The sequence below is a fragment of the Lissotriton vulgaris genome, chromosome 6, assembly GCF_964263255.1.
Source record: "Lissotriton vulgaris chromosome 6, aLisVul1.2, whole genome shotgun sequence".
In the NCBI taxonomy this organism is placed as follows: Eukaryota; Metazoa; Chordata; class Amphibia; order Caudata; family Salamandridae; genus Lissotriton; species Lissotriton vulgaris.
The window spans coordinates 781,387,818-781,459,906 of record NC_141694.1 but is presented as its reverse complement, the minus strand read 5'-3'; the positions used below and the strand labels follow the sequence as shown (position 1 = coordinate 781,459,906).

At 44.8% G+C, this 72,089-nt stretch overlaps 1 protein-coding gene across 1 annotated transcript; it reads right to left on the bottom strand.

Annotated features, from left to right (window-relative positions):
• Positions 1-29,735: 29,735 nt before the first annotated feature.
• Positions 29,736-32,032, bottom strand: GPR6 (G protein-coupled receptor 6). Its single transcript, XM_086925270.1, has 2 exons — positions 31,879-32,032; positions 29,736-31,140 (listed from the first exon to the last, which is right to left on the bottom strand). Exon 2 carries the CDS (start codon positions 31,125-31,127, stop codon positions 30,144-30,146), a length of 984 nt encoding a protein of 327 aa, XP_086781396.1. The 5' UTR covers positions 31,128-31,140; positions 31,879-32,032; the 3' UTR covers positions 29,736-30,143.
• Positions 32,033-72,089: the final 40,057 nt, after the last annotated feature.

Below are 72,089 nucleotides of genomic sequence, written 5' to 3'. Positions count from 1 at the left end.
GCAGATGAGGCAGGTAACGAACCTGGCATTAACTTTCTTTTCATGAGAAGGAAAAGAAAAAAATTGCCAGATAAAATTCACTTTCACATGGGACGTTCTTGGCATTTCTTTCAGAAACTTTTACATCACTGTGTCATTTCTTTGTCTATCCTGGTTAAGGCAATGTCATATAAATAGTTGTTTAAAAAGTTTTTTTTTAACGTGTTTACTTTGTTGGAGCGTTGTATATATTTATAAGTTATTAAAGTGTTATAATCCTACTACTTTGTTGGAGTGCTATATATTTTTAATGTGACACATAATTGTGAAGACTTTGATGTACAAAAAGGCATCCCTGGAATCTTCCGCTTCAGGCTCGGTCCAACACACCCTTAGAGTGAGAATCCCCTCCCCAATCACAATACAGGATCGTTATCAGATAGTAGGAACGCGTGTGGTGTGACGGATCTCATGAGGTGGCGACCTTGATCTACTGCAACTCTTTTGAACAGGGGTGATTCTTTACAGTTGGGGCCATAAACTACATCCGCAGGGCTAGGTGATAGCCTGGGACCGGCCTGGACAATCAGACACAGAGGAAGAGGAGTGTCAGAGGGTGCGGTAGTGAATAGGGTGAAAGGGAGGTGTCAGGCGGGCACAGGGTGTGATACTCAGGGAAGAGCAGCGCAGATAGGGGGAAGTTTATGGCCCATGCATGAGAGAGAGAGCAGGGGTGACCAGTGCTTGGGGGAGATGCTTGGGAGGGTGGGGAGCCATGCTGAGGATCGGCAGCGTGCAGAGAGTGGGTCTGGTCAAGGCATCTAAAATGGTTGCCGTGCACGACAAAAGTGTGGCATTGGAAAAAAGCAAGATGGCGCAGGCAATGTTTATCAATACGGATTAATTTATAACAATTATTTTTAACAATGTATTTACTCGCAGTGTCAAAATGGCGATCAACACTTCCTAATTTCCTTCGAATCGAACGTTAACAGAAATCAAGCGGCAAAAAAAAAAAAAAAACGCTCACGCGCAACCGCTGGAAGACAAGTATCAACATATATGAGCCTCCTCAACCACCCTCAGAAAACATAGGGGGTCAGGATACGTTTCCCATACCCCTTTATACCCAATACTCACATTGCTTTTCCTCCATCTAGTAATTTAATTAAATCGAAACACAAAATGGCGAATTCACGTTTCGCTACCAGTTTGCGACCCGGTTCGCGAACCGAGAAGCGCTTCTACCGCGAAAAATCAATTTTTTTTTATTTGCCCCACGGGACCCTTTAATAACCCCAACATCATTCCTAGGGGGTCAAGAGGGGTCTACCTTGCCCCCTTTCATTACATTCCCCCTTCGTTTTTCTCCTCCTCTTGTCACTCGATCCTACCGAGAGACAAGATGGCGGCCGCACCGGACTGTTTAGAATGTTGACAGACACCGGAGAGCCAATCAGCTTCGCTTTGCAAAGCTCCGTTACGCGAAAAGTACGCGATCTGGAGCGCTACCCGGGACGCTGTCACAGATATATCTGTTTTTTTAAACGTTAATTTCTCGAAATCCACTGGAGCACATATATTGAGACCCAGCAAAAGCACATCGGGCTAACAGTCCCTACAATTTTGCCAAGTTTCATGTAAATCCATTCAGCCGTTCGAGCTAAAAGTGAGGCCAAACGCCCTATGGAAAAATGAATGGGAAAAACGTGTTTTGGTTTCCCCCTTTTTTTTCCGGCCCCCCTTGACGAAACACCCCCAAATTTTCAGGGGCTGCTCAGAAACAAAATGTGCCATTTTCCTGAAAATTTCAGCCGATTCCGTCCACAAACGCCAAAGTTATTAGACATAGAATTTTCAAAAGTTCCATAGAGAAAAAATCCTAACTATATATACCTACTGGCGACCGCCAGTAGGTAATATATTAGTACATTCAGTGAATATATATATATATATATATATATATATATATTCACTGAAATAACCATAGGTGGCCGAGGAGGCTCATATATGTTGATACTTGTCTTCCAGCGGCTGCGCGTGAGCGTTTTTTTTTTTTTTTTTTGCTACGTGACGTCTGTTAACGTTCGATTCCAAGGAAATCAGGAAGTGTTGACCGCCATTTTGACACTGCGAGTAAATATATTGTTAAAAATAATTGTTATATATTAATTTGTATTGATAAACATTGTCTGCGCCATCTTGCTTTTTTTCCAATGCCACACTTTTGTCGTGCACGGCAGCCATTTTAGATGTCTTGACCAGACCCACTCTCTGCACGCCGCCGATCGTGACGTCTGTTAACGTTCGATTAGAAGGAAATCAGGAAGTGTTGACCGCCATTTTGTCACTGCGAGTAAATATATTGTTAAAAATAATTGTTATAAATTAATTTGTATTGATAAACATTGTCTGCGCCATCTTGCTTTTTTTCCAATGCCACACTTTTGTCGTGCACGGCAGCCATTTTAGATGCCTTGACCAGACCCACTCTCTGCACGCCGCCGATCCTCAGCATGGCTCCCCACCCTCGCAAGCATCTCCCCCACGCACTGGTCACCCCCGCTCTCTGTCTTATGCATGGGCCATAAACCTCCCCCCATCTGCGCTGTTCTTCCCTGAGAATCACACCCTGTGCCCGCCCGACACCACCCTTTCACCCTATTCACTACCGCACCCTCTGACATTCCTCTTCCTTTGTGTCTGATTCTCCAGGCCGGTCCCAGGCTATCACGTAGCCCGGCGGATGTAGTTTATGGCCTCAACTGTAAAGAATCACCCCTCTTCAAAGGAGTTACAGTAGATCAAGGCCCCCACCCGATGAGATCCGTCACACCACACGCTTTCCTACTATCTCATAACCATCCTGTATTGTGATTGGGGAGGGGATTCTCACTGTGAGGGTGTGTGGGACGTGGGACCGAGCCTGAAGCGGAAGATTCCAGGGATGCCTTTTTGTACATCAAAGTCTTCACAATTATGTGTTACATTAAAAATATATAGCACTCCAACAAAGTAGTAGGATTATAACACTTTAATAACTTATAAATATATACATCGCAACAAAAACAGTAAACACCTTAAATTCTTTTTTTATTAAAACAGAAGCAACAATGGTCAGTAGCGGTCTGTTGTGCGAATAGTTCCAAGGCAGCACAACGTGCTGAGTTCTGGACGGCACCCAGGTGATGTCACCTGGGTGCCGCACTGGTTTTGGTATCCTACAATGCTGCTCCGAAAAACGGCATGGGACGCCCCGGGGGGGGGGTGGGGGGGAGGCGGCGTGAACGGGCCTACCCAGGTGGAGGCTCGTCTGCTGTAGTGGGGTGCCCCTTTACCGTTTCAGTTGCCATTCCGCCCGCTTTTGCTACACTGTGCCTCTTCCACCATTCAGCTGTTTACCGCCCGCTCTTGCGGCTACAGCATCTCGCTCACCATGTATTTGAGTTGCTCCCACTCTTGCGGTGCAGCGATAGGCGGCTGCCACAGGACTCTTAAAATGGCGGCCGGCTCTTCGGATTTGGGCCTCGTCTGTTGTAGTGGGGCGCCCCTTTAGCGTTTCACTTGCCATTCAGCGGTTTTCCGCCCGCTTTTGCTGCACTGTGCCTCGTCAGTAGCGGTCTGTTGTGCGAATAGTCCCAAGGCAGCAGAACGCGCTGAGATCTGGACGGCACCCAGGTGATGTCCAGTAAGTTGCCGCACTGGTTTTAGTATCCTACAATGCTGCTCCGAAAAACGGCGTGGGGTGCCCCGGGGGGGGGGGGGGGGTGAGGCGGCGTGAATGGGCCTACCCAGGTGGAGGCTCGTCTGCTGTAGTGGGGCGCCCCTTTACCGTTTCAGTTGCCATTCCGCCCGCTTTTGCTACACTGTGCCTCTTCCGCCATTCAGCTGTTTACCGCCCGCTCTTGCGGCTACAGCATCTCGCTCACCATGTATTTGAGTTGCTCCCACTCTTGCGGTGCAGCGATAGGCGGCTGCCACAGGACTCTTAAAATGGCGGCCGGCTCTTCGGATTTGGGCCTGGTCCACTAAAATGGCCCTGGGACACCTTGGAACTCGGACGCTTGTCTGCTAGGGCTTGGGCTCCATTCTCGAAAGCGTCCCCTCAGCCTTGAAGATTCTACAAAAGTCTTTGGGGCCCCCGACTCCCGCAGGCTTCCGGTGGGGAGCGGCTGCCATGATTGCTTGCGGAATGGCCACGACGGAGCTACGAGATGGTGGTGCTCTCATGCTGATGCCAGCTTTAGTCTGAAACATCCAGAAACACTGTAGACTATCAATTCGATGAGTTCCGGTGGAGCCCCAACGTGACCCGGTAGGGAAGAACTTGCCCTCCCCTTTTTTGAGTGATGGTTCTTGTTGCCTCTCCCCTCTGTTGTCATCTAACGGAACCTTTTGTGATTGCCAAGTGAGAAAAAAAAAGGTGGGTCTTTCATCGTTTGGGGAAAAAAAAATGTTTTAATCCAATGAAAAGTGTTATTTTTAAGTCATATGATCAAGCCTTCCATCATTAGGAAACCAAAAGTAAAATGAACCAATGAAAAGTTTTATAAACAAGTCACATGACCTGTTATGCGGCTTTGGGTTATAAAAAGCATACAAAACCTGTTGGCCCATGAGGCGGCGTCAGTAGCGGACCGATGTGCGAATAGGCCGAAGGCAGCACAACGCGCCGAGATCCGGATGGCACCAAGGTGGTGTCCAGCAAGTTGCACTGGTGTGGCCATCCTACAATGCTGCGCCGAAAGACGGCGTGGGGTGCCCGGGGGGTGGCGGCGCAAAGGGCCTTCTTCCGCCTCCCCAGGTGGAGGCACCTCATGTGCAGTGCGGCGCCCCTTAGCGTTTCACTCGCCTTCCAGCCGAGTTGCGCCCGCACTTGCTGCTACAGTAGGCCGAAGGCAGCACAACGCGCCGAGATCCGGATGGCACCGAGGTGGTGTCCAGCAAGTTGCCGCACTGGTGTGGCCATCCTACAAAGCTGCCCGAAAGACGGCGTGTCCAGCTGAGTTGCGGTCACTCTTGCTGCTACAGTACGCCGAAGGCAGCACAACGCGACGAGATCCGGATGGCACCGAGGTGGTGTCCAGCAAGTTGCCGCACTGGTGTGGCCATCCTGCAATGCTGCACCGATAGACGGCATGTCCAGCTGAGTTGCGGTCACTCTTGCTGCTACAGTACGCCGAAGGCAGCACAACGCGACGAGATCCGGATGGCACCGAGGTGGTGTCCAGCAAGTTGCCACACTGGTGTGGCCATCCTACAATGCTGCGCCGAAAGACGGCGTGTCCAGCTGAGTTTCTCCCACTCTTGCGGTACAGTGACTCGAACGCGCTGAGATCCGGATGGCACCGAGGTGGTGTGCAGCAAGTTTCACTGGTGTGGCCATCCTACAATGCTGCGCCGAAAGACTGCGTGGGGTGCCCGGGGGGGGGGAGGCAGCGCAAACGGGCCTCTCCCTCTTCCCCAGGTGGAGGCACCTCATCTGCAGTGGGGTGCCTCTTAGCGTTTGACTCGCCTTCCAGCTGAGTTCCGCCCGCTCTTGGGGTACAGTGACTCACCCGCCATCTAGCTGAATTGCGGTTACTCTTGTGGTGCAGCGATAGCCAGCTGCAACAGGACTCTCAAAATGGTGGCCAGCTCTTTGGATTTGGGCCTGGTCCACTAAAATGGCCCTGGGACACCTTGGAACTCGAACGCTTGCCTGCTAGGGCATGGGCCCCATTCACAAAAGCGTCCCCTCTTTTGACTGATTGTTCTTGTTGCCTATTTCTTCTGTTGTCATTTAACGGAACATTTTTGGACTGCCGAAAATGGTTCTGGTCCGATCGCTGGTTGGTGCAGACCCTTTTTTTTTTTCTTAGCAAAAAAACTTTAATAAAAAAGTAGAACATTGGTGCCAAAGCATATCAATGCAAACTGTCTCCAATTTGCAATCAAAACACATAAAATGAAGTCTAGACTAAAAGGCAATGATCATATTTTCTACTCTTGCTATAGTTGTTCATGCACTGAGGGTGCTGTAGAAAAAAATAGAACAATGTACCCGATGCAGCACTATAGTGCAACATACACAGCACCTGGGGTGTCAAGAGTGAACAGGTCCTAGCTGCTTAACCAATGACTGACAAATGCTATATTAAACACTTACTGTGTATAATACTTGCGTTCACAATAGTTTTACTTTACAAAACAGAACAAAAGATGTCCCCTGTAAGTAAACCCATATTAGCTGTTTCAGTTATTGAACATCCTAAGGTTTTATGACATGGGGAACAGTAGTGATATCCTGGGCGGGTGATGGAACTGGGATTGTTAATGGAAAAACATCTAAGAGAAAACTATTGGTGAATTATACTTCTCCGGAAATTTAAAACTCACAAATGTTTCATTTGTGTAATCGTTTCATAAACATGTACATTAAAAAACTAAATACGCTCCACTGTTTTAGAAAATCTTTACAGCTTGCTAGATCACCCTTTAAAGTTACAACTACGAAAACCTACTTACTTAAGCTGTTGAATTCGGCTTCGAAATGTAAAGCATAAGTTCAAGCTAGCATATCATATGTCTAAAAGGTTAAACATAATTGATATGCAAATTTAAATACTACCCTTTCTTAATGGTGACACCTTATCTCTCCTATATCCCACAATTTCCATGAGCAAAGCAAAAGAAATTCTGAGGCCCTGAAGAAATAAGACTTACTGTGGGGTTCAACTCAATCTGGTGTTTGGGCGCTTCCATGTTTTGGGGTGATATTCTGTGACAGGGTGCAGGCACCAGAAGAATTTTAGCCTAGTTCATCACATTGGAGAGTGAGGGTCTGGGTAAATATCTAATCTGGTGAAGAACCATCCCTTCTTTAAACCCCATGGTGACCAACTATAGTTTATTCTCTATTTCGTTCCCTTGCCATAACAAAATAAAAGTCTTGGGTTATTTATGGAAGGGAAGACTTTCTGTTTCTTCCAATTTTTTTTTAAAAACAAAGGTTTAAGGAAAGGCAACCCTTAATGTGCATGTTTTCCACAGAAATTTGCCTTTGAAAACTAGAGGCAATAAATAAGGCCGAAATCTGTATTTTGTTTTTGGATACACATGTTATTTGTGTCTGTGTATTCATTTTTATGCATGACTTTATATGGAATGGTTAAAATAACTTATGATGCAACTTAAAAGGAAAGATCACAAACATTCCAATGAGTGCTATGTCCCAGGTTTTACATAAAGTAGTGTTTACCTAGAGTGGTGCTGTGTAGGACACTCTGAATGGAAATTAACCAGAACTATAACCATCTACTTCCAATAATATAACTTTTATGCCCAAATTACGCAAAGATTTAGCTATTCTGCTAAAGGGGGGAGTCGCCATTTCTTTTGATAATTTATTCACCCATCCGTAGCCTCTCTAATCTCCATTACAATGTGTTTGTTGCTGTCGCTAGCTGATGAAAAAACTAAAGTGACAACTTCCTCATCCTTAATTTGTCTTTCTTTGTTCCTTAAGATGTCATCTGTGTCAACCTCTTCCGAGAATGCTGATGCGTTAGGGATTTCCTTGTGTTTCTTAATAGCATTGGTGTCTGCACACTTCTTTGTCAATTCTGTGAACATGACAGCTGCTTCATAGACAGACGATATCTTTGGTAAGTCATTAGTGTTAAGTGTGTCTGAAACTACAGTGCCCTTCTCTGTTTTACTTTCCTCAGACACTACAGAGTTTTGTGTGTTGTTCTTCTGAGCGACAATTATTCCAGAGGTTTCAGGTTCACTTGTTTTGTCCTGCAGTGAGTTAACAGCTTCAGAGACTTCATGTTTATTAGCTATGTCCTGCTGTGCGTCAACTGCTTCAGAGACGTCAGCCTCATTTGTTATGTTTGACTATATCCTGGACCTGCCCGGCCGCGCCCAAAATGGCGCCGGTATAAATGGGACTCGTAACTCCTTGTTGTGTACTGGTTGCCCAACCTTGATATCACGAGATACGTATGCAGTTTTGAAGCACATGGCGAGCAGGGACGAGAATTGATTGAACATTTTGACATCCCTATTGATATTAAGTTCTGATGTGTTATTGATTACTGTACTATTGAAAGTTCGAATTAACGTCACCCATGGTACTTGCCCGCAAATGTATATCTAGATAATTTTATTGTAACTGGCCCTGTCGTACTTTAATTATAAAATGTACGTCCACCGATTCCGTAAATGGTAGACACCTTAGTTCTTGCAATCTAATGGGTCGCCCGTTACGTTCTTCTACAGTGTAAATGTGCCCTCATCATATACGATTCCAGTTTGCTCCGTGGCCGGGCCACGTGGTTATAGGCCCGTATTTGTATACTGACATTTTCACAATAAAGGTTTTTTTAAAAAAACATGGTAGTAGTACCTACATTGGTAAAGTTTTGAATAATAGCCACTGTTTTCGAATCAGTAAAAGGCAAGTGAAATAAAGCAGTCCAATTACATGACTGTTACAAGGTATAATACGCAGGAACGCAGTAAAGAAAAATGGTCAAGGGCTGTTGTGTTTTCTACTCCTGCAACATAAAGTGATCGATAAGAATCTGATATTCATGCCTATCAGCGACTAAGACAGCAGGCCGAGCCTCTTTTGCTTAACGGCTCCCTCATGGGACGAAGAAACGCCCTTTTTCTCGAAAAAGGAATATTTTACTTGCAGGACAGTTGTAAATTTCCCGGGAAAATACATTAGCCTGGAACATTGTTAGTGATAAACTGTAAATGCATATGGGTCCTTTGCTTTACAAGTCAGAGTGAGAAAAAAAAGGTGGGGCTTTCATCATTTGGGAAAAAAAAAATGTTCGAAAGCAATGAAAAGTGTTATTTTTAGGTCATATAACCAAGCCTTTCATCATTAGAATAACAAAAGTAAAATGAACCAATGAAAAGTTTTATTAACAAGTCACATGACTTGTTATGCTTACGTTACGCGCTGCGCGCCGCGCTCTGGATCGTTTCCGGGAAGCTGCGCCTCGCGCACCGGAGCACTTCCGGGTGCGCTAACGCTGCGCGTCATATGACGCATTACGTGACAACGCAGGTCCAGAATATAGTCAAAATGTCTCCACCAACCAGCGGTCGGAATACAACCCCTTTCAGCAGTTCAAAAAGTTCTGTTAAATGAAAAGAGAAGGGACAGGCAACAAGAACAATCAGTCAAAGAGGGGAGGGCAAGTTCTTCTCTACCGGGTCACGTTGGGGCTCCACCGGAACTGATTGAATTGGTAGTCTACAGTGTTTCTGGATGTTTCAGATTGAAGCTGGCGTCAGCATGAGAGCACCCCGTGGCTACGTTGTGGCCATTCCGCAAGCAATCATGGCAGCCGCTCCCCACCGGAAGTCTGCGGGAGTCGGGGTAAAATCTTCAAGGCTGAGGGGACGCTTTTGGGAATGGGGTCCATGCCCTAGCAGTCAAGCGTCCGAGTTCCAAGGTGTCCCAGGGCTATTTTAGTGGACTAGGCCTAAATCCGAAGAGCCGGCCGCCATTTTGAGAGTCCTGTTGCAGCCGCCTATCACTGCACCGCAAGAGTGGGCGCAATTCAAGTGGATGGTGGGCGAGACGCTGTAGCCGCAAGAGCGGGCGCAACTCAGCTGGTTGGATGAAGCGCTGGGGTGTACCTGAGAAACCTCCACCTGGGGAGGTGGGGGAGGCTCGTTCGCGCCGCCTCTCCCTTCTAGTGCATCCCACGCCGTCTCCTGGCGCAGGAATATGTGATGGTCGGACTAGGACACCGCAGGACGTGTCTTCAGGTCAAACGGATTGTGGGACAATGTTCATAATGGAAGAGTCACCAAAAGGCAAAAAGTTCCGCTTGACCCCGGGAGCCGGCCGCCTATGTCGGGGGTGATCTCAGGCCACACCAGGGCAACAAGACTTGGGGAGGGGGTCGGCGCCATCACACCGCCCCTCGGGGGCCTCCGTCAAGCGGTTCAGGGAGGCACCGCATCACATTGATTTCCAATGCAGTCAGGTCCACAAACAGCCCCCACTTACTTTGAGAATAGTGAAGCTGCAGCAGGTGCAAAAAAACTTCATTCTCTATTGTATTCCGACCGCTGGTTGGTGGAGACATTTTGACTATATTCTGGACCTGCGTTGTCGCGTAATGCGTCATATGACGCGCCGCGTTAGCGCACCCGGAAGTGCTCCGGTGGGCAAGGCGCAGCTTCCCGGAAACGATCCAGAGCGCGGCGCGCAGCGCGTAACGTAAGCATAACAGGTCATGTGACTTGTTAATAAAACTTTTCATTGGTTCATTTTACTTTTGTTATTCTAATGATGAAAGGCTTGGTCATATGACCTAAAAATAACACTTTTCATTGGATTGAAACATTTTTTTTTCCCAAACGATGAAAGCCCCACCTTTTTTTTTCTCACTCGGCAATCCAAAAAGGTTCCGTTAGATGACAACAGAAGGGACAGGCAACAAGAACCATCACTCAAAAAAGGGGAGGGCAATATATTCCCTACCGGGTCACGTTGAGGCTCCACCGGAAGTCATCGAATTGATAGTCTACAGTGTTTCTGGATGTTTCAGACTGAAGCTGGCGTCAGCATGAGAGCACCACCATCCCGTAGCTTTGTCGTGGCCATTCCGCAGGCAATCATGGCAGCCGCTCCCCACCGGAAGCCTGCGGGAGTCGGGCCCCCAAGACTTTTGTAGAATCTTCAAGGCTGAGGGGACGCTTTCGAGAATAGGGCCCAAGCCCTAGCAGACAAGCGTCCGAGTTCCAAGGTGTCCCAGGGCCATTTTAGTGGACCAGGCCCAAATCCGAAGAGCCGGCCGCCATTTTAAGAGTCCTGTGGCAGCCGCTTATCACTGCACCGCAAGAGTGGACGCAATCCAAGTACATGGTGAGCGAGACGCTGTAGCCGCAAGAGCGGGCGGTAAACAGCTAAATGGCGGATGAGGCACAGTGCAGCAAAAGCGGGCGGAAAACTGCTGATTGGTGACTGAAACGGTAAAAGGGCGCCCCACTACAGCAGACGAGCCTCCACCTGGGGAGGCCCGTTCACGAAGCCTCCCCCCCCCCCCCCCCCCCAGGGGCGCCCCACGCCGTTTTTCGGTGCAGCATTGTAGGATGCCAAAACCAGTGCGGCAAGTAAAGGACATCACCTGGGTGCCGTCCAGATCTCGGCGCGTTGTGCTGCCTTCGGACTATTCGCACAACAGACCGCTACTGACAAGCCACAGTGCAGGAAAAGCGGGCGGAAAACCGCTGAATGTCAAGGGGGTGCTGTCCAGATCTCGGCGCGTTGTGCTGCCTTCGGACTATTCGCACAACAGACCGCTACTGACCATTGTTGCTGTGTTTAATTTTTTTTTTTATAACGTGTTTACTGTTTTTGGTGCTTTGTATATATTTAGAAGTTATTAAAGTGTTATAATCCTACTACTTTGTTGCAGTGCTATATATTTTTAATGTGACACATAATTGTGAAGACTTTGATGTACAAAAAGGCATCCCTGGAATCTTCCTTTTCAGGCTCGGTCCCACACACCCTCACAGTGAGAATCCCCTCCCCAATCACAATACAGGATCGTTATCAGATAGTAGGAACGCGTGTGGTGTGACGGATCTCATGGGGTGGGGGCCTTGATCTACTGTAACTCCTTTGAAGAGGGGTGATTCTTTACAGTTGAGGCCATAAACTACATCCGCAGGGCTAGGTGATAGCCTGAGACCGGCCTGGACAATCAGACACAAAGGAAGAGGAGTGTCAGAGGGTGCGGTAGTGAATAGGGTGAAAGGGAGGTGTCGGGCGGACACAGGGTGTGATTCTCAGGGAAGAGCAGCGCAGATGGGGGGAGGTTTATGGCCCATGCATAAGAGAGAGAGCGGGGGTGACCAATGCGTGGGGGAGATGCTTGCGAGAGTGGGGAGCCATGCTGAGGATCGGCGGCGTGCAGAGAGTGGGTCTGGTCAAGGCATCTAAAATGGCTGCCGTGCACGACAAAAGTGTGGCATTGGAAAAAAAGCAAGAGGGCGCAGACAATGTTTATCAATACGGATTAATTTATAACAATTATTTTTAACAATATATTTACTCGCAGTGTCAAAATGGCGGTCAACACTTCCTGATTTCCTTCGAATCGAACGTTAACAGACGTCACGATCGGCGTCGTGCAGACAGTGGGTCTGGTCAAGGCATCTAAAATGGCTGCCGTGTACGACAAAAGTGTGGCATTGGAAAAAAAGCAAGATGGCGCAGACAATGTTTATCAATACGGATTAATTTATAACAATTATTTTTAACAATATATTTACTCGCAGTGTCAAAATGGCGGTCAACACTTCCTGATTTCCTTCGAATCGAACGTTAACAGACGTCACGCAGCAAAAAAAAAAAAAAAAACGCTAACGTGCAGCCGCTGGAAGACAAGTATCAACATATCTGAGCATCCTCAGCCACCCTCAGAAAACATAGGGGGTCAGGATACGTCTCCCGTACCCCCTTATACCCATTTCTCACATTGTTTTTCCTCCATCTTGTAATTTAATTAAAACGAAACACAAAATGGCGAATTCCCGTTTCGCGTCCCGATTCGCTACCCGGTTCGCGAACCGGAAAGCGCTTCTTCCGCAAAAAATCAAATTTTTTTTATTTGCCCCACGGGACCCTTTAATAACCCCAACATCATTCCTAGGGGGTCAAGAAGGGTCTACCTTGCCCCCTTTCATTAAATTCTCCCTTCGTTTTTCTCCTCTTCTTGTCTCTCGATCCTACCGAGAGACAAGATGGCGGCCGCACCGGACTGTTTAGAATGTTTACAGACACCGGAGAGCCAATCAGCTTCGCTTCGCAAAGCTCCGTTACGCGAAAAGTTCGCGAACCGGAGCGCTACCCGGGACGCTGTCACAGATATATCTGTTTTTTAAAATGTTAATTTCTCAAAATCCACTGGAGCACATATATTGAGACCCAGCAAAGGCACATCGGGCTAACAGTCCCTATAATTTTGCCAAGTTTCGTGCAAATCCATTCAGCTGTTCGAGCTAAAAGTGAGGCCAAACGCCCTATTGAAAACTCAATGTTAAAAACGCGTTTTGGGACCCCCCTTTTTTTCTCGGCCCCCCCTTGACAAAACCCCCCCAAATTTTTAGGGGCTGCTCAGAAACAAAATGTGCCATTTTCCTGAAACTTTCAGCAGATTCCGTCCACAAACGCCAAAGTTATTAGACATAGAATTTTCAAAAGTCCCATAGAGAAAAAAATCATACACCAACTTAGGAAAATGGAGAAAACATTCTTTAGAAAAAAGTACACCAAAACAAATTAAATCCATTTAGTACAACCACTGTTATGCAATTTTAAAGTTTTAGGAAAGTATAAAGCCTAAAAACACAAAGCGCCACTTCAGTCATATAATCATACAATACCGGGGGACATTCACAAGTTCAGGCTGACCGAGATGGAGCATGTTCTGGATACAGGGACCTGGTTAGTCCTGCTGAAAAAGTTCCCTTTCCAAAGTCCATTGTGAAGATTTTTCTTCTGGGGGGAGGAGCCTGCGAAGAGAAGGGGTAGCATTATGGATAGTCATCGTTGGGCAGCATGGGCTGTCATCGCTGTAGTGTGAAAAGCTGGTTGAGCATTGCTTATGTTTGTTGCTGGAGTTTCTCATTGACGTTCACTGTGGGCAGTCGCTGTAGCATAAAAAGTCAGATTCACTGGACCTTCATGTTAGTGATCTTGGTGGGCGGCACAGTCTCAGAGAGAACTGGCATGTTCGTAGTACTGAGGAGCCCAAAACATCAGGATTTCACTTTTGTTTGTAGAGGAGTGCAGTCTGATAACAGCCAAGAGTCCAGGACCTAGGGCAGCACATCTTGGAGCTCAGGGACTCATTCTAGTAAAGGCCAGCTGGGCTGAGGCAGGTCCAGTTACAGGTCCAGGCAGGTCCATTTGCAGCAGGTCAGCTGGACAGTTGAAGGGAGGCCACTGGCGCTTGTTGTGTCCTCGTAGCTCAGAACAGGATGTCAGCCAACTAACCTTTGGAGTCACTCAGGTTAGTTTGTGATGAAGAGACCAGGTCTAGCCTAGCTTCTCTGAGAGCAGGGCAGGCCTCTAGGAGCAGGTCAGTCATTTGGGGAACAAGGCAGGTCTAAAGCAGAAGGGCAGTCCTCTGGGGAACAAAGCAGTTCTTCTTCTGGAGTGTTCACTGATCCAGGAGTGTACAGAGAAGTGACCCAGGAGGTCCAATATTTGCACCTGATGCCATGTGAGTGGGGGGGACACTGTCCTTCCCGTTCATCCGGTTCTGGAAACCTTTTCCTTTCTCCATCAAGGCTGAAAGAAGTCTGGGGTGTCAAAAGACAGGTGTCAACTTCCTTTGTGTGTTCTGGAGGCAGGCCCTTTGAACCTTAATTGGTGCAGGGCCCTGCCTGCCCCTGGCCCTCCTAGCAGGATGGCCCTCTCCCAGCTACAACCAAGTTCTATTGTTCACTGTCTAGGTTCAATATGCATTCCTGATGGGGGAGCAATTAACCGACCCAGTCAGCTGTTAACTCCTAGTCGGCCTCAGAAAGTTTAAGGCAGGAAAATGACAACTTTCTATAAGTAAACAGAATCTGCCCGGATGGATGTCAAGGAGATCAAGATGCACTACTGTAGTGTCACTTGAATTCCAAGTGTACAATAAAGTAATCAAAATGCTTTTTTTTAACTATCCAGTTTTTAATGAGTGATCAGTGAATCATTAAATTTCAACTTGAGTTCTCAATCATGTTCATAATAGTTTACAACCAAAGCGAATATTCAAACTCTGCTTTATTCTGTCGATAGCAAAGTTTCCAAAAGAAACGAGGAAATGCTTGACACAGCATGGCGAATCTGGTAACAATAATCATATCCTTTCCCAATGCATTTGGGAAGGTTCTTGCCCTTCATCAGGGATTCTACAATAGCAATAGCGATAATAACTATAAGTGTAACAAATGAGTAGTTCATAAACATTCATCATTTTGTAACAATGCTCATACAGAAGAACAGACAAGGCTCTGAAAATGACGTGTTAGATTCAAACCTAAGCAAAAAGTGATAAAGGACTGATGAGAAAAGAAATCAAGACCAAAGTGATTATATGTGCTCGAGTGACCAACCATCAAACACTAGTAGTGTAGGAAAGGAATACCAGATAGACCACTAATGCCACATAGCCCACGTAGGTGATATTAAGATAAAAGTGAAATTGGACGACTGGAATGGTGTGTACATTAGTGAAGAGTACATGAATAGTATGACTAACAGACCGTTACCTCAATGGGTTACCAAGTCATACAGAGTGCGGATAAATTTTGATTAGGAGCCGGAAGTGGCTGTAAAATTAAATCAGTGCCGATATGGTCAAATATTGACATGTGTGTCCAGTGTATAACTCAAGAAAAACGGGCGAAAAGAATTACCTTGATCTGGTAGGATAACGGAGTCAGTGAACTGTCAACAGAAGGGAAAACTAAAGTGAGTACGACTCTGTGCTGGTGTTTAAATCGGGTCAAACGTACTCATTAAAAATTATGCCATAAAACATCTGTCAAGAACTTACCTAATGAGACTTGTGTAAACTACCTATCCGAAAACGTCACCAGCAGGAGTGAAGTGCGCGGGTCCCGGCAATCAAGGTAAACCTTTGCCGTACGCGTGGTACATCTATATACGTAAAAGTGCATGGTCATAGAGATAGGACTTAACGCCTTCACTGCGGGGCAGATTCCCCTGCTGTGCTGGGGGTCTGGGGCGCGCACAGTGCCCCGGTGCTCATGACGAGCTCAGCTCGTCATGAGCCACGGTTCTCGTGTGCTCATGATGAGCTCAGCTCGTCATGACCACGCCTGTTCCTTAGAACGCCCAGCACAGCAGGGGAATTAGACCCGCGTGTGAGCGTTCTAACGGTCATGACGAGCTGAGCTCATCATGAGCACACGGGAACCGTGACTCATGACGAGCTCAGCTCAGCTCCTCATGAGCATGGGAGGGGTTAAACTCAGGTAGTCAGTCTCTAAGGGTAATGAACAGAAGAAATCTAGAGCAAGCAGGAAACCATAATGTGCTATACAAGAAAAGGACGTGTAAACACAAGAACAAAACAATATAAATCAAGTGCTGTGAAACTAAAAAAAAAAACTTTCTATAAGTGACATTTTCAAAATTGTAAAATAAAATCCAACGTTACCATTAAAGAGGCTTATAAATTACAACTCATTTGAAACCAAACAGTGTACGTCTACATGCTCTCAATCCAAAGTTAGCACTTTGAATTAGAATAAGGCACCTAGTGTTAGTCAATGAAAGAGATAAGCTTTACAGTAGTGAAGAAGGACTTTGGGAATTTTCACTACCAGGGCATGTAAAATGAAAGCACACCTGTGCTACTTTTTTAAGTACAATGTGCCCTACCCTTTGAGCCTTTAGGACCTACATCTGGGGTGACTTATATGCAATAAAAAGGAAGATGTAGGCCTGGCTAGAGGTTTATTTTGACAGGTCGAAATGGAAGTTTAAAACTGCACTAAAGGCTCAAGTGGCAGGCCTGAGACATGTTTCAAAAGACTACTTTAGTGGGTGGCACAATGAGTGCTGGTCCTCATTAGAAGCATTTAATTTACAGGCCTTGAGTATCATATCATACTTAGGTCAATTTTGCAATTTTTTAGGACAAGAGCACTGTAACACTGGTTAACAGAGGTAAAGTGCACAAAGTCCTAAAAGCCAACAAATATGGGGCCAGCAAAGGTAGGGAGTAAAGGCAAAACATTTAGGGTGAACCTGCAGAGAGGGCCAGGTCCAATATTAACTAATTCTGCAGACTCTGTAATCTTGTTTCCAACAGAAATACCTTCCCCAGTTTCGTATCCAGGTCCGCCAATATGAAGTTCTTCTTCATCATGGGCTATAAACTGGACTTTTGATGGTTGATGATCAGACTCAGTTATTGAAGTGTTGCACACACCTGCTCCACACCAGATTGCACCTTTAAAAGAAAACAACCAGAAATAAGCCAATCTTCTTCTGAACATGGACAAATGTTAATACCTTGTAGTTGAAGGCATCCTTTGACTGGGGCAGTTAGCTTTGTAAACATCCTTGGTGAGGAAGGTATGCCAAATGATAGGGATTTGCAGAGGAAGTGACCTTCTCCTACTGCAAACTGGTACGTCTGGTGGGATGGATACACCAGTCTATGAAAGTAAGTGTCCTACAACTCTAGAGTAGCCACAAAACCTCCTTTCGACAACAAAGCTATAACAGACTGCAAAGTTGTTGTTTTGATTTGAGTTTGAGAACTGGACCCTTGATGACGTTGTCCAGTGGGTAAACAGTGAATTCTAAAAAATATCCCTTGCTCTCAATTTTCAATACTTACTCGTCTTGAAATATCTTTTTCCACTTTGTATAAATACTCAAAATTCTGCCTCCACCCTCTTCCACCATATAGTCAGGATTTAGGATGTGGTAGGATTTAGTAATGCAATGCAGTAATTTGCACTGCATTGCATTACTCAAGATTTATGGAGCCACCCAGGCCACGCGAGGTGGTCTTATGTGGCTTCATAATTCTAATTTTTCATTTGCATTGCTCCTGCGCCACATTTCGTGATGCAAAAGTGACACAAAGGGGCTCATAAATATGCCCCACAATCTATCAAACATTAGTGTCTTTACCTGAAGTGCACTTGACTCGTTTTCAAGAGTTGGGGACATTCGGGAAACACGCAGACTACAAAATTAATTGGGGGAAATCAATCCTATACCCAGTGGGAGGGACCCTTGAAGCACAGGATCACCCCATGGAATTACAAGTAACCACAGAGGGTTTCAAATTCCTGGGAATATACATATCTACAGACACCTCACGCAGCCACACATGTAACATCCGTAGGGTGGTGACAGAATTCCACGTTGATGTGGAGAGATGGAGAAGGTTGCCCCTCACACTATTGGGTAGAGCGGTAATGTACAAGATGATTACGCTTCCCAAGCTTCTGTATAGCATGCACAACACTAACGACAAGATCCCGGAAGATACTTTCAGGGCGATAGATAGTGAGGTGCACACGCTCCTGTGGGATGAGGTGCAACCAAGGATTGCACTCAACACGCTGCAACGCAATCAGTACAATGGTGAGGTAGCCCTCCCGGACATCAGATCCTACTACAGGGCAGCACATTTGATAGCCGTAAATGAGTGGGGGCACTTGCCGTGATCACACCTGACTTATGCACTGGCACACGACCAATTTAAAGTGTGCTCCCACCTGCACTATATATATGGAGGACAGGAGTCAGACTTTGGCTGCCAGCGACTCAGAGGGCCCTGGAGGCTTGGAGGGGAGCTGAGAAGCAAATGGGCTGGCATAAGAAAGTGACAAGGCAAACCCCACTATGGGAAGGCAGGCGTCTATCGGAGTTAGGGAAACTGAAGGGATTCAAGGACTGGGATCTGATAGGAATCTCTACGATCGGGGATCTAATAAAGGATGGGTCTTTGATCTCGTTTTCAGCCTTGCAGCACAAATATCAGATGGGGGATAGACAAAGGTTCAAATGTACACAAATGAAACACACATGGGAGGCTGAGGAATTAAATGTTGCAGGAATCCTCTAATTCTCGCCGCTAAACTGCAGACTCCTGCAAGGCAAGATTCCAGAGAAGGCCATATCCTGGACCTATAAGACCCTCATTAATATGTTCCGGATAACCTAGTGGTCCTGAGGGGGAAATGGGAGGATACCCTGGGAGATCTGGAGGACAGAGATCGGGAGGCGGCCCTGATGTACCCAAGAGAGGTGGCAATCAAACTGAGGCTGCTTTTAATTTTACTCAAAATACTATATAGAACATATGTAACCTGGTCCCGTCTTCACAAAATGGGACGGGCAGAGTCCCCTGGGTGCCTCCGCTGTAGACAGAAATAGGCACGTTCATTCACACCTTATGGGAGTGCACGGGTATGCAAAGATATTGGGCCAGAGTAGTGAGGGAACTAAGTGAAAATTTAGGGGCTCAGCTACCAATGGATGCTAAATATGCATTGCTAGGTATACCTTCCAACATTGACTTACCCAGACGTAGTCTTAGCCTGTGTAATCTTGGGATGCTTGTGGCAAAAAGATATATAGACAAAAAATGGGGAGGGCCAGAGATTTCGACCTTAAGAGATTGGAAAATGGGATAGACATGTACATAGGGGTGGAGTAAGGGACATATAGAATGAGACGCTGTCAGCGGAAATTCTTTAAGATCTGGTGCCCCTGGGTTAAATATTATGGACTAAAGTTTCAGGGAATGGGGGGGTACAAAACGTTTCAATGCCTTAGGAGAAGAGAGGCCCTACCACAGTCGCTCTGGGGGGGGGGGGGGGGGGGGGGGAGAAGATCCCATTGGAAATCAAATGCCATATCCATAAGCAGTAATATTTCAAGGCGACAGGAAAGGAGTATTTTCTGTAACCAAATGAGAAATGTGGATTGCCGGTTGATCAAATCTGTACCTAATGTGAAATTGATGTGTCTTGCTAATTACGGAAAAGTTTCAATAAAAATATTCAACAAAACAATTCACCTATATGAGACTAAATTACAGGGTGAAGAGTTTACAACAAAACTTGGAATTCAGACCCAGCACAAACCTATTTGCGCAGGGGTCATACATTACTCGTGATCGAGGTATTAGAAAACAAGGTGCAAATCGGCCTTCTGAAGAGGATCTTAACACATGGGGTGCCCCAATCTGTGACTGTGAGTCCACCCTCCATAACACACGAGTTTTTAATCCAGACCGTAAATTGGGAAAGCTGTCACATTAAGTGTTGGTGCCCATGCACTGTTGCTGGGTCATCCTAAAAAAGTAAAATCAGAGTGGAAGAGGTTAAATCCATGATATAAGATCAAGGATCAATAAGCACGTCTGTAGGCAAGTTAAAAAGGGCATTGACTCCTGTTCCCAAGCTGCTAAACTGGCACCAAACTTCTTGGAAGAACTAAACATTGATCCATCTCTGTGTAATGGGAACCAAGGCATAGTGATTCCTTTGTTTGGGTGGGGACACCAGAACTCATTTTCTGGGACCGGACTTATTTTTCATCATCAGACTCTGATCCAGAGCAAAAGACAGACAGGTGGAAAAGGACGGAAGACGTGAAATATATGTAGACAGCACAAAGGGAAATAGCATGGGTGAAATAGAGCCCAAAGAGCTGAGATGAAGAGACAAGTGCAGGGTGGTTTAAGAACGGGACATGGGAGGAACCAAAATCAGGCTGCTTTTGAATTCAGCAACCCTGGCATTTGGCAGTGCCTCTGCAGGGCTTAATTTGAGACGTAGCTGCAGGTGGGGCCAATCAGCACTCTTTTTTGTCCAGTGGAACTCATTTGTAATCATTTGACTTTGACTCAGAGTAAGTGAAAGAAAGGCAGGAAAGGGAGAAAGAAGGTGGAAGAGAAAGAGGGAAATCAGTAAAAAAGTGAGAAAGCAGAGACGAAAAGGAACCTTCCAAGAGTGAGCTAAAGGAGCAGGAAGAATATGTTAGTAGAAGAAAGAGGCATGAGGTAAAATCAAGATTACACAGCCTTGGTATTCAGCAACCGCGAGAGTCAGCAGAAAAGCAGCAGGCTCCTACCAATAAATGCCCCCACCGCATTTACAGCCAGATTCATGAAGCCGGAATGCCGGAATCGGCTCGCAAAAGGCCAGATTCTGAGAATCTGGGGGCAGATGTATCAAGATACCATTTTGCACTTCTCAAATAGCGATTGTTAAGGAATCGCTATTTGAGAAGTGCAAAATGGTATGTATGTAGAATTTCGCTATTTATTAGCGATTCCTTAAAATTCCTTAATTGTGATTAGCAAATTGCTAATCGCAATTAAGGAATAATTTCCCATTCATTTCTATGGGCCAGGAGCCCCATAGGAATGAATGTAAAATTATACTCAATTTGCGATTAGCAATTAGCTAATCGCAAATTGAGAATAATTTCAAGGGTGCAAGGGTGTCTTAAGGACACCCTGCTGCACCCCTGAATTTGATATGTGTACGCATATGGCGCACATACATGCCCTAAGGGCATGTATGAGCGTCATATGGCACCTTTAGAATTTTAAAAAAGTGCTTTTTGAAAAGAATTCGCCAATTACCACCAACTACAAGTTGATGGTAATTTGCGAATTCTTAGTCAAAAATCGCAACACTAAAGGGCTTAATACATTTCAAATAATAAATTGCATTTTGCCATTTCTTAAAAGCCTCGCAATATTAAGGAATCGCTAAATTTGCGATTCCTTGATATTGCGAGGCTTTTTGCATGATACATTCCAAATCCCGTTTTATTTGTCGCAAACGCTGCTATATTCCGAATCACAGCGTTTGTGACAAAAAAAACAGATGATACATCTGCCCCCTGGCCCTTTGCGAGCGCTATTTTTGCATTTGGGATTCATCATCCCAAATGCAAAAATCGCAATTCTAAAAATCGCTAAATTGGGAATAATTGCATTTAAGGATTCTCAATTTGAGATTCCTTAAATGAATTCATGAACCATTTTAAAATTGCGAATTTGCAATCTGGGGCCGCTATTTACCATGAAGTGTAAATACGTGGTAAATAGCGAAAACTTAGAAAAATGCACTTTAGTGCATTTTTCTAAGTTGTATGTTACACACACACACATGTCCTTTTGACATGTGTGTGCGCAACACCTGTGTACATTACCATTTCAGGGGTGCTACAGGGTGTCCTTTGGACACCCTGGCACCCTTGAAATCGCATCCTTATTTGCGAATCGCTATTTGCTAATCGCCTTTAGGCCCATAGGAATGAATGGGGAGTCATTCCTTATTTGCGATCAGCAATTAGCAAATTGCAAATAAGGAAGCTGTAGAAATTGCAATAAATATTGCGATTTCTACATGAATCCCGTTTTGCGAGTCTTTAATAGCGATTCCTTAATAATCGCTATTAAGGACTCGCAAAACATGACAATGATGAATCTGGGGGTTATTGTTTTACATACCAAGCACTGGCCGTAGGTGGACCTCTAGGGAAAACTTTGCACTTAAAAAAAAAAAGAAGCTTAATGTAAGTTCACTCTCCTAAATATAAATAGAGCGCGATCGCTGTGCCTGCAATCGTAGAACGCCCTCAATGAATCGTTGGCCCAATCCTAGCTTTCTCTTTTAAATGTGTTCAGGAATTTGAGCACTAATAAATCACAGCACTTCATGGTGAAGTAGGTATGCAAGCAAGCGTGGTCTCCGGCTGCAAGCTGCACACTACAGTCAGATTTCAAGTAGCTGAAGGCACACGACAAGCACAGTGTGCTGTATCAGGGATTAGGAGCCCGGTATAGAAAAAAACACAATCTGAAAGTCCTGATCACCCTTAGTTACTACTAGGGGATTTCTAATCACAATTGGTGATTGTCCTGTAGGAACAGATGCCCTAACTGGTAGAGGGCATGTAAAAAACAGTTTGTACCAGTGTGTGCTCTCGCTCGAGTTAATAGCTAATGTAGCCGAGATCAGAGCTAATGGAAATATGATCGATTTTGGTGGGGTGACCACATTCTTCTTTCACACGCCTGGAAAGATGAAACAGTTCTTCAAGGTCCTTTCAGGTGACTAACTCGTCTGCTCTAGGATAGGGATGGTCGCCACAGCTGTGCCTGCCAGATTTTGCGCCTCACAACATACGTTTTTAGTAGGGTGGAACTCGATTTCATGGACTAATGCAGAATGTGGCGAAGGGTGCCTGAGACTCCCACATCTCAATGATAGTCATAGGCCTTTTAGGCTAAATGGGGGTGCCCTGTTTGGTAGGGGCAGCCCTGCACATCAGATGCAGCAGGGGCAGTGCTTAATTTGTGAAACAATACGTGCCAGGGCTCTTGTCAGGAGGCCACTGCAGCTTGCACCACACACTGCCACTGCCATGCTGCCAACGATAGTAACAACACAACTACTAACATCACACTCCTACATGTGTGACAAATCAGACTATTCCAGGCCCCAAAGCTATGACAATGGATTGGACAGCAGGTAATAGTGACTTTAATGTATATTGAATTAATGATTAACTGTTGTTGTGGTCATCTCTAAACTAGCCAGACAGTGCCACCTTGTGGCAGACTGTCACAAGCACCAGTGTTGACAATTAAGTGCTGGGCCCAGCACTGGAAACCACTGGCTCAAATTAAGCACTGTGCAGAGGCAGAGGCCTGCATTACACCCATGTGGAATCACAGGACTTGGTTTTTGAGTTTGGAAGACACTGTCAGTAAAATCACTTTAGGCCTGGGGTGCAAAAAAAGCTGGGCCTCATAGAAAATATTTTGTTGGTCTCAGTAAAATCTGTTCTCATAGAGCCCTAGAAAACATGGGTGTGTCTGTTTGTTCAGTAACACACAATTTCACATTTTCTCCAGATTTTTTTAATCATTTGCCATATTTTTCTAAAGCAATGTGCAATGACTTGGCCACACAGTAGGTTATGCTACTGATTCAGGCTGTTTTGTAAAGCATGGATCATAAATTGTTCCAAATAGTCTTTGCACCTGTTTTATGGAAATTACTTCCACTTACCACCTGCCCACAGAAGGTGATAATGGCAAGTACAAAACCTGGGTGAGTGCAAGTTCAACTCAGCTCCATGTTGCCCCCAGGTCTCATATGGACGCATGTCATTTCCGATCCTTTTTTCACCTTTTTCCAGAAGTAACTGAGGATCTAAGGTGCTGAATAGGCATGCTACTGATGGGTGGGTACCATTCTGCGCAGCCAATAAAATCTTGCAGCCGGGAGTTTGGAATTTATTAGGGTAAAAAATTGCTCCTAATATGAGTTTTAGGAGAATAACATGCAGGTTTTGGTTTGAGCTGGTTGAAATTTGAGCAATTTCCTTTGAGGAAATTATATGAAATTCCAAAAATAAGGAAAACATGCTTTAGTATGTGAAATGCCGACTTTAAACTGTTGCACTGTTTTTTTGTGCAAATTGCATCCTTGAGTCCAATTTTGGATCAAGGACACAATTCATGCGAACAAAGTGCACAACCACACATTATGCAAATAACAGCTATCTATCTTTGGTTCATTCACGTTTGTTGAACCTGGCCTTTTCTGCAGGGTCCTCCCCAAACGTTTTGCCTTCCTCCTGCTACTTTTGGCTGAGTTCGTTTTTATCGGCTTTAGAAATCTGTGCATTTTACCACTGCTAGCTAGTGCTAAAGTTCTTGTGCTCTATGCTTAAAACATGTTAGAGTGGCTTATACCCAACTGGCATATTTATTTTATTATAAGTCCCTCGTAAAGTGGCACTTCATGTGCCCAGGTCCTGTAAATTAAATGCTACTAGTGAATCTGCTGCGCAAACATGCTGATGAAGGGTGATACCCTGAAACCGGTCCTAGGATGCTTGTTTCCTGTTCAAGGAGGACCTCGCCTGACAGTTCGAGCAAGGCTGTACCCATGGGGAGCAGGGTCAAGACTGAATCGCATATGACGGGGTCCAAACTGAAAATGGTATGGGGAGCAAAAACCGATGGATTTAGGCCCAGAACTCTGTACTGGAGTGAATGTATGACGTTGTTCAGCACTCTGTCCATCAATTGTTGTTTTTGCACTTTATAAAAGTGAACATTTCTCTGCTCTTACAGCTCTGTGTGCCTGCACCCAGGCACGGTCCGTGCCGGGCGTTATACTGGGGCGATGACGTCAGGCAGTGGAGGGTCAGGGTGGGGGGTTGTAAAATGTGGGATATGGACCATTAGAGGTAAGTACCTAAAAATATAAATAAAACGAATTTCGTTGCCCACGCTGCATTGCCAAATGTGATGCAGCGTGGGCAACGAAATTCGTTTTATGTATATTTTTCGGTACTTACCTCTAATGGTCCATATCCCGCATTTTACAACCCCCCACCCTGACCCTCCCCTGCCTGACGTCACCGTCCCCAGTATAACGCCCGGCACGGGCCGTGCCTGCCTGCACCCAGTCTCCAATTCACTCCAATATTATAACAATTGCATTTCGAGGTTTAGGAATGTCATGAAGAACATTCAGTTTATTCTTCCATTTTTTCGTCCCACCTTTGTTTGCTTGGTGCATGAAGAATAAGATGCAAAAAGATCTTTAGTTCACGTTTGGTCTAATTACTTTGTGAATGTAAATAACAATTAAAGAATACTTGAAAACTGTTACTACATGCCTGCCTTTATCATAGTTTCACTACAAAACTATGTATTTGTTTACCGTAGCGTACGGCTCTCAGAAAATGGGGGACTTCTTTGGGCACTGGAAAGTCCAAAAGGTTTTCCTTGTCCCCCCCAGAAATTTAGGGCCTCATTTATGAGGTCCCTTGCGCCATTGAAACTTCATTTTTTGTGAAGTTCCGTGGCGCAGAAGCCTGCTTGATATTTATCAGGCAGCACTAAGCCACTTTTTTGGCGTACTGCTGCCTGATAAATATCCGTCCCTTTAACGCAGTGTACTGCGTTAAAGGGGCGTGCAATAGGTGTTGCTGGGGGCATTCCCAGCAACATCCATGGCCTTTTGACACTGCCCCAGATTTAGAAGAAATCGTAAATCTAAGGCAGTGCCAAAAGCTTACGCCTCCCTAAGGGAGGCATAAGGGAGGCGCAACGGGGAGAAATACCTTTATTTCTCCTCGTTTTTCATTTTTCTATGTGTGCTGCATTCTGCAGCACAGATAGAAAGAGGAAAACCCTCTTGTGATTATTTTTGACCGGAGAGGTTTCCCTTCCTGTACAAAAATAATCATCCCGCAAGGCCGGCACCCTTGCACCATTGTGCAAAGTTGCCTGCGCAGGGAAAAGGACAGGAATGCGCCATATCTTACAGATACAGCGCAATCCTGCCCTTTTCTTTGCAGTAGGTAAGCGCAGCAGGAAGGCCTGCTGCGATTCCCCACGGCAAAAGCTCATAAATGAGGCCCTTAGTGTTTCCCACGCCCCAGCTTGTTAGCATCATTTTTGCTTTCAAGTGTCTCGTTTGCGCAAATCATATCTCAATAAAAGACATTTTTTGCTCGAACCATTATCCTGCCAATATCTCAAGAGACTTTTGCACCTGAACTGGGCAGTTGTGTGAATAAAGTCTCATGAGATACGGCCAAGCCACACTTCACTCTTGAAGCATAAATTTATGAACGCTTTATGGAATTTTGCAAAATTTCCCAGGAGAAAAATATGTGATTTCCTTAATCCCTTGTTACAAATCATTCTGTTTGTTAGTGTGTGGTGTGTTAGATTGATAGGGTCAATAAACCGAATTGAGACTACAACTCCCAGAATGCACTGTTTCTGCTCAGACAAGACCAGGACTGGATATCGCATTCTCTGGTGTCATGGAGTCCTATTTTCCTCTGCCACTGTGTCTCTACCACATCAGTTTGTCGTGCTCCATCCATTTTTCTTCCTGTGGCAGAGGTTGGCATTGTGTTGATTTTATCAGGCTGCTGTTTTTTGTGGCTAACTCCGAGCACTAGCATGCACCTACGGTTCCCAGTACCCTCGCATGGTTCAGCGTTGTCCTCAGCTTCGAGGCCAGCCGGGCCGCAGGCATCCGCCAGCTGCTTCCTCGGCTGTCCGTGCTCTGTACTGACCGCCCGCCAGGTTCCGGGGTGGGGGCTCCGGCAGCAGCAACACAGACCGCGCCGGCGCGCGCCTGCCTGTCTGCTAATGGTATTCTGCTCAGGTAGCCCTGCAGATCAGGGCTCATTTTAGAAATGAAAGGCTGTCGTTTACTGCATCTCCTCTGACGTCAGGACCGGTCTTTGGGATCACCAAAACAAGCCCCGGCAGCCCCTGCTCCCAGCGATGCCAGCGGCCTGCGCCTTATCAAATGTATTATGACACAATGTAAACAATGTCTGCATTGGCGTTGGGACATATTAGGCCCCTGTGAACTCATTCTTGCGGCATATGTGTACAGGTCAAATCTGATGGCGAATGGATTATAATTTATGTTATACTAAGCAATATATGTGTATAAAAAAACACGTGTATTGTAATCTGGATTGTGTCCCGAAGGCGCGCTACTGTGTGATATATGTTGCCAGGTAGATGGTCGCGTAGGACGTGAACTTGCCCAGATGGTGGTATTGTATCCTCGTGATTTCACTGTTTCTTGGCATGTGCTTAAGGACAATGCAAGACAGGCAGACAGAAATGAAGGTAGATAGATAGACAGATCGATCGATCGATAGATAGATAGATAGATAGATAGATAGATAGATAGATAGATAGATATATAGATAGATAGATAGATCTGTGTATCTGCCTCTTATCTATATATCTATCTCCTTTGTAGCCATACACGGATGCATGCAGGCACCAGCCATCCTGCCTACCAGCCTGTCGGCCTTTCTCCCGCCCTCTGTGAGACTATCCAGCTGTATGAGCACGCGCAGCATACTACTTGCTCCATTCACATACATACGTTGTTCTTATATGTGCGTACACGAATGCGCACACTCAACTAAACGCGGCAATTCATTTTGCGAAAATCGAGCGCAATGAATCTTGTAAGCATATCATACGATTAGTCACCGTGCAGTCTTAGCGTTGTGTACACACACAAGCACGCACGTTTACAAATGCGTGCCCTCACGTAGGGGCGTGTGTGCGTACAGAAAGGTCACGAAAGAAGGCTATGGAGGCATACGTATGGGCATAGGCATGGCTCTCTGGTCAACCGTTTTAATTTAACGTTGTAATTCGTAATTCCCTTTGACGCTGGTTTGTTTTCCATTACCCATTTCCAGGCAAATTTACATATTTCGGCAAAAAGATTTAACATTCCAGTGTTAGAGGTGAAACAATTAGAATGGGGGCATTATTATATTACACGGGTCTCTGTTGGAATGTGCATGTGTAGGAGGCACATTGTCATGTAATATTACTACTTCTTAAAAATCGAATCGTCTAAAATTCAATGTGCCCATCAGACCAAGACCTACATGGATGATGGATAGACGGTCAGACGGATGGATGGACGCATGAAATGTATCTCTACGTGCATATGTTTCTTTAATCATATATGTGCATGTGCATGCGTGTGTATAAGTATCTTACTCCTGTCATGTATTGACAAACGGAAAATCCTTCGACATCCATTCATTTGCCTCACGGATTAGGACATCTATGAACGGATAAATGGATGGATGAGGAGTGGAATGGGTGAGTGAAGGACAGATGGGCGGACGAGCTCGGGGATTGGTGATGCCTGCATGCCTGGAAACATACACGGATGCATGGAGAGATGGATGCATGGATCTTAATAGCGAGAGCTCTTCCTGCGTGTGTGTGTGGGGGAGGGGCGCGTGATTCTTAAAGATGTGTCTACGAATATTTGCGAATACCGCCGTTTTACAATTTATACACAAGGGCCACATTCTTCAAATTTCTATAATTCTCCTGACACCAAAACATACATGGCTGGATGGTGTACGGATAAACAGATATACTCAAGCATACATGTATGCATGGTGAGACAGATACATGCATCCACGTATATTCCTAGATGGGTTAATTTAAGGGTACTTGTCTTTTGGTGGGGTCCCTGTTTTTTTGTGAGAGGTGCATACGTCATTTACTAACAGAAATTATTTCAAAACACAATAATGTACCTGACAGAATAAGACATACATACATGGATGGCTGGATGGATGGGGGTGGGTGTATGGGTGGGGGGTGGCTGGGTGTATGGGTGGGTGGATTGATTAAAGAGCTTGTGCGTAGGGTGTGTGTTTGTGTGTTGCATAGACATGTGTTCAAATATGTAGGCATATGTATTTTCATGTATAATGCAACTATTGTTTGGAAATGCTAAAAAAAACACAATTTAACAAAAAAAGGCTCCAAAAGACAGATAAAACATATACAGACACAATGTTGGGAACAATTGACTGCTCACATCGGCATGGGAAATTATTTTGACGCTGGGAACGCACACACTATTCCTCTCGACATATAAAAATACTGTAGTATTGTGAGAGATATCTGAAATAAGCAATTGTTTTGAATTTATCATCTTGAACTGATCAGTCCTGCCGAAGAGGGAAAACCATCTGACAGTCTGCTGAAAAGAGTTGTGCTGAAAAAAGGCAGTTCTCAACCCCACCCATAGCCTGACTTAACCCTGCTGTCAGGCTACCCTCAGTAACGGGTCCAATGGATCACACAGTACACTGCTACCAATCTTACAACAGAGCCAGTACCCCACCACCCCAATCCCGGTCACAGGGAAGGCGTCCTTTCTCTGTTGTCCAATTACAACACCCCCATCCCAAAATCATGTAGGACTGAAACCTGCTCAGATGGTGGCCGTGTATTCCCATGAACTTACTGATCCTCTGAATGCACTTGAGGGCCATGCCAAAAATAGATAGCTATCTAGTTAGCCAGATAGACAGACAGACAGACAGACAGACAGACAGACAGACAGACAGACAGACAGACAGACAGACAGACAGACAGACAGATAGATAGATAGATAGATAGATAGATAGATAGATAGATAGATAGATAGATAGATAGATAGATAGATAGATAGATAGATAGATAGATAGATAGATAGATAGAGAGATAGCAGCTCTGTTTAGTGAGTCTTTTCCTCAGTACAAGAACTTGTTGAACATTGTCTGTAACCATGCTTTCTACTGTCACCCAACACCATAATGCTATACACAAAACAGGTCCACTTGTTTTAAAGAGTTTATTTCTCTGTGTACAAAATCTGTCTTCATTTATCAATGTGTGCCACAAAATAGACTATCACGTACAACAAAATACAACATGTTGTTCCCTCCATTTCGTTCACCCCCACCCACACTTTTGAAAATCTCAACACTGTTTTGGCAGTTCAGCAGCTAAAAATAAAGTGCTATCATGAAGCAATACTGGAATGTCTTCACTTCACGTGTGTGACATGCACCACATTGTTCACAGACTAGAGAGCCCCTTGGCGAGAGAGACGTTGCCAGGCTGGGGGCTTAAAGTGCTCACGTTTATAAACATGTCCTCCACAACTTCACGACATAGACCCCTTCCGGGACAGGCACTGGAATTCACTAGATTGTCTCTTTGTGCAATGTCACCAAAAAAAGAGGTGTCTTCTCAGACATCGCTTGGGGATCTGGAGCGAAAGGACACTTTGGACTGGAAACAGCCACAGAAGAGGACCCACATGGCCCTTTGGATCTCTGTGTTTCTGTAGGCATAGATGATAGGGTTGATCATAGAGTTGTATGTGGCTGGCAGCAGAGTGGCGTATGTGTACACCGTAGGATAGTCATGGTCGCCCACCACACAGTAGATGGCAAAGGGCAGCCAACTGGCCCCAAACGTCCCCAGGATGATAGCCAGCGTGGACACCCCCTTCTTGGTGGCCACATAGTGAGAGGCCGTCAGGAAGTGCTGCTGCAGGGCAATCTGGTGGGCGTGCCTGCAAACAATCTTGCAGATCTTGATGTACAGGTGGAGCATTAAGGTGAAGATAAAGAAAAAGGAGGCGGAGAGGAGAGTCACATTGCTCTTTGTCAGGGGCCGGACGATGCTACAGGACGAGCTGTCCTCCAGGCAGTTCCATCCCAGGATGGGCAGGAGGCCCAAGCAGATGGAGACCCCCCAGGTGACGATGAGCATGAGGTGGATCCATAGGATGGTCCTCTCAGAGTAGTAAGTCAGTGCATTGTAGAGCGAGAGGTAGCGGTCCACTGTGATGGCCAACAAGCTGCTCACTGACGCAGTGAAGGAGGCCACCAGGAAGCCAACCGTGACCAGGCTGACAGTCTCTGACTGAATCACATACTGAAAGACAAAGTTCATGATCAGGCCGAAGCCTGCCAGCAAGTCCGCCGTGGCCAGGCTACCAATCAGCACGAACATGGGGGTCCGCAGGGTGGGCGTATAGAAGATGATGGCCACCACTATAGCATTCTCGCAGGCGATGATGGTGCCGGAGATGCAGAGCATGATGTCCCAGGGGTTGATGCCCAAGAATGGGAAGAGAGAGGACAGTTCCAGGGAGGAGTTGCCATCACTAGCCTGGATCCAGGGCAGGGGTACCAGCGCTTCGCTGTCGTTGGCGCTCTCATTCATCTCTTACACGCTCCTGGAGAGGAAACAATGATACAGGAGTTAGATCACCACAGTAATTCCAGCAAAAAAATACATACAATATATATGTGCAACACCCATCAGTGACGCCCCAGGCAATTCAATCTGGTGATTGTGTGTGTTGTATATCTATGTTATAGAGCTGAGGCAAACCATCAGAGCTTCATAAAGAAACAGTTATTATGTTCTAAAGGTCACAACATAATTTTGTCAACATGGAGTTGGAACGGTTTGTTTAGATACATAAATCTCTTTCATTAATGTGTGCAAGCATGTTTTCGTTCAGAGCACGCTAAAAAAAAGAAGGACTTGTAAATATAACCAAGCCTTTCCTAACACTCCCATTTATACGGATGTTGCTTTTAAAATGAAGTACACATCCATGTAAATGCCTGACTGCTGGAAGAAATCAAACTCTCTTAGTTCTCATGTTCCGAAACGTCTCATCGCACTTCAAATGATGCTATAGCTCTGGCGCAGCTGTCCATGGTGCTGAAATACACCACCCTCCCAAGGACTCGCATACAGTGCTCTACTGCAGGGCACTTGATGCCCAAAGCAGATGCTGGTCAAGGGGGAAGCATCGCTTCCATCACTCGGTGCAACCCCCACAACCCGATGGTGGATGTTACAGATGTGGTGCAGTTAAAGGGCACGGAGCTAGCAACTGCTCCGGTGGATGCAGAGAGGTGATGTTCGTTGGTTTTAATGCCTAGGTGTAAGGGGTTGTTACCTCTTCTCACGGCAGGGCAGCTGGTTCATGGGGGCTGAGCGCCGGCTCCGTCGCTGGCTCGGGGCTCAGAGCTCTGTCCCCTGTCCGGGCTCTGCTCGCATGGGCTCTGGGACTCCTGTGCTGCAGCCGCGGCGCTCCTTGGAGCAGGTGTCAGAGCGGTGGAGCTGGCTGTAGTGCAGCTGAGCTGGGGAGAGGTGCTGCAGTGTGTTCTGCCAGCCGGGGGCGGAGCAGAACCGGCGCGGGGGGGCTGTGGGCGAGGACGCAGTTGATTGGTGCAGGCGGTGAGGGCGGAGCGTTGCCGGCTGCGGGAGTCCGTCTGTTCTCACGTGTATCCCCTTGCACGGGGAATGTGAGCAGAGACCGGCGCTCTGACGTCCAGAGCAGACCTGTTGCTGCATGGATGGGTCCAGGGGACCCCTGTGAGCTGCGCTCATCGCTAGGACTAGCGTCAGTGCCCCCACTGCCTGTCCCACGTCTCACTAGGGTGCTCTTCTGGAGCACGCCCCGGGTGGTGCAGGCTGCCTCATTCTTGGCCAGGACTAGCGTCAGAGCCCCCGCAGCCGGTCCCACCTCTCACTTGGACGCCGTGCTGGTGCACGCACCGGGTGGTGCGGGCTACTCAGACTGCCTCAGAAGCACGTCATGTTTACATGCATCTGAGTCCCATGAGGGGGTGTTCACTCATACTGGGGGCCGTTGAGTCGGCGTGGTCAGCCTGCTGTTGGCGTCTAGGTTGTCTGTTAAGGATCATGGACTGATGAGCCCATTCGCCTTCATGCAGCATCTCTTCAGAGTCAGGCTCTAGACGCCCCGTTATGTGCAGTAAATGAGGACAGAGTGATACACCGAGTAAGATAAGGATCTGAACAAGTAGCGCCTTTCCCCGCCTTGATCCTGTAAAACATGCTCAGTGCTACACACAGATGAATGTATCCGGCGGTCGCAGGTGTGGTAGCCTGGCGGCTGCCCTCTACTCTACACAGTCTGTTCTTTCTTCATTTTTTTTGCACCATAATTCTAGACTCATTAGTCACGATGCAAAGAAATAAAAACACACCAGGGGCATAGCACAATGCACCTTTGTGGCGCAGCGCAGAGCACCACGCTTGTTTTATGTGTATGCAGGGCTTAAAATGCATACATTTAATCCAATAGTTCTTGAATCCAAATATTCAGAAAGTAACCCTTCAGGGCCACTGAAATTATGTGATTGTGCGTTGATTTTCACACAATTATAGATCTACCGCATTTGCCACATGATCCATAATCTGCTGCATTATCTGCAGATTTCAACAACAAAAAAATCTTGCTCAAACGGTTCATAAGTTACTAAAAATGCAGTGACACGTTGCAGCAAAGCGGAAGGCCCAATTATAAAGGTTGACTGGTCACCTTTCTGTTGCTTATTTCTATATTTCGGTGTTAAACTGGTACTAATGAGGTGCAACCAATGCCCAGACAGTGTTACCAAGTTTTAAAATGCTGACGTAATAAATTAATGCTGTTATAAAATGCTCCGCACCATGCTGCATAAGTAGCCTTTGATTGGTGCATAATTTACTCAACCCTGCTGCATAATTTTGGCACATAATTCCAGTGGCCCTGCCCTTAGTAGACCTCCAGCAATTCTTCAGAAAAGATGCAAGTGCAGTTCCAGGTCTTGCATAGTTTATGAACATGGACAAACTTCTGAGATTTATATTGAAAAGGTATAATGTTTACAATTCAGATATTTCATTGCCAATGTTAAAGAGATCCACTCTCTCAGTTTGGTTTTTTCACCAGGAGTATTAGGATTTTAACAGTGTAGTTATCACGCCGTCCTTCAAATTGAGGACATGCCTTCGAAAATGAAGTAAGTATTCCCTTTTTTCACTATTGAAGATAGTCACATTTTCCCCGAAATGGGAGGCTGGTTCTCTTTAATGAGCTGAATGGAACTTATAAATCTTATGACACTTTGTAAAACCCAGTGTTTGCCCTGAAGAACACTAGTCAATTTTAGAGGTCACGAAACACGTGTTGGCTTGGCTTTAGTATTTAATAACATTTTCAATAAAATATTTGAACTGTAAACATCAGCTCTCTTCAATGCAAGCTTCAGTAGCTTGTCTATGTTTAACATTTCTCTGAATTAGTGCTTTATTTTCAGGTAGAACAGCAAAAGAAACAGCGGGTAGTGGTTGTCTCTGTTTTTGAGCTGTGCTGCCCTATGTAAAACACCAACTCAAGAGAAATTTTGGATTAAAGGAGTTCATTTTGTGCTGTACACGGGGGAATAAAACAGGCCCATAGCTCTGACCCGCACCATAAAATCTCAACATGATATGGCCCCTTAAATTTGAGGACTCGTCAACATATTGCATATGCAGCTTCCCATGTGCAGTATGCTTACCTGATACTGTCAGTGGCAGAGGGGACATTGCCGTGGATGCTGGATGCATGAAATATTACTTGACGAACATACTTTTCAAAGGCAGCATACTATACTTCTGTTACTTTTCACCTCTTGGCTCTCTTCTCATAATCTGGATTTATTGATCATAAGAAAGAGGTAACTGTATTGCTTCTGACTGGTAACAATAGGAATTCTTAAACTCAGCAGTCCCTGAATGAGACAGATGTATGAGTTACTGCACCATTAAGTGGCACATAAAAAAGGAATCAATCACTCGAGGGTAGCTGTTCCTCAAAGAAGAGTGGACCAGTCCAGTCGCAAGAGGTACCAATGACAGGAACTCAGTTGAGGAGTGTAAATTGGAGAACTCCTAAAGGTGGAATTCCTCCTTGTTGATGAAGTGCCCTCACCCACCCAAGCGGGTGTCATGCTTCATCATTGGACACTCTTGACAGGGTGGACAGGATCAGGAGTATTCTCCTTCTGCTTATTTGTAGTGCTCATGGTGATATCAAATAATGGTTTCAGGTTAATATGTTTCACGCCTCTCGTGGTCCTTAGTGGATCCAGTGGCGTTTCTTCAGGACCGTGCAAAAGTGTACAAAGTAGAGAAAAATATAGGGGTCTGGGACAGCAACACCCAGTAACCCTATATTGATACCTAGATTCAGGTGTGGTTGGGGTGACCCTGCCCCCAAACAAATATGACCACTCAATTTTTGAAATCCTACCCCAGGAGTTGAAAGTGACGGCTTCTTCGGCTAGGAGCGCAACCTATGGAAGGGAACATTGACCTCCTGTTAAGCGAGGTAGTTACCTGCCCTCCACTGCTCAAACGCCTGTCCACCCTGTCAAGAGTATTCCCCTTGACCAATTATTTACCATTTACCCTTGTCACCAGTTTTTTTACACAGATCCCAGAATAAAGTCTCTCCAGGGTACTAGTGTGATATTTTTAACCCACCTAGCACTATACCCCGGCGAACACCCATTACAACGATTGCATTGCTACGCGGTGCTATCGCAACGCAACTTTTACATCGCAGGATCCTTTGCATCGCATGCTTTTACCATGCATGCTGTAACACCGCACTGACTTTTTCAACGCATGCTATTACAACGCTATAACAGCGCACTGACTTTTAATTGGCATGTCGGTAATGGGAAGCGCATGTGCTGTAATGCTCTAATAATGCTATACTGCTAAGGTATTATATGCTATGCAAAAATAATCAATAAATACATGGTTTTGATGTTTGCGTTCATGCGTCATTTATTGGGTCGTCACGAGTAATGGAAGATGGCAGGGACAGCTCCATTAAGGTACACTTATAGTGATGAAGGGAAGCGATGATGGAAATATGAATCTGTCTTTCAAAATGCTCTAATCATATAATAGTGTTGTGGCATTAAATATAACTCAGAATATATCATTTTCTTTTTTAGAAACAAATGAGCTAATGCTCTAATAATGCAATGGAATACATATTTTAATTACATGCTTTTTGCATTTTCTCCAATAAATACATTAAATATGACATGTATGAAAAAATAGGTACAGTGCAATGACTTTTAATTGGCATGTCGATGATGGGAAACTGACTTTTAATGCTTGCTATTGCATGTACACAGTCCAGCGATGAATGGAAATATGAATCTGATTCAACCGATGTACCCAGCAGATCCTGGTATTTACGTTTTAAATATTAAATAGGAAGGTGCCGGCTTTAGGTGACAGGTGACAGATGCACGGAAGATGGCAAGTGACTTCAATGCTTAAAATATGTAGTTAAATGACATTGTTAGATGACAGATGACGTGCACGGAACATGGCATGGAGAAAGAGGGTAAATAGGATGCAAGTTTTATGTTTAAAATATTACATAGCAATAGATCTGCTCCACTGACATTATATGGGGATACAAAAGGGGATGATGGACAGAGCGTTTGAGCAAATCAAACACTCACCCCCAGTCAACTGATCTGGGTTTAATCCATCACCATTCTTTAGCTCACCCCGCCACCCCAGTTCAGACATGGCCATATGCAAATCAGTCTACCCTGTACCTCATGGGAACAGTCCAGGCCGAACTGCCAAAGCCATGTCTTCCTTGGACCGGAAACAAGCATCCTGGGACCGGTTTCTGGCATTTCAGCCGTCATCAGCCAGGCTAGCTTGAATCCAGTGGCAAAGTGAGCAAGGGACTCACGTCTGAGCATACCCTGCCAACTTAGGGCGAACAAAGTGATACAAAAAGGTGTGGTGGACGGAGCGTTTGAGCAAATCAAACACTCACCCCCAGTCAACTGATCTGGGTTTAATCCATCACCATTCTTTAGCTCACTCCACCACCCCAGTTCAGACATGGCCATATGCAAATCAGTCTGACCCTGGACCTCATGGGAACAGTCCAGCCTGAACTGCCAAAGCCATGTCTTCCCTGGACCGGAAACAAGCATCCTGGGACCAGTTTCTGGCATTTCAGCCGTCATCAGCCAGGCTAGCTTGAATCCAGTGGCAGAGTGAGCAAGGGTCTCAGGTCTGAGCATACCCTGCCAACTTAGGGTGAACAAAGCAATACAAAAGGGAATGATGGATGGAGCATTTGGGTAAATCAAACACTCACCCCCTGTCAACTGATCTATGTTTAATCCATCACCATTCTTTAGCTCACTCCGCCACCTCAGTTCAGACATGGCCATATGCAAAGCAGTCTGACCCTGTGCCTCATGGGAACTGTCCAGCCCGAACTGCAGATTGAAGCATTCCTGACCTTACCAAAAAAAGCACTGCAGATTCATACAACAATAGACAGGTTTTAATTGTAATACCGGAGCAAATTTTGGAAGTTGTCTATTGCTGATTGTATGTAGTCATTTATTCTTACACTACCCAACATAAAACACCAGGATTACAAACAACACGGTCCAGGGAGTTAATACACTCAGGAAAAAAATAATGTAACAGCAGCCAATTTGGTGGACTGCATTGTAATCACCCAAAGCAGCAGAGACACTACAAATGCGTGGCAACAGCATGCGCAGTAAATGTGTGCGATGTAATTCCATTTACGATGTCACAACAGCGTGATAATTGCTTGCGTTGTTACGGTTTGCGATGTATCATCATACATCCCTACACCCCACACCTGTATTCACCCCTGCTGTGTTCCTCAAAAAGATCTCTGACAAAGAGAACTCTCACGGGGCCCGTGAGGTCTGCAGTGCCACCCCCACGAGGAACAACTCCCAATGATGAAGCATGACACCTGCTTCGGTGTGTGAGGGCACTTCATCAACAAGGAGGAATTCCCCTTTAAGAGTTCTCCAACTTACACTCCTCAACAGAGTTCCTGTCACCAGTCCCTCTTGCGACTGGACTGGTCCACTCTCCTTTGAGGAACAGCTACCCTCGTGTGATTGATATCTTTACTCGAGGGAGCACAGGTACTGGACCGCCCTTTCCACTTTGCTCCCAGTCCCCCCTCTTCTGTGTGTTTAACATAAAAAAGTAACTCAGCTCACTCGAATGGAGCAAATAGACTATATCAAGTGCATTTAAAATGAAATGTGTATTTATTAGTAACACACTTTTAAAAGGAAGATAAAGTATATGTCAACAAGGTACCTTCTTCCCAGATGGCAAATGAAAGAGTCAAGTATAAACAGCATTAAAACATGTGAAATATATGTGCAGAGCAATGTAACTTATAGCATATATACACAAAGTAGGTAAGAGAAATACATCATCAAAAGAGTGTCTTTCAACATTCTGGCCAGCACAACTAGGGAGACCTTACAATCTGGCAGAAGTCTTGATCGGGACCCTCAATAGTTCCCCTGTGGCAACATGTCTGTTCCACAGTGAGCTCCTGTCTGAGATCCAAGATTCCCTGTCTTTTTACTACCCTTTAATCAACTCAAGGAGAGATTTCTAGAAACCTCTCTCTCTTCCTTCTGTTGCAAAAACAAGGCTGGCCATACCGGTCTGTGTAGAGTCACTCACAGAAGCTGGCCAGGACCCAGTGTTTGCTTCTAGGTAGAGCTACACATTACGCACAAACAATCTCAGTACCAAGTGCGCATCCCACACGATATGTTCTAGTTTACCTTACATGGTAAAGAGTGACAACAGGTAAAGAGTGAAAACATCCCTTCCCCACCCTGCAACTGCATGAGAGCACAGAAAATGGAGTCAGTTATACAAAATGGAGTCGATGGTCAATTTATCGTTTTTCATAGCATCACACTACACCTTTTGACCATTGACTCTTATGACATATTGGTCCGAAATCAACTGTTTTATGTCGAAACACGAGTAGAAGATTAGGCACACATTGTATACAGGAACAGAATACAGAATACATTTTCACATGTTTGATAGGTTTGTGCCCTCAATATCATATAGGTTTACAGGGTAATTTCAAATTCCTTATTGAGCGTGGTAGATATAAGCAGTGGAGTACTCTGTTGTAGTGGGTATGCAGACATAATATCGAGTTTTAAATAGCGATATGCCATTGTATCGATGTTTACATTTTGATGTGATGGAAAATCGACCTGCAAGAATATCGTCAACAAGAATATCGACATGCAGGTAAGAAATATTGTTTTACTTAATATTGAATGTTAGTAATATCGTAAGTAAAAATATTGGTATTCATATTATCGTTTTTTTGGGGGTGTTTTGTATGTTAGTATAGCTTATTTTTCTAATGTATGTTTGAATTTTTTACAAGTAATTAATTTTATGTTAATACATGTTTGCGTATTTTAGTTTTGTAGCGGGTTGTGGGTTCATGGGGGAATAGGGTGGGAAGTAACTTATTTATACTATATTAATTAATAATTTTTTAGAAGTTATTAATATAAAACAAATAAATATTGTGTTTTAGTTCCATAGTGGGTTGTGGTTTTATAGGGGAATAGTGTGGGAAGTCATTTAATTAAAAGTAATTATTTATTAATTAATTTTTTTCTATTTAATAATTTATCTTGTCAATTGTGGTAATTAATTTGTTATTTATTAGTTTTTAGTAGGTTAGTGATAATGAATAATTAATCAGTACATATGTTAATTGTGACATTTTTTCAGGAGTGGGTGGTGGTTTTATAGGGAATAGGATGGGAAGTAATTTAATTATAATTAATTAATTAATACTTTTATTAATTAATATTTATGTAGTTAATATTGTATATTTTTAATTGTGTTAAACATGTTAATAATTATTTGTTAATTGGATATGAATTATTAATAATTAATTGGGAAATATGTTACCTGTGTCATTTTTTTAGGAGTGGGTTGTGGGTTGACAGCGGAGTAAGGTGGGAAGTAATTTAATTTTAATGCAATTTCTATTAATTTTTATATAATATTTATTTAAAGTTACTTTATATTGTTAATTGTGTGCTATAATTTATTTTTGATGGTTTTTAAATTGATTTTTGATTGTTATTAATTAATTAATTGTTAATTCATTTTGTTAATTGTGTATTATTTTACAATATTGGTGGTGTTGTTTATAGGGGAATATGGTGGGAGGTAAATTATTTTTGACCAATTAATTATTTCTCAATTAATGTTAATTACTTTTCAGGAGTGGGAATACTAAATTATTCCCTTCCGCTATTCAACACTTTCCCTACTGTTGCATTTGCTGGAGGTGGAATAGTAAACGATCCCCCTACGCTACCCAACACTTTCCCTACTGTTACACTTGGTGGAATAGGAATAGTGAATTATTCCTACCCACTATCCAACACTTTCCATACTGTTACACTTGTTGGAGTGGGAATAGTAATTTTATCCACTAGCTATCCAACACTTTTCCCACTGTTGCATTCACTGGAGTGGGAATAGTAATTTTTATCCACCCGCCGTCCAACACTTTCCCTACTGTTGCACTCACTGGAGTATGAATAGTAAATTTTAACCATCCACTATCCAACACTTTCCCTACTGTTACGCTTGTAGGAGTGGGAATATTAATTTATACCTCTCTGCTATCGAACACTTTCCCTACTGTTGCACTCACTGGTGTGGGAATAGTAATTTTTACCCCACTATCCAATATTACCCTACTGTTCCATTTGCTGAAGTGGGAATAGTAATTTTTACCCACCAGCTATCCAACACTTTCCCTACTGTTGCACTCACTGGAGTGGGAATAGTAAATTTTACCCCTATACTATCCAACACTTTCCCTACTGTTACAATTGCTGGAGTGGGAACACTGAGCTGAGTGGTCGCTCCCAGTGTCTCTTGCAGGCATCTGGTTTTATCGCGCTGCATTGCTAGAAGTTTGATTTTAAAAAGCGCCTTTCATTTGGTTTCATATCGCATGCTGTATTAATTATTTATTAGCGCTACCTTGTTTGAACTGCTTTGTGACATTCCGCCTGCTGTATTAACTATTCCGTAGCGCTGCCTTGCCTGAACTGCTTTAATTGTGTAATTTCATTTGGATACTCTTCATCTGCTGTGTTACATATTGCCGCTTTGCTTCGTTAGCGCTTTATTGATTATTTCCACAGTGCTTTCAGTCCTGTTAGCGCGTTTGACTGTAGCGCTACGCTGTGCCCCCCCTCCGCCTCCATTTTGTTTGTTGTTGTCCTCGTGTGCCCGCCCCGCCTCCCAGCTGTGACGCCCTCCCACAGAATAGAAAGAGCGCTCCACTCCCTACATGCGCCGTGACTCGCTCCTCGCCTACAAGCTGAGTGGTCGCTCCCAGTGTCTCTTGCAGGCATCTGGTTTTATCGCGCTGCATTGCTAGAAGTTTGATTTTAAAAAGCGCCTTTCATTTGGTTTCATATCGCATGCTGTATTAATTATTTATTAGCGCTACCTTGTTTGAACTGCTTTGTGACATTCCGCCTGCTGTATTAACTATTCCGTAGCGCTGCCTTGCCTGAACTGCTTTAATTGTGTAATTTCATTTGGATACTCTTCATCTGCTGTGTTGCATATTGCCGCTTTGCTTCGTTAGCGCTTTATTGATTATTTCCACAGTGCTTTCAGTCCTGTTAGCGCGTTTGACTGTAGCGCTACGCTGTGCCCCCCCCTCCACCTCCATTTTGTTTGTTGTTGTCCTCGTGTGCCCGCCCCGCCTCCCAGCTGTGACGCCCTCGCCCCTCCCCCTTCACTATCCATATATGACAGTAATTCCCGCGCGCAGCGCTCACGCGCAGCGACCGCGCCCAATCCGCGCCGAAGGTGCGCCAAAGGTAAGCCCGTCTACGCCCGTCCGCGCCTGGACCGCGCCCAGCACCATACCCCCTGCCCCTCGCGCTCCCCAGCCCTCCCGCATTACCTATGATGCCGCCACCCTCCTAGCCCTCAACCCCGGCCGCTCCCCCAACTGCGTCCAAGCCGCTCCTGGACACACCCATGGACCTTTCTCCTGCTACTCCTGCAAATTCATCGGCACCGTCAACATCCCCGCTACTACGACCACACCACAGATTCCCGACCCCAACCACCTACAATGCATCCTTCTCAACACCCGATCGGTGCACAGGCACGCCATTGACCTATGGAACCTACTAGACTCCTTCTCTCCAGACGTCGCCTTCCTAACAGAAACATGGATGAACGCTTCCTCCGCACCAGACATCACCATTGCCATCCCTGAAGACTATAAGATCACCCGCAAAGACCGTACCACCCACACAGGAGGAGGAGTCGCTATCGTTCATAAGAAATCTATCCGCATCTCAACTAGCTCTGACGCCAACCTCGCCAACTCCGAACACCTCCACTTCCAGATCCACATCGACCCCAAAACAACACTCAGAGGCACTCTCCTCTACAGACCACCAGGACCTCGCGCAAAATTCAGTGAAGACATCACGGACTTCATCTCTCCACACGCGCTCCCCTCCAAAGACTATATTCTTCTGGGAGACCTCAACTTTCACCTTGAAAAGATAAACGACCACAACACCGCCACCCTCGTGGACAACCTCGCCAACCTCGGACTTAAACAACTAGTCACTTCCCCCACCCACATCGCAGGTCACACACTCGACCCCATCTTCACATCCAGCAATCATGTCTCCTTCAGCCACACTACGGATCTCCTATTGACCGACCACAGCTGCGTTCACTTCACCTACAACAAGCCGAAACCCATCAACCACTCCCAACCTACCCTGCAAAGAAACTGGAACAAAATCACCACGGACCAAATCTCCGCATCGCTCCTTCGAAACTCCCCAGCCCTCTCTTCTAACGCCAACGAAGCCGCCGCCAACTTCACCCTATGGTTATCCAACACCGCCGACTCACTAGCCTCACTGAAAAAACGTCAAAGCAAACCTGGCAGCAAGAAAGCCTCTTGGTTCAACGATGATCTCAAGAAGTCCAAGAAACTCTGCCGCTCCCTTGAAAAGGCCTGGAAAAAAGACCCAACCACCAGCACCAAGGACGCCTTCAAAAGCGCCACCCGCACTCACCACCAACTGATCCGAAAAGCCAAGAAAACAGCATTCAAGGATCGACTTGACAACAACGCCCACAACAGCAAGGAACTTTTCAACATCGTCAAGGAATTTTCCAATCCCTCGGCCAACTGCAACGACATCACCCCCTCTCAAACCCTCTGCGACTCCCTAGCCTCATTCTTCCACAACAAGATTGCAGACATCCACAACAGCTTTGACAACCAACCCGGAAACCAACCCACCCTACCATCTGCTGACCATCTTCCCCCCGTGAACACCCTTAACGCCTGGAACCCAATCTCCACTGAGGACACCATCCGCCTGATGAACTCCATCCATTCAGGATCCCCCACAGACCCATGCCCTCACCACATCTTCAACAAAGCAGACTCCGTCATAGCACCGCACCTCAGAGACGTCATCAACTGTTCCTTCAACTCCGCTACCTTCCCAGAAGACTGGAAACACGCTGAACTCACCGCCCTTCTGAAAAAACCAACAGCCGACCCCACCGAACTCAAAAATTACCGCCCCATCTCGCTTCTTCCCTTCCCGGCCAAAGTCATCGAAAAAGCCGTCAACAACCAGCTCGCCGCCTTCCTCGAAGCCAACAAATCCCTCGACCCCTCACAATCTGGCTTCCGAGCAAAACACAGCACTGAGACCGCCCTCATCGCAGCAACAGACGACATTCGAACTCTACTGGACAATGGAGACACAGTCGCCCTCATCCTCCTCGACCTCTCTGCAGCATTCGATACAGTCTGCCACAGCACCCTTCTACAACGCCTCAATAACATCGGAATCCAAGGAAAAGCACTTGAATGGATCACCTCGTTCCTCACCGGAAGAACCCAGAGAGTCCGCCTTCCTCCATTCAAGTCCGAAGCCTCTGAACTCATCTGCGGAGTACCTCAAGGATCCTCACTCAGCCCCACCCTTTTCAACGTATACATGAGCCCCCTCGCGGCCATCGCACGCCAACACAACCTCAACATCATCTCTTACGCGGACGACACTCAACTGATCCTTTCTCTCACCAATGACCCCAGCACCGCCAAAACTAACCTACACGAAGGAATGAAAGAAGTTGCCGAATGGATGAAACAAAGCCGTCTGAAACTGAACTCAGACAAAACAGAAGTCCTCATCTTAGGTACATCCCCCTCTGCTTGGGACGACTCCTGGTGGCCAGAAGCCCTCGGAAAAGCACCCATCCCGACAGACCACGCACGGAACCTTGGCGTCATCCTGGATTCTTCACTCTCAATGAACAGACAAGTCAGCGCCGTATCCTCTTCCTGCTTCAACATTCTTCGCATGCTCAGAAAAACATTTCGCTGGATCCCCTCCGAAACAAGGAAAACAGTCACCCACGCTCTGGTCACAAGCCGACTGGACTACGGAAACACCCTCTACGCAGGTACCACCGCTAAACTCCAGAAGAAACTCCAACGAATCCAAAACGCCTCAGCCAGGCTCATATTAGACATCCCACGCAACGAACACATTTCTGGTCACCTTAAAGACCTCCACTGGCTACCCGTCAATAAAAGGATCACTTTCCGACTGCTTACCCACGCACACAAATCACTCTACGACATCGGACCAGATTGCCTCAACTCTCGACTATCCTTCTACACCCCCTCCCGCCAACTACGTTCTTCCAGCCAAGCCCTCGCCACTGTACCTCGCATCAACAAGACCACCATGGGAGGCAGATCCTTTTCTTACCTGGCTGCTAAAACATGGAACTCACTCCCCGCTTACCTTCGCCTCACCCAGAACCACCTAGCGTTCAGAAAGCAGCTTAAAACATGGATATTTGACAAATAATCTTCCTCCCCTTCCTAAGCGCCTTGAAAACCTCTGGGTATGTAGTGCGCTATACAAATTTCATGACTTGACTTGACTTGACTTTTTTACCCACCTGCTATCCAATACTTTCCCTACTGTTGCATTCACTGGAATGGGAATAGTAATTTTACCCACCCACTATCCAACACTTTCCCTACTGTTACATTTGCTGGAGTGGGAATGGTAATTTGTTTCACCTAAGGGTGGGCGTAAAATCCGTTTCGCGGGCGAATTTGCGGATTTTCCGCGATTTCGCGATCCGCGAATCTCGCGAAATAGCGGTAAAATTCGCGAATCAGCGGGGACGAATTTTCAGCCAAGCAAGGGTTACAGCAGCAGGTGCAAAAGTTGAACTTAATTTCTTTGTAACCTTTTACAAAAGGGTTACAAACAAATTAACTTCAACTTGGACACCTTCTGCTAATTGCTTCCTGGTGCCTCGTTGCCTACTTGCAACTATTCTCTGACCCTGCTCTGACCCTTGAAGCAGGGTCAGAGAATAGTTACAAGTAGGCAACGAGGCACCTGTCCAAGGAATTAAACCTCATCAGGAAGCACTTACAGATATAAAAAAAAAAAGAAGGGAGAGGATGGCAAATATACCCATTTTGAGTTGTCAAGGGGGGTTAAACTAAAAGAGACCTTTACAGCACAATTTTCATATGCATTTTGCTAAAAATAAAAAGCTGTATGTTCTGTAGGGGCAACTCAGGAATCTGGCCCTTCAGAGATCCGGCCTCTCTTTCTTTCTCTCGTTCTCTCTCTCCCTCTCTCTTTCCCTCTCTTTCTCTCTCTTTCTATCTTTCTATCTATCTATCTATCTATCTATCTATCTATCTATCTATCTATCTATCTATCTATCTATCTATCTATCTATCTATCTATCTGTCTATCTATCTCTCTCTCCCTCTCCCATAAACGACTGCATGGGTAACTTCGCTATGCAAGCAGCTCGCGAAGACACAAAAATCCACGCGAACACGCAAAAAACCCAGCGAACCCGCAAAAAACCCTGCGAACACGCAAAAAAACAAAAATCCGCAAATTCGCACAAATTCGTGAATTTTGCGGGTCGCGAAATCGCAAATCCGCAAATTCGCGGATTGCAAATTCGCAAAATTCGCCCATGCTTAGTTTCACCCAGTATCCAACACTTTCCCTACTGTTGCACTCACTGGAGTGGCAATAGTCAATTTTACCTCTACACTATCCAACACTTTCCCTCCTGTTACACATGTTGGAATGGGAATATTAAATTATATCTCTCCGCTATCCAACACTTTCCCTACTGTTGCACTCACTGGAGTGGGAATAATAATTTTACCCACCCGCTATCCAACACTTTCCCTAATGTTGCATTTGCTGGAGTGGGAATAGTAATTTTAACCCTCCCGCTATCCAACACTTTTCCTACTGTTACAATTACTGGAGTGGGAATAGTAATTGTAACCCCTCCTCTATCCAACACTTTCCCTACTGCTACATCCTGTGGAATGGGAATAGCAAATTATTCCCCTCTGATATCCAACACTTTCTCTACTGTTGCACTCTCTGGAGTGGGAATAGGAATTTTATCACCTACGCTATTCAACTTTTTCCCTACTGTTATAGTTAATGTAGTGTAAAATATTTTTTTAGAAATAAATATACATTTTCATAATTTAATTTTATATATATATATATTTAATTTAAATTTTATATTACAGGTTTATATATATATATATATATATTTATTTATAATTGTTATTATGTTTCTTTACATTTTTTAATTAAAAAAATAATTATTTATAAATATTATTAAGTTAATATATATACATTTAAAAAAATATGTATGTTTATATTGTTTATAATACATTTATTAGTTATCATGTTTAACTTTTTGAAATCATTCTAACTATGTTTTATTAATGATATTTATTATTTAATTAATGTAATATTATTTTTAAGACATTTAAAAAAACTATATTTCAAACAACGATATTATAAACAACAATATTTTGGTTTCAATATTTTTGTACTTACCTTTGTAGAGATAGGATGTCGATATTCTGCCCATCGATATTCTGTACTCGATATTATTGTAGGTCGATATTCGGTCCATGGATATTCTGTCAGTGATCCGCTAGCAGGCCAGGGCTTTCTCAAGGTTGGTTATTGATTTGAATATACATTGAAATTGGTAACGTAAGTGACAGGAGTCCAAAGAATGTGGCAAGGAATTGTGTTAAGAAAGAGTAGCATAATTATAATGCGGCAATGGATGCCCAACCAAAAATGAAGCATGTAGCACGCGCCATTGATAATAGAAAGTTTGTACAGGTGGGATTAAGAAGGGAAAATAAAGGAAAAATATACACATCAATATGACAATAAACATCAGAATACATATTGCCATTATTATACCACCTAAGATAGAACAAAGTTTACCAAAATCAGGTAGCCAGCCAAATAACCAATCCCACCATTTCTTATCTACATCTTGTCTTACTCCCTTAACCAATTTCTTTAAAGCTTCAATGCGAGAATGTACAGATTTAGTATGATCTAAATGGTTAAATCAATACATACTGTCAAAGTCCGAACACCCATAATCATGTTATAAAAGTAGATAGTCTATTGCTGCTCTATTTTGTAAGATAGCTTTTCTTGCCCCGACCATGTCTAATATTAATTCTGCCAAAGCAAGAGATGTGAGATTTATATTTTTAACCATCAAACATACTAATTGATTAATAGTCCTAGAATTATACATGGTTAAGCCTGGAACTCCTACTATTGAAGCAGCTAAACTTATTTTTCTGTCTAAGATAATAAATGAACTTCAGAGTTTCAATCTGAATTAAGCTGAACAGTTTCCCTCATGTTCCAGATATGCAATGCTGGATTAAACAGATGCATTATAAGTCCCGTTCACGTGAAAGCACATTGTCCAACTGTTATATTTGCTGCACTATATGTATATGTAACATTACCAAAAGAAAATAACCACCATATAGGCAATTTAATGTGCTTGATATGACTGGCAGCAGATACTACATCATTACATGCAATACTATTATGTATATTTTCACACATGCACCCATTTCTACTCTTGCATAGAGTTTGCTGTTCATAAGCCATCTTTGAATTGGTTTCTTCAAGTTGCATTTGAGGACATTTACTAATCTTATCTGGATCACAGGTTAAGTTGTAGCAAACGTCACCTATAGTGACATTGTATTTTATCACTTGAGTTAACTTATCCCAAGAATCCTCAGTAGCTTCTGGACAAAATTGACAAAATTCATACGGCGACATATGAGCTCTCACATCACTTTCTTCCATTGCCCCGTCTGCACTTGTGGCATTAAATACCTTTAGTAAAACATTCACCGGGGTAAGTATAACTACTAAGCAATTGGAAATACTATCCATGGTGCTCTTCATTTTGGTCATACAAAAGTATGACCTGTTGAGAACAGTCTGGGCTAGATGGGGCTACGCATTATCAGGTCAATTCAGCAATTTACCAGGTTGAGTCAGTCTGCGCTAATGGCTGATCACTTCAGAGTTAGGGGCTCCCAGTCCTTCCTGGCCCCAATTGAACACAACCAAACACACTCCAAGTGCCACACTGAATACACTGACACTCCGCAATATGATCTAGAAGAACAGAGTGTATTATCCATTCTCATAAGTAAGATTAACAGAATATTGTCTTTCCTTGTTGCAATGATTTCTGCCTGTTCGGGGGGATTATTCAGAGATGCAACCCACACCTAGGCCACTGGGTTCTTGTTGGTGGAGCAAAACCCTCTTTTCCCTTGTATGGTTAGAAGGGCTGGGGTAGTCCCCTTCTTGACTATCCCTAGGTACACTGGAATAATCACTATTTGAGCAATTCTGTCTCCGGTCTGTATCACTAAATCAATGTTTCCACAGTTCAGCAATATTGCCTTGATTTCTCCTTGATAGTATGCATCAATCACTTCTCCCAATGCCTTTGAGAGCCAAACCAGATCGAGAAGCGATCAATCCAAAGTGCTCTGGGGGAATCTGTATTCCCTCCCATCCCCATTTCAATAAGTACCATATTTCTTGGTTTGATTCTGAAACATGTTTAAAGCATGCAAATCTAGTACCTGCAGCCTCTGGTGTCACCCGGTATGGAGCCAAGGCTCCAGGAGTCGTCTCCCAGTACAGAAAAGTGTTCATGGCCAAGTGAGGCTGAATCTGCAGAGCTGGATTTAGCAGCCATATCAAAGGGGTCTCTGCATTTGCCAAGGTTCTATTGTTCAATATTTCTAAAGCTTCATTCAAATGATCTCTCCAATTTTTCAATGACCCATCCAACAAATTTCTCATTTGGTCTTTCAGCAATCCATTCATCCGTTCTATAGGACCCACAGCCTGCGGGTAGTAAGGAATGAGAGAGATCCACTGTATATTGTGTTGTGCACAGTAATCCTACACCAATTTGCCTTTAAAATAAGATCCGTTATCACTTTGGATCTGCAGCGGAATTTCATAGTACAGAATCAACATGTCTAATGCTTTAAGTGTATTCAACTAAGTGGCACCCTTACATGGAAATGCTATCAAACATAACCAGAGTAGGTATCAGCCACATATTGACATCCTTGACTATTTGGCATAGGCCCAATGTAGTCAATCTTCCATATCTGTGCTGGCAATTTTCCTCTACCAAACTGACCTCTCATTATCTGAGGGATTGGTCTGTGTTGAGTGTGTTGACAAATAGGGCATTGTATAATCACAGTTTTAAAATCTAGGGGACTATGCATCCCTCTATTCTCTGTCCACATGTGACTGGCTTTCTCTCCTGGGTGTCCACATTTTTGGTGTGCCCACTTAGCCATTCCCACCAAATCAGAATCTTGTGTCGCCACTTCGGCCTTTGAGATTTTACCTTTTCATCTGTAAGGGAATTAAACCAGCGGTCCAGTTAGTCGGTAGGACAGTGGGCATCTACACGATGCACAGTAACTGGGCTTTGCGATAATATTTCTCAAGTCTCTTACCACAACTTTTTACCCCACACCTCTTTTGAGCGTATCATCCAGTTTTGGGCATGCCACATGGGAAGCAAAGTGGCTAAACCAATGGCAGTAGACCACAAGTCAGTGTAGATGTGGCACTGGCCTGGCAATTCTTGTTTCAAAGCTTGATATACAACATATAGTTCTGAAAACTGGCTACTCTTTCCCTCTCCTGTAGTAGCCAACACTTTATTGGTCACAGGATTGTATGACACTGCTTTCCATTGCATCTTAGCCCCCACATACCTGGCTGAACCATCAGTAAAGCACATATGTTTCTTGTCGTCTGAAGACAATGCTGTAAACAGATCACCCCACTTCACAGGGGACTTGTGTATCTCAGACACATTCTGAAACACCTATGTATCTTCCACTGGGGCCTGTGCCACCTGCTCATGCAATACTGTAGTGGCTTTGGGACCTGTTAGGGCTGTGTCCTATATGTACCATTTCCACTTGATTATGCTGGCCTCTTGCGCATTCCCTATTAAGTGAGTCTTGGGGAAACTCATCACCAATTGCATTTTAGTATTCTCAGGTCTCAAAATCACAGTGTGCCCCAGGGTAAATGGCTCAGTATCCACCAGGGCCTAATAACATGCAAGCAACTGCCTTTCAAAAAGGAGTGTACCACTCTCCAGCATCTGGTAACTTATCTGCCCAAAATCTTAAACACACCTTTTTCTTTCCTTGTTTCTGCCACAAACTCCTATTGGCTGACCCTGGGCTGTCACATTTAGCTCAACGTCTCCCTCTGTATTGGCTACAAATTCAAAGCATGTTGTATAGCCTCCTTTGCTGATTCAAATGCATTCTGTTGTTGCTAACCCCATTCAAACTCATTTTTCTGTTGTTCTTCTTTGTATAAAGAGGGCCAAAATCTGACTCAAGTGAGGAATATGCTGTCTCCAAAAACCAAACAATCCAACAAACCTCTGAGCTTCCTTCATCTTTCGTGGCACAGCAAATTCTTTAAACTTTTGTCTCACTTTCGTAACCACTTCTCCATGTCCCTGATGCAACTGGATACCCAAATATTTCACATTCTGAGAAGGTCCCTGTACCTTTGCCGGATTTATCTCCCTCACTTTACTCTGAAAGTGTTCCACAATCCTATTCAGTTGAATCTGCACCTACTCTTGTGTCTCTCCCTGTATCATCACGTCATCAATGCAATGACAAAGATGCACTCCAGGAATAACTGAGGCCTCATCCAAGTGCTCCGCCACCACCTGGTAACAGATGGTAGGACTATGCAAATACCCCACAGGGAGTCTTTGAAATGTAAACTGCCTACCGGCCTAGGAGAAAGCAAATTGCTCTTGGTTTTGGGGTGCTATCAGTAAAGAGAAGAAAGCACTAGCATTATCAATTGTTGCATACCAGGTCCCAGAGTGTTTCTGTATTTTCTCAAATAAAGTAATCATAACTGGGACAGCGGCATTCAAAGGAGGAGTATGCTTGTTCAATTTGTGATAATCAACTGTCATGCACCAAACATTATCACTTTTTGGCACTGGCAAGTAGGTTTATTTCAAGTGGTAGTGACTTGAATCACCACCACGCCTCTATCAAGTCTCATATGGTTTCACTGATCTCCTCATGCCCTCCTGGAATTCTGTACTGTTTCATATAATTTTTCTTAGTAGATTGGGGCAACTTCTCTGGTGGAATCTTTAAATGCCCAAATCTTGCAGCCGCAATTAAGATGTACCTTTTTGACCCAAATTAATAGCACCCGTCCACCAAATAGTCATTCCCTTCAAAATATTGATTCCAATAAAATACTCGGAGAGGGGCACTATAAACACAGTGTACTTTCTTTTTGGCATTCTCCCTATCTTCATTTGGACCTTTGATTGCATAGCTGGTGTTTCTTTTCCGCCCAAACCCGTGATGGTGAAGTACTGGGGTTCCATACATCAAAGTGGCCTCCCCTCTGGTGTCTACTATAGGGCTCGGCCCTTCTGAACATTACCATGTTTCTAATAAATTTCCATGTCAACATAGGGTCTAACATCCTTGCAAGCCCATCCCTGTACTAGAGCTTAACCTACTCCCTAATCTGCTTTCAATCTGTCAACCTCTGCCCAAGTCTTTTTGCGGGAACTTCTCCTTTCTCTTGCTCTCACTGAGCCACTCACTGTCCAAGTCTTTCTCCCCCTTCACCTTCAAATTGGTAGCTCTGTCTCTCACTTTTTCTTCTTCCTCCACCTCTGGCTTTCTTTAACTCACTTGCTTCTTGTCCTTTTTTTGTTTAAATTTGTTTATTGGGATTTCACATTTCATGGTACAAAGATATACATCATTATTACCACATGTTGACAGGTGATTGCAGGCGTTCAGATGGTACTATTGTAGTATGGATCAACAATCCTATCATACATCTTACATCACGGGCATGGAACAGTGAGATAATATTGGGATTACCTTTCAGTTGGACTGTGTCTTGGTAACAGTCAGTCGCATGGCTAAATCTGGTTTGTTTTTAGTGTGCTGTGGTGTTTGTAGTGGGGGAGAAAGAGAGGGGCCAGGGGGATCTCCCATAGGAGACGGAGGAGCTTGTCTGGTAGTGCCCAAGTACAGCGCTAGTCTTATGTGTCACATGTCCACTTCATGTTGGTTATTGTTTGTCCTAAGGGGGATAGGGGTGGAGTTTGGGATTGAGACTGTGAGTCCATGGGTGATACCGCCGGCGTTGCCTCCTGTATGAATTGAAATAGTAGATGCACCCATTCCATAGATATGGGATGTTTACGTATCCCTTTCACTTCCTCATCCCTCAATGCCTCTTCCTCCGCCGCCTCCCACATCTTCATGGCACCTTTCCTGGCTGCTTCAGGGGGCCCTGCTAGGGCCCTCCAATGGATGGCTATTCCTCGTTTTGCTAAGAGAATGGCTAGGGATGCAAAACAGCACTGTACCTTTTCTGTCTTCTGTCTGCAGAAGATTCCTAGGGCACACACTTCCCATGTGGATATGGCCATGAGGTTGACCGTCGCTCGGAGTGTCTGGTGTATCCTATCCCAATACTGTTGGATCGTGGGACAGTCCCAAAACATATGTTTAAAATTTGCCTCAGGAGTCTGGCATCGGGGGCATGCAAAATGTGTATCAGGATAAAAACAGTGGAGCCAGTGTAGTGTGAGGTATGCGCTATGCAAGATATTGAATTGAATGTTTTTGAAGCGTGCGTTCCTAGAGACCGTTTTTGATACTCCAATGCCTTGTCCCATTCCCGGTCATGGAACACCCGTCCTACCTCATTCTCCCATTTCTGTTGTAACGCGTTCAAGGGAGTGGTGATCAGTTCCCGGATCGCTTTGTAGTGCTAGGTGACTAAGTGTCTCCCCGTACCCATGCGTAGGATAGTGTGTAGTACTGGGTGCGCCAGTGGTTCCCCATCATTAGGATCCCAGCAGTCCTGGACGCTATCAAATAATTGTCTATGTTAATGTTAATTAATATTTGTATAGCGCTAAATCACCGTCAGGTCTCTTAGTGCTAGGTAGGGAGTGCGCGAGACTGCTGGATGACCACAGGGTCGAGCGTGAGTTAGGGTGTGCTTAGAGATTCCCTGAAAAGGATCATTTTGAGCTATCTCCTGAACTGAAGCAGGGAGGATTCCATTCGGAGGTGATCAGGTAGCTGGTTCCAGAGCTGGGGGACTAGGACAGAGAGGGCTCTACCTCCTTTTGATGTAGTCCTATACCGAGGGCCATATAGGTGACAGACCTCGGATGACCGCAGTGTGCGGCCAGGAACATAGGTCTCAAGGCGATCCTTTATGTAAGCTGGGGCTCAGCCATAGATTGATTTATGGGCGATGCAGAGGCTCTTAAACTTAGCTCTTTGCCTAATAGGGAGCCAATGCAGTTTGCGCAACAAGGGGGTGGCATGAGATCTACTAGGGAGCCTGAAGATCAACCTTGCTGCATCATTTAGGACCACCTGAAGTTATTGCTAGTTTCTGTGGGAGACCAATGTATAATCAATCAATCCATCAGTCCATTGGCAGAGCGCGCTACTCACCCGCAAGGGTCTTAAGGCGCTGCTGGGAGAGGGGGGGCTGCTACTGCTCGAATAGCCAGGTCTTGAGGTGTTTCCTGAAGGTGAGATGGTCCTGGGTTAGTCGTAGGTGTTTGGGGAGGAGGGAGTTCCATGTCTTGGCGGCAAGGTAGGAGAACGATCTTCCTCCGGTGGTGGCTCGGCGGATCCGTGGGACGGTTGCGAGGGCGAGGCTGGCGGAGCGGAGCTGGCGGGTAGGAGAGTAGAACGAGAGGCGTTTGTTGAGGTATTCGGGGCCCATGTCGTGGAGCGCTTTGTGTGCATGGGTGAGGAGCCTGAACGTGATCCTCTTGCTGATGGGGAGCCAGTGCAGGTTTCTCAGGTGGGCCGATATGTGGCTGTGGCGAGGGATGTCGAGGAGGCGTTCTGTATGCGCTGAAGTCGTTTCTGAAGTTTGGCTGTGGTTCCTGCGTAGATGGTGTTCCCGTAGTCCAGTTGGCTGGTGACGAGGGCCTGCGTGACCGTCTTTTCTGGTTTCTGCTGGGATCCCCCGGAAGATCTTTCGGAGCATGCGCAGGGTGTTGAAGCAGGAGGATGAGATGGCGTTGTCTTGTTTGGTCATCGTGAGCGAGGAGTCCAGGATGAATCCCAGGTTGCGTGTGTGGTCCGTGGGTGATGGTGCGGTGCCCAGCGCTGTGAGCGGATGGGGATTGTCCGAGGATGAGGACCTCCGTTTTGTCTGAGTTCAGTTTCAGCCGACTGAGCTTCATCCATTCCGCTACGTCTTTCATTCCTTCCTGGAGGTTGGTTTTGGCGGTGGTTGGTGTCTTTGGAGAGGGAGAGTATCAGCTGGGTGTCGTCGGCGTAGGAGATGATGTTGAGGTTGTGTTTGCGTGCGATGGCGGTGAGTGGGCTTATATAGATATTGAAGAGGCTTGGCTAAGCAAGGAGCCTTGGGGTACGCCGCAGATGATCTTGGTGGCCGTGGAACGGAACGGCGGGAGGCGGACTCTCTGGGTTCTGTTGGAGAGGATCGAGGTGATTTAGTCCAGTGCTTTTCCTTGGATCTCAGTGTTGTGGAGGCGGGTTATTGGGGTGTGGTGGCAGACGGTATCAAAGGTGGCTGAGAGGTCTAGGAGGATGAGGGCGGTTGTCACCCTGCGATTTTATATAGCGCAAACTTTACCCGAAGGTGTCAGAGCGCTTTACATAAGAACCAGTTGCAATACATAAGGACTTAGGATTACATGTGTTACATAAAATATACAAACAGAAAACAATTGCAAATGTACAAGATGTAAAGTCACACAAAGAAGAGACTGGTGATTATAATTATCTCTATGTACATACGGAATGGATATGAATGGATATACTCTAAGAGTCACATAGGAATGGTAGAGAGTACAAAGGTCTACTGCAAATACTAGTGATTAGAGTTATCTCTATATACATAGGGAAGGGATACGAATGGATATACTCTAAGAGTTACATAGGAATGGTAGAGAGTACAAAGGTCTACTGCACATACTAATGATTAGAATTATCTCTATATACATAGGGAAGGGATACGAATGGATATACTCTAAGAGTCACATAGGAATGGTAGTGAGTACAAAGGTCTACGGCATATACTAGTGATTAGAGTTATCTCTATATACATAGGGAAGGGATATGAATGGATATACTCTAAGAGTCACATAGGAATGGTAGATATTACAAAGGTCTACTGCATATACTAGTGATTAGAGTTATCTCTATATACATAGGGAAGGAATAAGAATGGATATACTCTAAGTGTCACATAGGAATGGTAGAGAATACAAAGGTCTACTGCATATACTAGTGATTAGAGTTATCTCGTTATACATAGGAAAGGGATCTGAATGGATATACTCTAAGAGTCACATAGGAATGGTAGAGAGTACAAAGGTCTACTGCATATACTAGTGATTAGAGTTATCTCTATATACAGAAAAGCAGAGTTCCATTAAGTGGGGTCAGAGGGGGGATGCAGTCACAGCACCAAGGGAGGGACAGAGAAGGGCAGGAAAGTGAGACAAACGAGAGAGGGAAGCAGATAGTAATGAGTAAGACAGTGAGAAGTGTGTCAGAGGTAACAGGAGAGACAAAAGAAAGGTCGATGGGACAGAGGGGGAGGTCAGAGATCGCTAAAATGGCAGAGGAGAAAGGTAGAAGAAGAAGCGAGTCATAAAATGAAAATGGCGGGGAGCATAAAGGTCAAAGTCCGAAAGTCCAGGAAGAGGGCTGCCATAGCCAGCAGGTCCGGGGGGAGAAAAGCAGTGTGCAGCAAAGTCACAGCCTCATCGTCCATGAGGAGCTGGGGCAGAGGAGTTCAATCCGGAGACCAGGGGTCAGGGAAGAAAGACCACAGGCGCCAAGGCAGCTGATCGCAGAACGGGAGGCAGCAAAGTCTAAAACAAAGTTTAAAGGGAAGGAGGAGGGGGCCTCTCACCAGAGCCCAGTTAAACACGCTGTGGGTGGTGGCATTGTGCGTGGGGGGATCAGCAACAGCCAAAAGCAGGCTCTCGGTGTTCCGACAGACCCTCAGTCTGCCCCCGAACCGACCCGGTGAGCCCCGGAGCTTCTCCACAGAAAATGGCGCCCACCCGGGTGCTGAGCTGTTGGTGGTGGAGGAGAGAAGTTGTCTCTTGCATCCACTGCTGTCCCGCTTTGCCTGGTTCATAGCCGGAGCTGAGGACCTCCTCTGCCGATGTCTGAGAGAGCTGGGGGGTCGTCAGTGGCTGCGATGAGGGCTGTCTCGGTGCTGTGGTTGGCTCTAAATCCAGATTGGGATGGGTGTAGCGAGTTGTTTGCCTCAAGGAATGCAGTCAGCTGTTTATTGACGGTCTTCTTGATGACTTTGGCCAGGAAGGGAAGAAGAGAGATGGGGTGGAAGTTCTTGAGGTCTTTAGGGTCAGCTGTGGGTTTTTTCAGAAGGGCGTTGATCTCTACGTGCTTCCAGCTCTCTGGGAAGGTGGCTGATGCAAATGAGTTGTTTATGACGTTCCGGAGGTGGGGTGCGATGATGACGTCTGCTTTTTTATAGATGTGGTGGGGCATGGGTCAGAGGGAGAGCGAGAGTGGATGGTGTTCATGAAATGGGTGGTGTCTTCTGGGCTGATGGGGGTCCAGTCGCTTAGGATGGTGGTGGGAGTCGTTGGTTTGCTGACTGGAGGAGGAGTCTGGGCGTCAAAGCTGTTGTGTATATCTGTGATCTTGCAGTAGAAGAACGTGGCGAGGGAGTTGCAGAGGTCTTGTGATGGTGTGATGTCGTTGTTGCTGGCGTTGGGGTTGGAGAGCTCCTTTATGATGCTGAAGAGTTCCTTGCTGTTGTGGGTGTTGTTGTCCAGCCGCTCTTTGAATGATGTCCTTTTGGTGGTGTGGATCAGATGGTGGTGTTCACGAATGGCGTTTTTGAGGGCTGACATGTTTTCTGTTGTCCGTTCGTGGCGCCAGCTTTTTTCGAGGGTGGGGCATGATTTATTTGAGTCTTTGAGGGCGTCGGGGGAACCATGTAGTTTTCCTGTTGCTGGTCTTGCCTGGTGGGTTCTTCAGTGGAGCGAGGTTGTGGGCGCAGTTGGTGATCCACTGTGTGAGATTGTGAACTGCGTCGTTGGTGTCGGAGGTGTAGGCTGGTGGGTTCTGGCTTAGTGATTTGGTAAGCTGGTGTGTGGTGACTTTGCTCCAGCATCTGCGGGGGATCTGTACCGTGTGGTGGTGTGGTGTAGTCTTCTTGTAGGTGAAGTGGATGCAGCTGTGGTCGGTCCAGTGTAGTCCGGTGGAGTAGCTGAAGGAGACGTGATTGCTGTCGGAGAAGATGGGGTCAAGCATGTGGCCGGCGTAGTGGGTGGGGGTGTTCACCAGTTGCTTGAGTCCGAGGTTGTCGAGGTTGTTGAGCAGGGTGGTGGTGTTGTTGTCGTTGTTGTTCTCCAGGTGGAAGTTCAGGTCCCCTAGGAGGATGTATTCTGGTGAGGTTAGTGAGTGCAGGCTGACGAAGTCGGCGATGGTTTCGCTGAATTGTTTGCGCGGGCCCTAGGGTCTGTAGATGAGGGTTGCTCTGAGGGTGGTTTTGGGGTCAGTGCAGATCTGGATGTGTAGGTGTTCAGCAGTGGAGAGTGTGTCTTCGGCGTTGATCGTTACGCTGATGGTGTTCCTGTAGAAAATGGCGATTCCTCCTCCGGTTTGGTTGTCGCGGTCCTTCTGGCTGATCTTGTAGCCATCCGGGATGGCTATGGCGATGTCAGGGGTCGAGGAGGCGTTCATCCAGGTTTCCGTGAGGAAAGCGACGTCTGGTGCTGTTGTGTCGAGGAGGTCCCAGAGTTCGATGGCGTGTTTGTGGACGGAGCGGGTGTTGAGGAGGATGCACCTGAGGTTGTTGTTGCTGTTGCTGGGTTCGGAGGCAGGTGAAGGGTCCGTGGGTTCGCTTCGGGGTGGCTCGGTAGCAGGCGTGTGGTTGTCCGGTGTTGAGTGCGTGGAGGGTGGTGGTGTCGTATCTCAGTCGGGTGCTTTGGCTCCGGCGTGGGCCAGGGGTTCTGGTGCTGGGCGTGGTCCAGGGACGGACGGGCTTGCCTTTGGCGCACCTTCGGCGCGCCCGCTGCGCGCGTCCGCTGCGCGCATCAGCTGCGCGCGTCCGCTGCGCGGCCTCCATATGAGGGCCTTTGGAAGGGAGGAGCATCTGGTATGCGGGAGCGGGGTGGCGAATGGGACAGCTGGGGGCGGGGCCACAGGGATGCAGCGGCAGGAAGGGACACAGAATGCAAAACGGGGCAAGGGGGCACAGAGGGCACAACAGTGGGGTTAAAAACAGTACAAAAAATGGGAAAACAAGTGCAAACAGGGAAAAGAAACCAGAGGAGGCAAGGGCTCATGCAGGAGTCACAGGCAGCGGCAAGAGCGAGGGCAGGCGTCACAGGAGGACCGTTTGGCGGCTGGGGGGGCGACCTGCCTGAGGACAGGGACAAAGGTCGCTCCCTTCATTGCTGCGCGGCCTCCATATGCCGTAGTGTAACCTTGAGACGATAGTAGCCGAGACTATAATTTGAAGAGAAGGGGTAGTGGTATGCATCAGCAACTGTCACGGTGGGAGATCATAGCATTCTATCTTTTGGGCATATGTTCTCAGCTGCCCTTCCTCAAATAGGAACTTGATCTCCGACACTGCATGATCGGTCCATACTTGAAGGGCTCCAGACGTGTAATATTTCTCCCATTGGGGAAATCCTACTATTGGGAGTAGTGGGGAGTAGAGGGGACCTCTTGACGTACGATGTATTCTCATCATGGCCATGTGGGCTATTGATACCTGGAGGGGGTGTGTGCGTATAGGCTTGGTACCCGGCATTAGCATTCTCCGGAGGGCCAGAAGAGGTACTCAGCCGTTGTCGGAGAACATCTACCCTATGTGACGTTCTGCTGTCCAATGAGATAACCACTGAAGTTGAGCTGCCAAGAAGTATGCTTCGAAGGAAGGAGCTCCCAGCCCCCCCTAAGTTGTGGGTAAGTACAGTGTGTTTAGGGCTACCCTGTGTCTACAGCGCCTCCATATTAATGCTGTGAGTAATGTATCTAGCTCCCGAAAGAAGGAGAGTGGTGGTATTACAGGGAGATTGGTGAAGTAATAAAGTAGTCTGGGAACCATAATCATCTTGGGTATTGGTACGTGCCAAATGGGGGCCAAGGGTAGGGTCTTCCAGAAGGTTACCGCTGCACGCAGCCCTGCAAATGTCTTGCGATGGTTTCCCTCATAGAGGATCTCGGGAGAGTGATATAGTCTTACTCCTAGGTACTTCTTGTCCTGTTTATTCACATTCCTGCTTCCTTCTTTCTTGCCCATCCCTAACTTCTGACACATCTCCCACAGACATTTGGTCTCTATAACATCTATCTGTTCTTTCTTTACTCCATCTTTCAACAAAGCCATAAGCATATCTCTCCGGGACACCCTATTGTTGTCTGTATGGGTCTCAGACTCCCCCTAACTCTCCCAACTCACGGACTGCCTCAGTCACCTGTGCCAAATTATTACCGGTCTGGCTGATTAGCAGGGCTGGGGGAACTGAACAAATTATTTTATTTTGCACTGACATTGTGAACAATCAATCCATTAGCTCATGTGCATTATTGTTAAAAATAGCAGTTCTCAAATCTTCTTCCTTAAGTCTCTGCATAGCATCTCTCATTGTAAACTAAGGTGAAGCATTCACTGGCTAATCTGACTCTGTAGAATAGTTGTGGCTGCACCCAGCAACCACTAATTGTAACAGGCTAATTTGATTGTCTTCTCTGTAATTCCTAAACTGTTCCTGTACAGTACGGTCAGTGCTAAGTGCACAAAACATTACTTCATCCCTGTGATCTAAGCTCCAACATCGAAATGTCGCACCATCCATGTAAGCAAAGTCTTCCAGGGTCTCTGTCAGAATCTATCTAGAATGTCTTTAATCTCTTGCTGAGTAAAATCCTCCATGGAGTCCATCGCAACCTCCCATAGATAATTTGGACCACCCCGTATCTTCGGTCGAAATATGGGCTGTGCATGGACAACCTTTTGATCTTCCGACTCACCCAGGATACTAGTTTGGCCACACTCTCGCCTAGAGTCTGAAAATTATGAAGAATCCCAAGTGTTACAATCCCATTTCCTCAGGTCCCAGTCAATTCCAGCCTTCGCAATGTCAAAGTGATATTTTCTCTTATTAACCTTCCCCCTCCTTTTCTTATATTTATATTGTGCCATGCGTACTTCAGCTCTCTCAGCCACAGTCTAATAAGTTTCCAACTTATCATGTAATAGCTTATTTTTACAAGTTAACATCCACCAACTGATTTCTACTGATTTCTATTTGATCATATTCCTGCTGTAACTGAACACATTTTTCATGCATTTTATGATAAGCACATAAGAGGAGCCAGCCTGTCCGCCATAACATGGTTAGCTCTTTCCTTCTCTCAGTAGGTTCTTCCTGCAAACAAACCACCACTTGTACTAGCTCAGTGTCAACTATACATGCAGTCTAGTTTTCACTTAACCCAGCACAACAAGCTCACTCATACGCAAGTATACTGTAGGGGGCTACTTTCCACCCTGGTATCTCAAATACGTCTCATTACATTGTGATGCATTACATTGCGTGCTTTTGATAACGCAGTTGTTACAACAACCGCATTGTTAGTGCGCGAAGCATTTACATTGCAAGTCATTACAACGAGTTACACTAGGGGGCATGCTGGACTTAGGAATGTTATTAATTACTATTCCTACTCCAGTTTGTGCAACAGTAGGAAAGGGGTTGGAATTCATTTCCAATACCTCAGCGCCCGTTAGTGCAAGTCATTGTAATGGCTTGCGATTTAAATGCATAGCATAGTAACAATTCAGTCATTGTAATAGCAGTGCGATATAATGACACCGTTGTAAATGCTGTTCCCCGGTATCTCATTTGGCATCTGGGAATCTGCTTTTGTCTTTTTGGAAAATATTTTCCCTTATAACTTTCAAATACTGCAAAGTGATGCCAAAATGTATTGCTTCTGGCTGGAAACAATAGGACACACTTAAACTCAGCACTCCCTGAATAAGGCAGATGTATGTGTTACTGCACCTTTAAATGACACATGTAGAAAAGGAACTCAGCACTCTCAAAATGAGGTAAATAGACTGATTTAGGTGCATTTAAAATGAAACATGTGTATTTATTAGTACCACACTTTTAAAACGAACATAAAGTATATGTCAACAAGGGACCTTCTTACCAGATGGCATATGAAAGAGTCAAATATAAAAAACATGTATAAACAGCATAAACAACATATGAAGTATATATGCAGAGCAATGCAACTTTTGGCATATACACACCAACTAGGTAAAAGAAAAAGCATGACTGGGGAGCCCTTACAGGCAGGCAGAAGTCTTGACTGGGACCCTCAAAAGTTCCCTGTGGCAACATGTCTGTTCCACAGTGAGCTCCTGTCTGAGAGCCAAGATTCCCTGTCTTTAATACCTTTTACTCAACCTAAGGAGAGATTTCAAGAAATCCTCTCCCTCTTCCTTCTGTTCCAAGAACAAAGCTGGCCGTACCGGTCTACGTCGATGTCACACAAAGAAGCTGGCCAGGCCCCAGTGTTTGCTTTGAGGTAGATCAGTACATTCCGCACATTTCTTGGTCAAAAACAATTTCAGTACCAAGTGCGCATCCCACACAATATGTTCTAGTTTACTCTGCATGGTGAAGAGCAAAAACAGGTAAAAAGTGAAAACATCCATTCCCCACCATGCAACTGCATCAGAGCACAGAAAATGGAGTCAGGTATACAAAATGGAGTCTATGGTCAATTTGTCGCTTCTCATAGCATCACACTACACCTTTTGACCATTGACTCTTATAACATATTGGTCTCAAATAAACAATTTTAGGTCGAAACATGGGCAGAAGATTAGGCACACATTGGATACAGCAACATAATGACATCAGAATACAGTTCACGGATCTCGCACAGTGCAAGAGGGCGCTCCTTCTTTCTGCAGGTTGAGTAGAAGTTCGGCTTGAGCGACAGCTTCCTCAATGTGAACCGAAGGTTTTCCAACGCGAGCAGTACCGAACATACCGTTGGCCGGCAAGAGCAAGGAAAAAACTCTGCTACACGGAGCTGAGTTTTTCAGAACTCCGTAAGTGTGAAAAACTCTTCAAACTCCGCGAACTGAGCAGAGTTCACCGCCCAGGCTTAGGGAAAAGCAACAGTGTAAAATGCTAACCCATAATCCATCTGTAGATCAGGCCTCTATGGAGGACCACAAAAAATGAGGATACATACCTAGAACAGGTGAGTATATGTCTCCAAGAGCAGGCATAAGAAATGATCAAGTAGGTAGCAAATACTACGTACTAATTTAAACGGGGAAACAAAGAGCACAACTATCAAGAGGGAAAAGTAAAAAGGAAACACTCCTGCAATTGGGGGACATGGGGGAGGAGAACACCCACAAGGGAGGAAATAAGATGACCTTCTGTCCCCAGCACCTACCAGACCAAGTCACCAAAACCCGTCCCCACAGATTAGAAACCAAGAAACCCCCATTAATGAAAGTCAACAAAAATAGAGATTGAATCTGGGAAACCTCAGGAGGAAAGGGCCTAGGAATGGAACACAGGGGTCTTCATGGAACATGAAGCAGGACAAGGTACAGAGGATACACCTTAAATGTTTGGGTGTGTTCAGCTCTTCAATCTTTAAGAACTTGGCCCCAAACCTCTTCAAATAGCTACAGTTTGTCACACAGTGGCGTCACTTTGTACAGGTACAGCACCAACGCTGGGACTGCACAGCATCTGGAGCATTCACATTGAGAACCTTTTGCAACAGGATGGCACCTGTCAAGAGTATAGTTACTCACATTCTAGCTAGGCTGCTCCAAATGACTGGTTTTAACAGGTGCAACACCAGACTGGGATTGTACAGCACATGTGCATTCACATTCAAAACCATTTTGAAGTGGTTGGTACCTGTGTGTCTTTCTAGAGTATAATTGCTTAGGTTGTGGCTGCTCTAAATAACTATGATTTACAAATTCTCATTGCTTCTCATTGCTTCGAAAACCAAAGGATAAACACAAACATATGGTGTCCAAGTGACACTAGGAGGACTTTAAAACATTGTCTTGGAATAGTGTCTAAGTGAGAATAGTGTCAGAACCTGCATATTTAATCACACATCCATCTATATAGTTCATCTCAGTTAATCACTCACTCCTGAGATCTGACTGTTATCTACATGTCACTTATGCCTTATCTGTACACTTTTGGTGAGAGGTAAAAGCTGTTTCTACTCTGCCTTGCTGAGTATGCCAGTCAGGGAAAAAAGTTTTCTCTTGCTGCCTTAAATGAGTGGGAAGCATGCTTTGTTACGTTCTTGCTGTACCTGTTCTGTAAGGAAGCAAACGATGCACTGCTACTGCTTGATTTGTATGTGTCCAGTGACAGAGGAAGCTTCTGCTGCTGCCTGCCCTAGCCATACCTCTTCTCTGAGGGAGGGAAGCTTGCATTGTTTCTGGCCAAGGTGTACCTGTTTAAGAAGGGATGAGCCACTACTGTTGCCTCATCCTATGAAAAACAAGAGCTATATTGAATGCTCTTGCATAACATTCTGTATGAACCATAGACTGTTTCACAGTACGTTATGTGAGATACTGCGACTTATAGTCCTGAAGAAGGCACCTGAAGCATTTGGGGCACTATTCAAGCACTGAAACACATGGCCAGAAAAGAGAAGCAGGGTCCATAGCTCAGAACTCCTGTTTTTTAATCTTGCTGTAGGGAGGGACCAGTGAAACAATTTTTAGCTCACTCACACACAATTTTAACATATTTCTGTCAATTTAACAAATGGATAATATAAATGTCGACATAAGGGCCATACGTCATCCAAACTAGTGAACCCACTACTATGTCTGCACAATAATTGTAGTACTTTTAGATGCTTTCCAATGCTAGATGTGGAACCCACTGTTGAAATATGTCATGCCAGATAGGTGAGGGTTCATCATCCTTTGTGAGTAGATGACTGTATAGTAATCCCATGAGTTGTACTTTTTGTGTTGTGTGTTTATGTCTGTTTACCGAGAACATACAACAGTCTTTAACTCCCGCTGTTTTAAATCTTTCCCACTACCTATTTAGCTACCTATATTGTACCTGTTCTGTATGCATGAGAGAAATGTGTAATGCTCGTTTTGCTGCTGCCATTTATCAATTACATCTTCTTTATGCTAGGGAAGATAGTGCTGCAGCTGTTGATGTGCTATTTTGAGTCGTGAAGCTCGGTATAACATTTTCTACTACGTAGTAAGACAAAACAATTTGCACTGCCAATGCTTGATTTTATTTGTGATGTGAATGAAAGAGTAAATCCCCATAATATATGTCAGAAGAGTTTACTTTTTGCTTTATGTGAGAACCAAGTAGTTTTTTGAAGTGGATAAGATGACTTTACAAAACTTTACAACTTAGCTGTCAATCCACTCCGTGCCCTGTAGAACACTTTCAACCAATGATGGCTTTTTAGCCAACATCATTTTGCATCTTCTGGTTGTGAGCCAATAATGACTGTTAAAAGCAAAACTATAAGCCCCTTAATGCAGCATTTTGTTGGCTGAAAAGTCAGGAATTGCTTATTGCATCGTGTCCTAATGCTACTTTAACGACTCAAGTAAGTTCCTGACTTTCTCCCTTTTTTGTAGGCAATTAAGGGATAAACAGCCCAGTGGGTGAGAGGGCGAGGTAGCTTTTCAAACACAGCTGGGAGCATCTCACTGTTAATGGGCTGACCTTAACACATCTCAGAAAAACAAACCTGTGCGCTATCATTGATTATTTACCAGACCAGTGCAAGCAGCACTGACTGAACTTATCTCAAAGAGACACTGAGAAAGGATAAACAATGTGTTGACTCATCTCTTTCTGAGCCTATCCTGGGCCTAGAGTTCAGTGTGATTCAGGTGGAGCGTCAACAATGATACTCTGATGTGCCCTTCCTTGAACAGGTTCACATGCTGTAGGTGCTGCCCCACTCAGAATCGGAAAAATAAAGGGATCATCAAACCATTATTTTTTTCTAAAGCAATTTATAATTATAGGAATAGACTTTAAAACAGATTTCTTAAATTAAAACGCAAGGACAGAGAGATAATCAAACAATACATTAAAAGATTTTAAACGATTCATTAACCATTTTCTCTAAATACTATATTGCAGCACATAATAAGCTGAACAGCCAATCAAAGCTACTTTCCAGTTAATCTTTCAAATTCTTTCAGACATGGAACCATTCTGAAGTAGTTGACCAATGATAATTTAGCAGACACGTCATACCAAGACAAGGAATTCTAAGGCACTTCTTATGATATGAGCTCCTACGGTAATGCAAAATGGTTTAAACTACAGCTTTTTCAGGCCTAATACTTAAATACCTCCAAGCAGCCATTTCATGAATGTAGATACATGTATGGACAAGCACGTTAGAGGGCCAATTAGAATTTAGCAGGATTGAACACTATGACCATGCCATGGCAAGTCCAACAAAACTCCCTAAATATCAGAGGCAGAGATGTTGCAGAGATTAAAACCTAATGTGCGGGTTTGTTTATGCAAAACAAAGCAAATAACCAGGATACCATTGGCAGGATGGGCCAAGTGGAGGTAACATAGGTAGACACAATGACTCATATTTATTATTGCTTTGCACCGGGTCAAAGCAATGTAAAACTTTGCAAAACCTCACATGCACTGGAACAATGCCCTTTTTCTCAGCATAAAAAACAATTTGGGCTGCTGTGTGTCTGTTAGAGATTGGGTTGTAGGTTGACTGAGGTATGAGCCCTAGTCAAGCAGCAACCACAATTCTAGTCAGGGTAAAAAACAGACAACCCTAAATTAGCCTTTGCTCGCCCTCTGGTAGCTTTGCACAGAGCAGTAAGGCTTAAATCAGAGGCAATGTGTAAAGTATTTGTGCAACATTACAAAAATAAAACAGTGAACACGCCACACAAAAGATTCCATACCAGGTTAGAAAAATAGATACAACAAGAACAAAACAACAAAAATTCAAAAAGTAGAACTTTAGATATGAATTTTTAAAGCATAAACTGTAAAATAACACTCAGAAGAATTAAGCACTTAGATGGGAAATATGGTGGCGCTAGACCGGGACAAAGTCAAAAGTTCAGGCTGACTGCAAAGAGCACGGGCCGGATTAAGGGACCCACTGAGGCCCACTGAACAAAAGTACCTTAATCATGGCTGCTTAAACGCCGAAGATTTAAGGTGCTACTGAAGCAATGTGTCGGGGTCGGTTCACTCAGTGGCGGTGATGCTCGATTCCTGATCAATGCAGCAGCGGCGATGCATCAACTCAGATAAGCAAAGAACTGCGATGAGGAGATTTGGCGTTGAGGATACCATTGATGGGGATGCATTGACCTTGCGCTGTGAAGAGCATTGCACAATGGTGATTCCAAAGGCGAGGCATTGGGCTGATCCATGCAACACAATGCAGCAGTTCTGATTCATGCAACAGGAGAGATGCACCAGTTCTGATCCACGCAACAGGGCCAAGGCACTGGTTCTGATTCACGCAGTTGCCGAGATGCACCAGTCTGACAGAGGATTTGTGGATTCTGCTGGAGCAAGCACGTTAGGCCCACTTCCAAGGGTCCAGGACTGGGTTGAAACTTCTTGGCAGGACAAGCTCATAGATATTAGAGTCCAGGTGCAGAACCAGGTTGTTTGGAAATCTTTTATGTCCTAAGACTTCAGATCAGGAGCTAGCACTTGGAGACACTCTGGGTTCAAGTGATGCTGGTCCAGTCCTTCTCACTCAGCAAGGGAACAGCAAGCAGCAGGACAGCACAACAAGGTATGTGTTCAGCAAAGTAGCAGTCCAGCAGAGTGATAGCCATTCAACAGCCCAGTAGTCCTTCTTCCTGGCAGAGTCTTCACAGTTCCAGTATAATGTAAATGTAAATGTACAGGAATTTATATAGCGCAAATCACCGAGCGGTTTCTGAGCGCTTGATTAGGGAACCCGTCCTGGTATTCCCCTGTGAGATAACCCCGGCAGGGTATCCGCAAGGTGAAAGCCAGGCATCCCGCTGCGAGGGGCCGTTGTGGAGATTAAGCAAGCTATTGCCCAGAGTCGCAGAGTGTGAACCCGTGAATCGAGTAGGCACCGGAGCGAGAATTGTCGAGTCCATGGACATTTTAGGACTCAAGATCCCGCCGAGCCGGGAATTGAACCCTGGTCCCGGGCTGACCTCTGCTTCCAGGTCTGCCTCCTCTAACCAGTGAGCCACACTGCTCCACAAGTCATGTTGTCAGAGGTCCAGTACCTATATGCAGTTGGGCCTTTCAAGTGGGAGAGACTTCAAAAACATGTCTTTGAAATGCACCGAGGCCTCCCTTCCTGCCATGGCTCCAGATTCACTACAGGGGACATGCAGCCCTTTGTGTGATGACACGACACAGGCTATTCAGTTGTAATTTAGGCTGGTTCCAGGTACTCCCACCCATCCTGTCAGGGCCCATCAAGTCACACATAAGCTGCTGGGGTGTGAGGCTGTCTAGTGGGAATACACAAAACCCAGCTGTCACCCACCCCAGACTGATCAAAGACAGGCAGCAGGCACCAAATGGCTGAACTAAAACAATGCTAGCTTTCCAAAAGTGGCTTTTCCCGAATTGTAATTTAAAATATGAATGCACCATAAATTAAGATCTTAAATTAGGATTTGAGACACACCAGACTTGGAAATTTTTCTTATAAAATGTAATAAATGAATCCCAATGTTATCCTACGGGAGAGATAGGCCTTGCAATTGGGAAAAACGACTTTGAGTGCTTTTCACTACCAGGACATAAAAAACTTACAAGTGCATGTCCTGCCTTTTAAATACATTGAACCCTGCCCTGTAGGTTATTCAGGGCCTACCCTCGGGGTGACATATATGTATAAGAAGAAAAGGTTTGGGCCTGGCAAAAGGTTTATTTTGCCAGGTCGACATGGCAGTGTAAATTGCACACACAGACTTTGCAGTGGCAGGCCTGATACTTAGTTAAAGTACTACTTCAGTGGGTGGCACAATCAGTGCTGCAGGCCCACTCGTAGCATTTAAATTACTGGCCCTGGGTGAGTGGGGGAACAATTTACTAGAGACCTACACGTTAATTAAATATGCCAAATGGGGATGAAACAATGTTACCATATTTAGGGGAGAGAGCACAAGACCTTTAGCACTGGTTAGCAGTGGTGAAGTGCACAGAGTCCTAAAGCTAGCAAAACAGAAGTCAGAAAAGTAGAGGAGGTAGGCAGGAAGTTGGGAAAAAGACCAGCCCAATGCTGCCGGGTTTAACAGTGCCCTTTGTCATCTAGGGGGATTACAGGGGGCGGGTCAGTGCAAATATCCATGGGTTCTGATGCAAAGCCTGATCTGCTAAGATATCCAGACCAGGCTTTGCATCAAAAAATGAATGCCTGCTGGAAGTAGATGTAAACAAGGAGAAATGTGTTCTTTTCCCCCAAAAAAATGATTTTGCACATGTGCTACAGTGCAGAAATAAATGTATGGGATCCTTCAAGGGTTGTCTAGGCATAGAAATGTGTACTGAAATCTTATGCTAGGCAGCACTCACACACAAACACACACATCTGCGCCATGTTGCAAGGCTGCGGGTCGCACAAGATGGCCACAGTTCTAATCCTAAAACTGCAATATGTATGTAAGTAAATGTACAATAATAATAGCAATGATTCATATACAATTATATATAAAAAGATGTAGGATATTTTATTACACATATAAATTCATAAACAAAACAATACAAAAATATATCATTAAAATCAAGTGACCTAATCCACAGTGCGATAACTACAATTTAAAACAATATCAATTATGACCTGCAAAATTGGGAAGATCGACAGAAAAATGTAAAAACATGTAATTTGTTCAATACACAATGTACATTCAGTATCCTACATTGGCACTACATATTATACGACATTCAAATCTGTATGTCAACACAAGTGTTGGTTTCTTGAATTGTACTAAGGCGATGCGATGCGCCTTAGTACAACTCATTACTTTATTTATGTGTTGGTTGGATTTTGCCTTGACTATGCCAGTGATCTTTACCTGGGACTTCCGTCATACCAAATTCAAAATCGCCAATTAGAGTAACGTTGGGCAGCATGTTTGCTTCTTAGTATCATGCTCCCATCTCAAGCAATCTTCCCATGCTGCACTGGTTGCCTTCTTTTCAAAAGCCTCTGTATTTGCTTTAAAGCTTTTCATGACTGTAGTCCAGTGTTTGTTAAGCAATTGTTTTCATGACATGCCCCTTCTAGAACTCTGCGCTTTTTTTAACTTGTTTTATTTAGATGTCCATAACATCTTAAGGGGGCATTGCATTTGCATATCAGACTGCAATTTAGTGGAAATGTTGCCCTTTTTATCTGAGAAGTCAAAATATTCCTCTCAATTTCAGAAAACAATTTAAATGACTTAAAGATTAGCAGCAAGCTCACTACCATTTGATAAGGCATCCATCACCATGGCCACCGTCCCTGAAGAATGGGAACACGCAGAAGTGAAACCCCTTCAAGAAGAAGCTGTCTACCCACCCCAGTGAACTCAAGAACTACAGTCCTAATTTTCTGCTTCACTTTCCCTCCAAAGTCCTCAAAAAAGCCATCAACCACCAACTCACAGAACAACAATTTTCTGGACATCTTCCAATCTGGATTCTACACCAACCTCATCACCAAACCAACCCTGATTGCTGCCACCAACGACATCAGAACACTCCTCAACCAATGAGAAATGGCATCCCTGTGTAAAGTGGGTACAAAGCAATCTTAATCCAAGAAACAGGTCAACAAAGAAGGTAAGTTTCAAGCCAAGTTGTAATCCATTCACAGCATTACACAGGAGTGCTTCTGCTCTCGATGAAGTACAACTGCCGAATGGCCATTCTACAGTTGTTGGCTTCAAGAGAGAACAGAACCTTGAGTGATGCACCTTCAAACATAAACATGTCTGAAGGTGCGCAAGCCAAAAGGTTTACAGAATGGAGTTAGAACATACTGAAAAGATGCAATGAAAACAAAAGACGTACAACATAACCAGGATAAGCTCTTTACATCATCTCCCTTTCCATAGAAATGAAAAAGAATCCTGTAAGAAAGGAAAACGTTAAGATATATGGAAATCTCTAAATCTTATGGGAATTGAACAATTGCATGAGGATCTATGTGATTCTGAAGCTGAGGTAGAAGGAGAAGAGTTGGCAACCTGAATCCTGGAGGTTGGTTAATCAGAAGCAGAAGGATTGTCAGATAATGTACCTATGGGAAAATGCGAACAGTCATCATCATTTTCTGGAGAACGCTAGCAGGCAAGAATCCTGTTGGCTTGTTCAGGCAAAATCTTAACAACAGCTCTTTTATTCCACCACCCCTTTTTATCCAAGAAAATCTAACCTTTTGAGATTTTGATAACCCGAGTTGGCAAAGAAAAGTTTGAGTTGCCTTTCTTAACCTTGATGGGATTTTTTATCAAAACCCAATCTCCAATTTGAAAATCAACAAAACTAGCAGAATAAAAATGTTTTTGCTGTACATTCTGTTTGGTAAGAACATTTTTCTTGGGTAACGTTTTGTCTTGACAAGCTAAGCAGGAGTTATCATTTTTATTGACAAGTTTAATCCAATTAGGACAAATGTTACCATTTGGATCTCTTTTCTTGAAAAGTCTGAAAGGAGAGATACCTGAAGTAGAATGAAGATTGACAAGATATGACCATATTTTCTTCCTTAAGAAAGGCTCAACAGGAAGATTGCAAGCTAGAGCTGACTGTATACCTTCTTTCATAAATCTGTTAATTCTTTCAATTAATCCATTTGATGAAGGAGAATATAAAGCAACTCTGAGATGTTTATTTTCATGTGCATTAAAAAAGTTTTGCATGGAAGAAGAACATAAATGTGAGCCATTGTCAGTGACAATTTCTTTGGGCGATCCATCTGATTGGAAAACTGTGCTAAGAAAATTGATGACTGCAACAGTATTTGGTGAAATGCAGAAATCAAAATCAACCCACTCTGAATGATAGTCAATAAGAGCAACGATGTAACATTTATCAATAGAAAGTAGGTCAAATGGACCAGCAAAGTTGATTGCAAGTTTAAACCAGGCTTCCTTGGGTACAGGTACGGAATGAAGTGGAAGTCTGCTTGTTTTCCAAGGTTTATCAGAGAGTAAACAAGTATCACATGTGTCAATCGAATGTGTGACGTTGCTATCTAAGCCAGGCCACCAAAAATGTTCCTTTAATTTTCATGGACTGGCTACAACCCCTAAATGTCCTTCATGTGCACTTTGAAAAAGTTTGATGCAAAGAGACGCATAATAACATTTTTAACAATTGAAAGTTAACCTGATACTTGAGCAAATTACTTTAATGGAGCAGGAAGTGAATGCTCTTTGGGCCAACCAGAAATTATCATGTTTTTGACAGCTTTAATAATGTGATCATCATGGTATGCCTGCAACCAATCAGATTGTGAAAGGGTGAGGGATGTAATGGATGGGTCATTAATGAATGGAACAACACATTCTATTTCATCAAAATTTGAGTCAGAAAGATTGTCCTCTAATGGTAGTTGTGAGAAGTTGGCCTGGTATATGATGTTCACTATTCTAGTGAACACCTTGCACCAGTCCAAACAACCCTTATGGTGATGATTGTAAAGTCAACCTCATAGACCAGCTATCCTAGAGGTAAGCTGGACAAAACAGTCTTAGGCTGAAAGACTCTTGAGGGCGTGTAAAGCCAGCTGTTTTAACATATGTAACCCCTTGAATACCAAATGAAAGGACACCACACAGGATATATATAAAA

Coding starts and splice junctions, on each gene's coding strand:
- GPR6 (XM_086925270.1), bottom strand. CDS start 31,127: ATGAATGAGAGCGCCAACGACAGCGAAGCGCTGGTACCCCTGCCCTGG.